Here is a 61,732-nt window from a genome sequence, read left to right on the forward strand (position 1 = left end):
CTTGAATAATTTGATACTTGGCAATTGTTGTGCTCATGTTTAAGCTCTTGCATCATATACTTTGCACCCATTAATGAAGAAACACCTAGAGCTTGCTAAATTTGGTTTGCATATTTGGTCTCTCTAAAGTCTAGATAATTTCTAGTATTGAGTTTTGAACAACAAGGAAGACAGTGTAGAGTCTTATAATGTTTACAATATGTCTTTTATGTGAGTTTTGCTGCACCGGTTCATCCTTGTGTTTGTTTCAAATAACCTTGCTAGCCTAACACTACTAGGAAAAGGCTTACCGCCGGCACATTGAAAAGGCTTACCGCCGGCATTTTCGTATTCGCCGGCGATCACCTCGCCGGTGGTAATCCCTTACCGCCGGCACATTGCAAACCGCCAGGGGTAACCCAGATTACCGCCGGCACCTCAGCCAACTCGCCGGGGGTATTATTTACCGCCGGCGCTTTCCAAACCGCCGGGGGTATTAAGTTACCGCCGGCAAACAGCCCTATGCGCCAGCGGTATGTATTTTAGGATTTAAAAAAAAAACTGACGTGAAATCACAAAACCTTCAGAATAAAAACAAATTCACTCTTCATTTGATCCCTGTGACCATGGAACAACAGTTCATTCAGTAGTGCAAGCACTGCAAGCAAGAGCACAGCAGCACATCTGTTGTGTACTAGTGCAAGGACTAGTACATCATCAGTCTCCAAATACTGAAACAAGATACAGATTCACTGCACAGAACTATACTCTTGATACTCTTGCTCCAAATATTCATAAATATATTGAAACAAGATACATATTACTGCTCCAGATTACTCCAAGTATACTCCAAATATTGATCCAAGTACTCCTACCAATCAGAGCCACATGCATCGCACCACAGATACATGATATTGAAAGCTTCCTTCACAGAAATAGCCTCTTTGCACATCATCTCAAATTATAGCACCTCTTTGCAGCTGCAAATACACACAAAGACATTATTTTATTGTGTAAGAAACCATCACAGGTTATTACTACTGAATAGCACTCCATCACTAGGAAAGGAACGGAGTACTCCATCACAGAAATATTCCTAATGCAATATCAGTTGCATACCAGTTGACAGAAAAATGTGGAGCATTGACATTAAATAGCTTACCGCTTGCAAGATGAAAATTGCATAACACTTGGACCTAGTCTGTGTAATTCAGTTAGTGCTAGTTTGTGGCAGGGCAGGAGACGACGGCGAAGATTATACCTACTTTGAAGTGTTTACTGAAACTTTAAGCTAATTCAAGTGGGAAATGGTTTAAGTGTGCAGAAAAAATTACTGCATTTGAATCCCTACTTATCTTAGGTGTGATACAGTGAAACAAACAGCTATGTGTTGTGATGCAGTAATACTTGCGCCTATATTGCCGAGAAAATAAAAATGACTATAATAGAAAGAATAAACATTTGAATACTGTGAGCGCTGGTAGAAAGTGGGTGTACACATATTGCTATTTAAACCATTGATAGTACCATCGAGCAAACAAAATGACCAGAAATATTTTCTACGACAAGTGGTCAAGGTATTGAGGACCTTCCGGCCGCGGACGAGCCCCTCGGTACTGTCCATAGCGATGGTGCGCACAACGTTCTTCCTACAAGGATTTTCACAAACACCTTGCAATCAAACTCCAAATCACAAGGTACACAATAATTATTGCTAATTTGCTATATTGCACAAACAAATTTCCAATGATGTAACTGTTATAGGATCAGATGATGATGAGACGAAATTGCAGGCTAGCTTGCTATTCTTATAAAGCAGAATACAAAGACAGGGGAGCAAACACCAAAGCTCACACATACCAGCCACAAGTCCATGATACAAATTGCTAAACTACACAAGGATAACCAGTTTACTATTGCACAACAAATAGGAGAGCATAATTCGGATCAACGGATCATGATTCACACGAACTTGATCGAATACAATCTAACTCACCAGATTTCAAAACTATAATATATAGACGAGATGCCACGCGTCGTCTTGAAGACGATTGAGAACATAACGGGAAACGCAAATGGACTCAACTCACAAGCCTAACCAAACAGGAACTCAACCAGAGGTCCAACTAAAGAGAAATGGATTGTTATTGCCACCATGTTATCGCAGAGCTAGAAAGCTGTTGCTGCTGCTGCAAAGAGATATATACCTCGAGTGCTCGACCAAGGAAAAGAGATCCCCAGGTTTGCCGGGTTACAAGTGACGCGTCAGGCTGCAGACACCACCTACTATCCTCCTCGATATCCTTGCACAAGAAGAACAAAAAATGGTGGTCAGTTCAGTAGTAGTTTTAGCAAGAACAGATTTTTAGGTGGATTTCGACTTGATAAGCAAAAAGCATTCAGAGTAACCACAATCTAAGCTTTCTTTCAAGAATATATTGAACAAAAGAGAAACCCGGTTTCTTTGCTGATACTTAAAACATTATTTTAGGACAAGTATAATCAGTTAGCACCACAAACAGAAGACAACACCAGGCCATATACACAGAGAGGAACCAGAAACTTGTAACAGGTTTGCAACAGGGATACTGTGAAACTATTACAAGCAGCAGCTATACATGGCTCTACAGGATGGCCATTTGCAACAGAAAAAGGAGATAAATATTGTATGTACAAGAAAAAGAGATAAATGCAATTTAAGTGCAGTTTGCAGAAAAGTTTTTGACACCTTTGCATTATAGAAAGAATACATAGGAGTTTCATTTGACATAACTAACTAATATATATACCATAGTAGCATTACGCACATCATGCACAGCTGTTCATGAATCTCCAATTCACTTTTTCGGGACTCTACGTGCATATATGCATGCACTTGAGCCAGCAAGAGAAAAATAACACACCAGACCAGCAAGACGCAGAACCTGACTTCAGGTGATGCACTCGATCCTCCTTGTCGTGGCAGGGGGTCAACCAGCAGCAGCCCGTTCCTGGCATCACCGTTGTCGTTCGACGAGAGCAGCAACAGGAGCTCCGGTGGGCATCACCAGCGGAGGGCAACTCAAACACCGGAGCACCACCCGAGGCGGTCTGCCGGTGACCCCGCCTCGCGCCCTTCGGCTCCTCCTCCGACACGATTTGAACCTGAAATTCTACAAGTTTTCAGCACTGTCTATACACATAAGCGAAGAGGGAGAGGGAGGAGGAGGTCCGAGCCGAGGCGGGCAGCGAGGAGAGGGGAGGCGAGGGGGAGGCCGCCGGAGGGGGGCTCGGCCAGAGCGACGCGGAGCCAGTAGGGGAGTCGATCGGAGGGGAAGACGAAGCGGATGAGGGCGATGGCGGTCGGGGGCGTGGCGGCGGCGAGGACGGCGGCGGCTAGGACAGAGGCGGCGGTCATGCTCCCGTGGGAAGCGGGGCGGGGCTAGGTTTTGGATGGCAGGGAGACAGAGGGGATCGAGTGGATGGGGAGGGGGGTGGGGAGAAGGCGACGGCGCGTGCGAGGCAAAAGGGTGATCCGCGGGGTTAGCCCCGGCGAAATCCATCTACAGGCGCCCCCGGTATTTTCCAGCCCATCTAGTTTACGTTCTCCCCGGCGAATTTCATTCGGAGATTCCGGCGGTAAAGGGTATTACCCCCGGCGAATTGCAACTGAAGGTGCCAGCGGTAACTGGAGGCCCATTTTGGGGCTACAGCCAAACTTACCTCCGGCCACTTTGAATCGGATTTGCCGGCGATAATACATGTACCCCCGGCAACTTCGGTTCAACCTCGCCGGCGGTAAGGTGAGGCCACCCTGGAAGGTCTTACCGCCGGCATCTTCAAATCGTACTCGCCGGCGATAAGGAGTGCGGCTATAAGCCTTTTCCTAGTAGTGTAAACCTTGTATCGAGAGGGAATACTTCTCATGCATCCAAAATCCTTGAGCCAACCACTATGCCATTTGTGTCCACCATACCTACCTACTACATGGTATTTCTCCGCCATTATTCCAAAGTAAATTGTTTGAGTGCTACCTTTAAAATTTCCATTCTCTACCTTTGCAATATATAGCTCATGGGACAAATAGCTTAAAAACTATTGTGGTATTGAATATGTACTTATGCACTTTATCTCTTATTAAGTTGCTTGTTGTGCGATAACCATGTTTTCTGGGGACGTCATCAACTACTCTTTGTTGAATATCATGTGAGTTGCTATGCATGTCCGTCTTGTCTGAAGTAAGGGAGATCTACCACTTTAATGGTTAGAGCATGCATATTGTTAGAGAAGAACATTGGGCCGCTAACTAAAGCCATGAATCATGGTGGAAGTTTCAGTTTTGGACATATATCCTCAATCTCATATGAGAACACTAATTGTTGCTACATGCTTATGCATTAAAGAGAAGTCCATTATCTGTTGTCCATGTTGTCCCGGTATGGATGTCTAAGTTCGAGAATAATCAAAAGCGAGAAATCCAAAATGCGAGCTTTCTCCTTAGACCTTTGTACAGGCGGCATGGAGGTACCCCTTTGTGACACTTGGTTAAAACATGTGTATTGCGATGATCTCGGTAGTCCAAGCTAATTAGGACAAGGTGCGGGCACTATTAGTATACTATGCATGAGGCTTGCAACTTGTAAGATATAATTTACATAATACATGTGCTTTATTACTACCGTTGACAAAATTGTTTCTTGTTTTCAAAATAAAATCTCTAGCACAAATATAGCAATCGATGCTTTCCTCTTTGAAGGACCTTTCTTTTACTTTTATGTTGAGTCAGTTCACCTATTTCTCTCCACCTCAAGAAGCAAACACTTGAGTGAACTGTGCATTGATTCCTACATACTTGCATATTGCACTTATTATATTACTCTATGTTGACAATTATCCATGAGATATACATGTTATAAGTTGAAAGCAACCGCTAAAACTTAATCTTCCTTTGTGTTGCTTCAATACCTTTACTTTAATTTATTGCTTTATGAGTTAACTCTTATGCAAGACTTATTGATGCTTGTCTTTAAGTACTATTCATGAAAAGTCTTTGTTTTATGATTCATTTGTTTACTCATGTCATTACCATTGTTTTGATCGCTGCATTCATTACATATGTTTACAATAGTATGATCAAGGTTATGATGGCATGTCACTCCAGAAATTATTTTGTTATCGTTTATCTGCTCGGGACGAGCAGGAACTAAGCTTGGGGATGCTGATACGTCTCCGACGTATCGATAATTTCTTATGTTCCATGCCACATTATTGATGATATCTACATGTTTTATACACATTATATGTCGTATTTATGCATTTTCCGGCACTAACCTATTAACGAGATGCCGAAGAGCCGATTGCTTGTTTTCTCGCTGTTTTTGGTTTCAGAAATCCTACAAAGGAAATATTTTCTCGGAATTGGACGAAATCAACGCCCAGGGTCCTATTTTTGCACGAAGCTTCCAGAAGACCGAGGGGGAAAGGAAGTGGGGCCACGAGGCGCCGACACAACAGGGCGGCGCGGCCTGGCCCTTGGCCGCGCGGCCCTGGTGTGTGGGGCCCTCGTGTGGCCCCCGCGTTGCCCTTCCGCCTACTTAAAGCCTTCGTCGCGAAACCCCCAGTACCGAGAGCCACGATACGGAAAACCCTTGCGAGACGCCGCCGCCGCCAATCCCATCTCGGGGGATTCCGGAGATCACCTCCGGCACCCTGCCGGAGAGGGGATTCATCTCCCGGAGGACTCTTCACCGCCATGGTCGCCTCCGGAGTGATGAGTGAGTAGTTCACCCCTGGACTATGGGTCCATAGCAGTAGCTAGATGGTTGTCTTCTCCTCATGTGCTTCATTGTCGGATCTTGTGAGCTGCCTAACATGATCAAGATCATCTATCTGTAATTCTATATGTTGTGTTTGTCGGGATCCGATGGATAAAGAATACTATGTTATGTTGATTATCAATCTATTACCTATGTGTTGTTTATGATCTTGCATGCTCTCCGTTATTAGTAGAGGCTCTGGCCAAGTTTTTGCTCTTAACTCCAAGAGGGAGTATTTATGCTCGATAGTGGGTTCATGTCTCCAGTGAATGCGGGGCAGTGACGGAAACCTCTAAGGTTGTTGATGTGCTGTTGCCACTAGGGATAAAACATTGATGCTATGTCCGAGGATGTAGTTATTGATTACATTACGCACCATACTTAATGCAATTGTCTGTTGTTTTACAACTTAATACTGGAAGGGGTTCGGATGATAACCTGAAGGTGGAGTTTTTAGGCATAGATGCATGCTGGATAGCGGTCTATGTACTTTGTCGTAATGCCCAATTAAATCTCACAATATTCATCATATCATGTATGTGCATTGTTATGCCATCTCTATTTGTCAATTGCCCGAGTGTAATTTGTTCACCCAACATGCTATCTTATGGGAGAGACACCTCTAGTGAACTGTGGACCCCGGTCCATTCTTTACATCTGAAATACAAATCTGCTGCTATTGTTTTTTATTGTTTTCTGCAAACAATCATCATCCACACTATACATCTAATCCTTTGTTACAGCAAGCCGGTGAGATTGACAACCTCGCTGTTTCGTTGGGGCAAAGTACTTTGGTTGTGTTGTGCAGGTTCCACGTTGGCGCCGGAATCTCTGGTGTTGCGCCGCACTACATCCCGCCGCCATCAACCTTCAACGTGCTTTTTGGCTCCTCCTGGTTCGATAAACCTTGATTTCTTTCTGAGTGAAAACTTGTTGCTGTGCGCATCATACCTTCCTCTTGGGGTTCCCAACGAACGTGTGAGTTACACGCCATCAGCGGGTGCGAGGGTTTGCGCCGCATCCATGGCGGTGGCTGCGGCGGCGAGGACGTCCATCGCTTCTGGACTGCTCGCGCCGGTCTAGTTTGGTATTTCGCGCGAGGAATGGCCAGTGGCGGGAATAATATCGGTCTCCCTGCCACTGACGCGTGGGTCCTACGTCTTTTTCGGCGGACACTCGGCGCGACTGTGGAGCGTCCGCGGAGACGCAAACCTGGCGTATATTTGGGCCAGGTTTGCGTCTACGCGGACGGGCCGGTCACTTTGCGTCGTCCCTGGAGAAAGCCCCGGCCGCATTTCCGGTCACGGCGGACGATGGTCGCCGAGCGACCATTTGCGTCGCACCGCTGGAGATGCTCTAAATAGTAATGGTGTGTCGTGTGAATCAACCCATGTGATGCATATTAAAATAAGAGGTTAATACGCGAGGCCATAGAGACGAGTGAGTAGAAAGAAGCTGATTCTTCAACCAGTACGGGTCTTGAGCCGACGAATAATTTTGTTCCTGCAACAGTCGATCGCCTTGATGGAAACTGATTCCGTATGGTTGGATCTGACCGGCACTTGGTTGCTGTGAGGATATTGGCGAGTCGCGTGATCCGCCGTAATTGACAATGAACCTATCGGCATCAAACTTTCGCGCGGACTTGTGATGAGGTTGAAGGCGCTGGCATGCAAAAATTTGGACGATGACGATGTAGATGGATCCCGCCCGGATAACTAATTTAGTTGTCGCGTTTTCCACAGATGGCACCATGGCCAATTGGCGAGGGATCATCTCGTCAATGGATACAAATTGTAGACTTGAGTTTTTTTAAAAAAATCGACGATGGAGATTCCGGGAGCGAGATTGGGCACACGATATACACAACTTCTGGTCCCCTCGGTGGAGGATCTCTACGTGCCACTAGCAATCTAGTACATGATCACAAGTATGTTTACAAGAGGCCGCCGTAGGCGGAACTATATGTCGCTATCTTGTCTATCTCCCTCCCTCTACATGGGTGTCCTGGATGGCTTTATATATGCAACCAGCCTAGGGTTTTACAAAAATCCTAGTCGACTACTTTTTTAGGTTGCCTTTTGAACCTTCTCCATATTAGACCAAGCCAGGTATGGTAATAATTGGTACCCGAAAGGTATCCCATGACACCGTGCAACCTTACACGGCAAAGGCTTTGCCGTGTACTTAGGGCTACACGGCAAAGCATCGATTTTCTATAGTGTATGTACATGCTAAGATCATGAAGTTTGGGCAGCGCTCAGCGTCGGGCGACCGACGTGGGCTGATAAAATCGGTTGTAGTCCCGGCCGTCAGATCGCGATCTACCGGCCAAAAATAGCAGCAGCAAACGTTTTGCATTTTAGCACCTCAAGTTTCGAGAAATCAACACGCAGTCCCACCAATCCACAACGTGTATATCATGCTGCCCCTAACTATCTTGATATTCACATAAAATGCCACCATGGTGATTTATTATTAGAACAGAGAGTCTTACAACAAAAACCTCTCACTCTGTGTACTATTTTTTTTCGATATTACAACAAAATAGGGACACATCATTTTTTTAAAGTAAATGTTACAGAAAGAGGTTAAACAACAATATTTTTGCTATAGATTGATTTACCACAAAAATCACTGGCTATTTTTACAAAAGATGCAACGTATTACAATAAAAATGATTGTGTGTTTACATACAAATTCAGCACTAATCATTCTATGTACCGTACATACATTTACAACAAACTATCAATATATTTACAATAATAATTAACAACAAAAACAACTTTTTTATTTGGGTGTATACAATAATAGTCAGTTTTCCATGCAAGAAGAATCTTTACAACAAATCTACACTACTTAAAAAGAACGAAGTTCCTCCGTTTTCTGCCACCAATTTCGTCGTCGTTGCCCTCTTGGGCCTGGTCAAGCTTCATCTTCGCCCCTTGGGCCTGGCCCATATTCGTTCTCCACTTCCTTCCGAGAGAGGAGGCTGAGGCCACGCTGGCGTGCGGGCTGCTGCTCTTCATGGGCGTCGAGTACACCATCCCCGATTCCCCATGGTCCCGGCCGCCGCGCCGCCGCTGAACCTCGGGTTCGTCGCCACCACCACGATGCACGCCGGCATCGCCGCCCAGCCGCCGCCCTAGGTCTTCAGCTCTCCTAGCCTCCCACCGCCGACGACCCGCTCGAGTTTCGTCCTCCACGCCGGCTAGACGAGGCCAAGCTGAACGTCCCCTGTGCCGTCCAACACGGGACCCGCTCGAGTCCCGCGACGGCCTGCACGGGACGGTCGCGCCACCCTCCACGCCACCACGGGGTCGCCCTCAACGCCCGGAATCGACGCCGACCTGCACAAGCCGCCCTCCACGCCGGGAATCGAGGACGACCTGAACGTCCATTCTGCACGTCCCTTGCTCCGGCCGGACGGACACAACTTCAATGCGGTTCGACCACGGGGAGTTGTACTTCCTTCTGGTTCGCATTTGAAGTTTTGAACACAAACCTTTCATCAATCGGGGGTTCTGCATTGTACAATATTTGGTTTCTACACTACTTAAAAAGAACGAAGTTCCTCCGTTTTACTGCCACCAATTTCGTCGTCGTTGCCCTCTTGGGCCTGGTCAAGCTTCATCTTCGCCCCTTGGGCCTGGCCCATATTCGTTCTCCACTTCCTTCCGAGCGAGGAGGCTGAGGCCACGCTGGCGTGCGGGCTGCTGCTCTTCATGGGCGTCGAGTACACCATCCCCGATTCCCCATGGTCCCGGCCGCCGCGCCGCCGCTGAACCTCGGGTTCGTCGCCACCACCACGATGCACGCCGGCATCGCCGCCCAGCCCGCCGCCCTAGGTCTTCAGCTCTCCTAGCCTCCCACCGCCGACGACCCGCTCGAGGTTTCGTCCTCCACGCCGGCTAGACGAGGCCAAGCTGAACGTCCCTCGTGCCGTCCAACACGGGACCCGCTCGAGTCCCGCGACGGCCCGCACGGGACGGTCGCGCCACCCTCCACGCCACCACGGGGTCGCCCTCAACGCCCGGAATCGACGCCGACCTGCACAAGCCGCCCTCCACGCCGGGAATCGAGGACGACCCGAACGTCCATTCCGCACGTCCCTTGCTCCGGCCGGACGGACACAACTTCAATGCGGTTCGACCACGGGGAGTTGTACTTCCTTCCGGTTCGCATTTGAAGTTTTGAACACAAACCTTTCATCAATCGGGGTTCTGCATTGTACAATATTTGGTTTCTACACTACTTAAAAAGAACGAAGTTCCTCCGTTTTCTGCCACCAATTTCGTCGTCGTTGCCCTCTTGGGCCTGGTCAAGCTTCATCTTCGCCCCTTGGGCCTGGCCCATATTCGTTCTCCACTTCCTTCCGAGCGAGGAGGCTGAGGCCACGCTCGGCGTGCGGGCTGCTGCTCTTCATGGGCGTCGAGTACACCATCCCCGATTCCCCATGGTCCCGGCCGCCGCGCCGCCGCTGAACCTCGGGTTCGTCGCCACCACCACGATGCACGCCGGCATCGCCGCCCAGCCGCCGCCCTAGGTCTTCAGCTCTCCTAGCCTCCCACCGCCGACGACCCGCTCGAGTTTCGTCCTCCACGCCGGCTAGACGAGGCCAAGCTGAACGTCCCCTGTGCCGTCCAACACGGGACCCGCTCGAGTCCCGCGACGGCCTGCACGGGACGGTCGCGCCACCCTCCACGCCACCACGGGGTCGCCCTCAACGCCCGGAATCGACGCCGACCTGCACAAGCCGCCCTCCACGCCGGGAATCGAGGACGACCCGAACGTCCATTCCGCACGTCCCTTGCTCCGGCCGGGACGGACACAACTTCAATGCGGTTCGACCACGGGGAGTTGTACTTCCTTACGGTTCGCATTTGAAGTTTTGAACACAAACCTTTCATCAATCGGGGTTCTGCATTGTACAATATTTGGTTTCTACACTACTTAAAAAGAACGAAGTTCCTCCGTTTTTCGCCACCAATTTCGTCGTCGTTGCCCTCTTGGGCCTGGTCAAGCTTCATCTTCGCCCCTTGGGCCTGGCCCATATTCGTTCTCCACTTCCTTCCGAGCGAGGAGGCTGAGGCCACGGCGGCGTGCGGGCTGCTGCTCTTCATGGGCGTCGAGTACACCATCCCCGATTCCCCATGGTCCGGCCGCCGCGCGCGCCGCCGAACCTCGGGTTCGTCGCCACCACCACGATGCACGCCGGCATCGCCGCCCAGCCGCCGCCCTAGGTCTTCAGCTCTCCTAGCCTCCCACCGCCGACGACTCGCTCGAGTTTCGTCCTCCACGCCGGCTAGACGAGGCCAAGCTGAACGTCCCCTGTGCCGTCCAACACGGGACCCGCTTGAGTCCCGCGACGGCCTGCACGGGACGGTCGCGCCACCCTCCACGCCACCACGGGGTCGCCCTCAACGCCCGGAATCGACGCCGACCTGCACAAGCCGCCCTCCACGCCGGGAATCGAGGACGACCCGAACGTCCATTCCGCACGTCCCTTGCTCCGGCCGGACGGACACAACTTCAATGCGGTTCGACCACGGGGAGTTGTGCTTCCTTCCGGTTCGCATTTGAAGTTTTGAACACAAACCTTTCATCAATCGGGGGTTACGCATTGTACAATATTTGGTTTCTACACTACTTAAAAAGAACGAAGTTCCTCCGTTTTCCGCCACCAATTTCGTCGTCGTTGCCCTCTTGGGCCTGGTCAAGCTTCATCTTCGCCCCTTGGGCCTGGCCCATATTCGTTCTCCACTTCCTTCCGAGCGAGGAGGCCGAGGCCACGGCGGCGTGCGGGCTGCTGCTCTTCATGGGCGTCGAGTACACCATCCCCGATTCCCCATGGTCCCGGCCGCCGCGCCGCCGCCGAACCTCGGGTTCGTCGCCACCACCACGATGCACGCCGGCATCGCCGCCCAGCCGCCGCCCTAGGTCTTCAGCTCTCCTAGCCTCCCACCGCCGACGACCCGCTCGAGTTTCGTCCTCCACGCCGGCTAGACGAGGCCAAGCTGAACGTCCCCTGTGCCGTCCAACACGGGACCCGCTCGAGTCCCGCGACGGCCTGCACGGGACGGTCGCGCCACCCTCCACGCCACCACGGGGTCGCCCTCCAACGCCCGGAATCGACGCCGACCTGCACAAGCCGCCCTCCACGCCGGGAATCGAGGACGACCCGAACGTCCATTCTGCACGTCCCTTGCTTCGGCCGGACGGACACAACTTCAATGCGGTTCGACCACGGGGAGTTGTACTTCCTTCCGGTTCGCATTTGAAGTTTTGAACACAAACCTTTCATCAATCGGGGGTTCCGCATTGTACAATATTTGGTTTCTACACTACTTAAAAAGAACGAAGTTCCTCCGTTTTCCGCCACCAATTTCGTCGTCGTTGCCCTCTTGGGCCTGGTCAAGCTTCATCTTCGCCCCTTGGGCCTGGCCCATATTCGTTCTCCACTTCCTTCCGAGCGAGGAGGCTGAGGCCACGGCTGGCGTGCGGGCTGCTGCTCTTCATGGGCGTCGAGTACACCATCCCCGATTCCCCATGGTCCCGGCCGCCGCGCGCCGGCGAACCTCGGGTTCGTCGCCACCACCACGATGCACGCCGGCATCGCCGCCCAGCCCGCCGCCCTAGGTCTTCAGCTCTCCTAGCCTCCCACCGCCGACGACCCGCTCGAGTTTCGTCCTCCACGCCGGCTAGACGAGGCCAAGCTGAACGTCCCCGTGCCGTCCAACACGGGACCCACTCGAGTCCCGCGACGGCCCGCACGGGACGGTCGCGCCACCCTCCACGCCACCACGGGGTCGCCCTCAACGCCCGGAATCGACGCCGACCTGCACAAGCCGCCCTCCACGCCGGGAATCGAGGACGACCCGAACGTCCATTCTGCACGTCCCTTGCTCCGGCCGGACGGACACAACTTCAATGCGGTTCGACCACGGGGAGTTGTACTTCCTTCCGGTTCGCATTTGAAGTTTTGAACACAAACCTTTCATCAATCAGGGGTTCTGCATTGTACAATATTTGGTTTCTACACTACTTAAAAAGAACGAAGTTCCTCCGTTTCTCGCCACCAATTTCGTCGTCGTTGCCCTCTTGGGCCTGGTCAAGCTTCATCTTCGCCCCTTGGGCCCTGGCCCATATTCGTTCTCCACTTCCTTCCGAGCGAGGAGGCTGAGGCCACGGCCGGCGTGCGGGCTGCTGCTCTTCATGGGCGTCGAGTACACCATCCCCGATTCCCCATGGTCCCGCCGCCGCGCCGCCGCCGAACCTCGGGTTCGTCGCCACCACCACGATGCACGCCGGCATCGCCGCCCCAGCCGCCGCCCTAGGTCTTCATCTCTCCTAGCCTCCCACCGCCGACGACCCGCTCGAGTTTCGTCCTCCACGCCGGCTAGACGAGGCCAAGCTGAACGTCCCCTGTGCCGTCCAACACGGGACCCGCTCGAGTCCCGCGACGGCCTGCACGGGACGGTCGCGCCACCCTCCACGCCACCACGGGGTCGCCCTCAACGCCCGGAATCGACGCCGACCTGCACAAGCCGCCCTCCACGCCGGGAATCGAGGACGACCCGAACGTCCATTCCGCACGTCCCTTGCTCCGGCCGGACGGACACAACTTCAATGCGGTTCGACCACGGGGAGTTGTACTTCCTTCTGGTTCGCATTTGAAGTTTTGAACACAAACCTTTCATCAATCGGGGTTCCGCATTGTACAATATTTGGTTTCTACACTACTTAAAAAGAACGAAGTTCCTCCGTTTTCTGCCACCAATTTCGTCGTCGTTGCCCTCTTGGGCCTGGTCAAGCTTCATCTTCGCCCCTTGGGCCTGGCCCATATTCGTTCTCCACTTCCTTCCGAGCGAGGAGGCTGAGGCCTGATACGTCTCCAACGTATCGATAATTTCTTGTGTTCCATGCCACATTATTGATGTTATCTACATGTTTTATGCACACTTTATGTCATATTCGTGCATTTTCTGGAACTAACCTATTAACAAGATGCCGAAGTGCCAGTTCTCGTTTTCTCGCTGTTTTTGGTTTCAGAAATCCTAGTAACGAAATATTCTCGGAATCGGACGAAATCAACGCCAAAGTTCCTATTTTCATCGGAAGCATCCGGAACACCCGGGAAGGACCAGAGGGGGCCACGGGGCCACCAAACCCTAGGCCGGCGCGGCCGGAGGGGGGCCGCGCCGCCCTATGGTGTGGCCCCCCTGTCAGCCCTCCTGCGCCGCCTCTTCGCCTATATAAAGCCCCCGGATCAGAAAACCCGATACCAATTGACGAAACCCACGTAAACCTGCCGGAGCCGCCGCCATCGCGAAGCCAAGATCTCGGGGACAGGATCTCTGCTCCGGCACGCTGCCGAGCGGGGAAGTGCCCCCGAAGGCTTCTCCATCGACACCGCTGCCATCTCCACCGCCATCTTCATCACCGCTGCTGCTCCCATGAGGAGGGAGTAGTTCTCCATCGAGGCTCGGGGCTGTACCGGTAGCTATGTGGTTCATCTCTCTTCCATGTACTTCAATACAATGATCTCATTGAGATTCATATGAGTTTGTATCACTACTATCTATGTGCTACTCTAGTGATGTTATTAAAGTAGTTCTATTCCTCCCGCACGTGTGTAATGGTGACAAGTGCGTGCACCGTGTTAGTACTTGGTTTATGCTATGATCATGATCTCTTGTAGATTATGGAGTTAACTATTGCTATGATAATATTGATGTGATCTATTCCTCCTACATATGCATGAAGGTGACGAGTGTGCATGCTATGCTAGTACTTGGTTTAGTCTCGTTGATCTATCTTACACTAAAGGTTACTTAAACATGAGCATTATTGTGGAGCTTGTTAACTCCGGCATTGAGGGTTCGTGTAATCCTACGCAATGTGTTCATCATCCAACAAAAGTGTAGAGTATGCATTTATCTGTTCTGTTATGTGATCAATGTTGAGAGTGTCCACTAGTGAAAGTGTAATCCCTAGGCCTTGTTCCTAAATACTGCTGAGTTACTATTGCTTGTTTACTACTGCTGCGTTACTACTGCTGCAATACCACCACCATCAACTACACGCCAAGCACTTTTCTGGCACCGTTGCTACTGCTCATACTTATTTATACCACCTGTATTTCACTATCTCTTCGCCGAACTAGTGCACCTATTTGGTGTGTTGGGGACACAAGAGACTTCTTGCTTTGTGGTTGCAGTGGTTGCATGAGAGGGATATCTTTGACCTCTTCCTCCCTGAGTTCGATAAACCTTGGGTATCCACTTAAGGGAAACTTGCTGCTGTTCTACAAACCTCTCCTCTTGGAGGCCCAACACTGTCTACAGGAAAGGAGGGGGAAAGTAGACATCAAGCACTTTTTCTGGCGCCGTTGCCGGGGAGGAAAGGTAAAAAGGCTCTCATACTACGGTCCCAGGTAAAGTATTTTTCTTGCGCCGTTGTGTGTGTGCTCAAAGCTATTTCCTTTAGATCCTGCAATTGCATCTTGTTGTTTCTTGTTTACACTAGTTTGGCATAATGTACAAGAGTGAGCTTCTTATTCTATTTCCTGATTTAAAACATGGATTGTTTGATGCGAAAATTAAAAAACCTATGAAATCTTCTTTGCATGCTGGTAGTAATATTAGTATGAACGCTTTGAACACCATTGTTGACAATAATATAGAAAGTTCTAAGCTTGGGGAAGCTGGTTTGCATGATATTTTTAGTCCCCCAAGCATTGAGGAGAAAATTTTCTTTGATGATACTTTGCCTCCTATTTATGATGATTATAATGATAGTGGTCTCTTGGTGCCACCTACTATGGAGAGTAAATTTTGTTGTGATTATACTATGCCTCCTACACTTGATGAGAATAATAATGATAGCTACTTTGTTGAATTTGCTCCCACTACAACTAATAAAATTGATTATGCTTATGTTGGGAGTAGTAATAATTTTATGCATGAGACTCATGATAAGAATGTTTCATTTGATAGTTATATTGTTGAGTTTTCTCATGATGCTACTGAAAGTTATTATGAGAGAGGAAAATATGGTTGTAGAAATTTTCATGTTACTAAAATGCCTCTCTATGTGCTGAAATTTTTGATGCTACACTTGTTTTATCTTCCTATGCTTGTTACTTTGCTCTTCATGAACTTGTTTATTTACAAGATTCCTATGCATAGGAAGCATGTTAGACTTAAATGTGTTTTGAATTTGCCTCTTGATGCTCTCTTTTGCTTCACATACTATTTCTTGCGAGTGCATCATTAAAACTGCTGAGCCCATCTTAATGGCTAAAAAGAAAGAACTTCTTGGGAGATAACCCATGTGTTATTTTGCTACAGTACTTTGTTTTATATTTGTGTCTTGGAAGTTGTTTACTACTGTAGCAACCTCTCCTTATCTTAGTTTTGTGTTTTGTTGTGCCAAGTAAAGTCTTTGATAGAAAAGTAAGTACTAGATTTGGATTACTGCGCAGTTCCAGATTTCTTTGCTGTCACGAATCTGAGCCCACTGCCCTGCAGGAAGCTCAGAAAATTATGCCAATTTACGTGCATGATCCTCAGATATGTACGCAACTTTCATTCAATTTGAGCATTTTCATTTGAGCAAGTCTGGTGGCCTAATAAAATCCATCTTTACGGACTGTTCTGTTTTGACAGATTCTGCCTTTTATTTCGCATTGCCTCTTTTGCTATGTTGGATGAATTTCTTTGATCCATTGATGTCCAGTAGCTTTATGCAATGTCCAGAAGTGTTAAGAATGATTGTGTCACCTCTGAGCATGTGAATTTTTATTGTCCACTAACCCTCTAATGAGTTGTTTCGAGTTTGGTGTGGAGGAAGTTTTCAAGGGTCAAGAGAGGAGGATGATATACTATGATCAAGGAGAGTGAAAGCTCTAAGCTTGGGGATGCACCCGGTGGTTCACCCCTTCATATATCAAGAAGACTCAAGCGTCTAAGCTTGGGGATGCCCAAGGCATCCCCTTCTTCATCGACAACATTATCAGGTTCCTCCCCTGAAACTATATTTTTATTCCATCACATCTTATGTGCTTTTTCTTGGAGCGTCTGTTTGTTTGCTTTTGTTTTTGTTTGTGTTTGAATAAATTGGATTACATCATGCTTGTGTGGGAGAGAGACACGCTCCGCTGGTTCGTATGAACACATGTGTTCTTAGCTCATAATATTCATGGCGAAGGTTGAAACTGCTTCGTTAATTGTTATATGGTTGGAATTGGAAAATGATACATGTAGTAATTGCTATAAATGTCTTGGGTAATGTGATACTTGGCAATTGTTGTGCTCATGTTTAAGCTCTTGCATCATATACTTTGCACCTATTAGTGAAGAATACATAGAGCATGCTAAAATTTGGTTTGCATAATTGGTCTCTCTAAGGTCTAGATAATTTCTAGTTTTGAGTTTGAACAACAAGGAAGACGGTGTAGAGTCTTATAATGCTTGTAATACGTCTTTTATGTGAGTTTTGCTGTACTAGTTCATACTTTTGTTTGCTTCAAACAACCTTGCTAGCCTAAGCCTTGTATCGAGAGGGAATACTTCTCATGCATCCAAAATACTTGAGCCAACCACTATGCCATTTGTGTCCACCATACCTACCTACTACATGGTATTTCTCCGCCATTCCAAAGTAAATTGCTTGAGTGCTACCTTTAAACAATTCAAAATTTATTACCTCTTATTTGTGTCAATGTTTTATAGCTCATGAGGAAGTATGTGGTGTTTATCTTTCAATCTTGTTGGGCAACTTTCACCAATGGACTAGTGGCTTCATCCGCTTATCCAATAATTTTGCGAAAGAGCTGGCAATGGGATTCCCAGTCCCAAATTAACAAACTAAAAATAGACACTCCTCCATGGTATGTGATTGTTGGACGGCACCCGAAGGATTCGGTTAGCCATGGCTTGTGTAAGCAAAGGTTGGGAGGAGTGTCATCATAATAAAACTAAAATAAAAAGGTACTCCTTCATGGTATGAGATTGTTGGCAGTGCACCCGAGGATTCGGTTAGCCATGGTTTGTGAAAGAAAGGTTGGAAGGAGTGCCATCCAAAAATAAAATAAAATGGGAGCCGCTCTTTGAAGGTTTGTCTGGCAAGGGGGTTAGAGTACCCGCTACCATTCTTTGACAACAACATACACCTCTCAAAACTTTATTTTTATGCTCTCTTTATGTTTTCAAAATCAAAGCTCTAGCACAAATATAGCAATCGATGCTTTCCTCTTTGAAGGACCATTCTTTTACTTTTATTGTTGAGTCAGTTCACCTATTTCTCTCCACCTCAAGTAGCAAACACTTGTGTGAACTGTGCATTGATTCTTACATATTTGCATATTGCATTTGTTATATTGCTTTGCATTGACAATTATCCATGAGATATATATGTTACAAGTTGAAAGCAACCGCTGAAACTTAATCTTCTTTTGTGTTGCTTCAATACCTTTTACTAAGAATTTATTGCTTTATGAGTAACTCTTATGCAAGACTTATTGATGCTTGTCTTGAAAGTGCTATTCATGAAAAGTCTTTGCTATATGATTCACTTGTTTACTCATGTCATATACATTGTTTTGATCGCTGCATTCACTACATATGCTTTACAAATAGTATGATCAAGGTTATGATGGCATGTCACTCCGTAAATTATCTTTGTTATCGTTTTACCCGCTCGGGACGAGCAGTAACTAAGCTTGGGGATGCTGATACGTCTCCAACGTATCGATAATTTCTTGTGTTCCATGCCACATTATTGATGTTATCTACATGTTTTATGCACACTTTATGTCATATTCGTGCATTTTCCGGAACTAACCTATTAACAAGATGCCGAAGTGCCGGCTCTGTTTTCTGCTGTTTTTGGTTTCAGTAAATCCTAGTAACGAAATATTCTCTGAATCGGACGAAATCAACGCCAAAGTTCCTATTTTCATCGGAAGCATCCGTAACACCCGGAAGGACCGCAGGGGGCCACAGGGCCACCAAACCCTAGGCTGGCGCGGCCGAGAGGGGGCCGCGCCGCCCTATGGTGTGGCCCCCCTGTCAGCCCTCCCCGCGCCGCCTCTTCGCCTATATAAAGCCCCCGGATCGAAAACCCGATACCAATTGACGAAACCCACGTAAACCTGCCGCAGCCGCCGCCATCGCGAAGCCAAGATCCGGGGACAGGATCTCCGTTCCGGCACGCTGCCGGAGCGGGGAAGTGCCCCCGGAAGGCTTCTCCATCGACACCGCTGCCATCTCCACCGCCATCTTCATCACCGCTCGCTGCTCCCATGAGGAGGGAGTAGTTCTCCATCGAGGCTCGGGGCTGTACCGGTAGCTATGTGGTTCATCTCTCTTCCATGTACTTCAATACAATGATCTCATTGAGATTCATATGAGTTTGTATCACTACTATCTATGTGCTACTCTAGTGATGTTATTAAAGTAGTTCTATTCCTCCTGCACGTGTGTAATGGTGACAGTGCGTGCACCGTGTTAGTACTTGGTTTATGCTATGATCATGATCTCTTGTAGATTATGGAGTTAACTATTGCTATGATAATATTGATGTGATCTATTCCTCCTACATATGCATGAAGGTGACAGTGGTGCATGCTATGCTAGTACTTGGTTTAGTCTCGTTGATCTATCTTACACTAAAGGTTACTTAAACATGAGCATTATTGTGGAGCTTGTTAACTCCGGCATTGAGGGTTCGTGTAATCCTACGCAATGTGTTCATCATCCAACAAAAGTGTAGAGTATGCATTTATCTGTTCCGTTATGTGATCAATGTTGAGAGTGTCCACTAGTGAAAGTGTAATCCCTAGGCCTTGTTCCTAAATACTGCTGAGTTACTATTGCTTGTTTACTACTCGCTGCGTTACTACCGCTGCAATACCACCACCATCAACTACACGCCAAGCACTTTTCTCGGCACCGTTGCTACTGCTCATACTTATTTATACCACCTGTATTTCACTATCTCTTCGCCGAACTAGTGCACCTATTTGGTGTGTTGGGGACACAAGAGACTTCTTGCTTTGTGGTTGCAGGGTTGCATGAGAGGGATATCTTTGACCTCTTCCTCCCTGAGTTCGATAAACCTTGGGTATCCACTTAAGGGAAACTTGCTGCTGTTCTACAAACCTCTCCTCTTGGAGGCCCAACACTGTCTACAGGAAAGGAGGGGGAAAGTAGACATCAAGGCCACGCTGGCGTGCGGGCTGCTGCTCTTCATGGGCGTCGAGTACACCATCCCCGATTCCCCATGGTCCCGGCCGCCGCGCCGCCGCTGAACCTCGGGTTCGTCGCCACCACCACGATGCACGCCGGCATCGCCGCCCAGCCCGCCGCCCTAGGTCTTCAGCTCTCCTAGCCTCCCACCGCCGACGACCCGCTCGAGTTTCGTCCTCCACGCCGGCTAGACGAGGCCAAGCTGAACGTCCCCAGTGCCGTCCAACACGGGACCCGCTCGAGTCCCGCGACGGCCTGCACGGGACGGTCGCGCCACCCTCCACGCCACCACGGGGTCGCCCTCAACGCCCGGAATCGACGCCGACCCGCACAAGCCGCCCTCCACGCCGGGAATCGAGGACGACCCGAACGTCCATTCCGCACGTCCCTTGCTCCGGCCGGACGGACACAACTTCAATGCGGCTCGACCACGGGGAGTTGTACTTCCTTCCGGTTCGCATTTGAAGTTTTGAACAAAAACCTTTCATCAATCGTGGGTTCTGCATTGTACAATATTTGGTTTCTACACTACTTAAAAAGAACGAAGTTCCTCCGTTTTCTGCCACCAATTTCGTCGTCGTTGCCCTCTTGGGCCTGGTCAAGCTTCATCTTCGCCCCTTGGGCCTGGCCCATATTCGTTCTCCACTTCCTTCCGAGCGAGGAGGCTGAGGCCACGCTGGCGTGCGGGCTGCTGCTCTTCATGGGCGTCGAGTACACCATCCCCGATTCCCCATGGTCCCGGCCGCCGCGCCGCCGCCGAACCTCGGGTTCGTCGCCACCACCACGATGCACGCCGGCATCGCCGCCCAGCCCGCCGCCCTAGGTCTTCAGCTCTCCTAGCCTCCCACCGCCGACGACCCGCTCGAGTTTCGTCCTCCACGCCGGCTAGACGAGGCCAAGCTGAACGTCCCCTGTGCCGTCCAACACGGGACCCGCTCGAGTCCCGCGACGGCCCGCACGGGACGGTCGCGCCACCCTCCACGCCACCACGGGGTCGCCCTCAACGCCCGGAATCGACGCCGACCTGCACAAGCCGCCCTCCACGCCGGGAATCGAGGACGACCTGAACGTCCATTCTGCACGTCCCTTGCTCCGGCCGGACGGACACAACTTCAATGCAGTTCGACCACGGGGAGTTGTACTTCCTTCTGGTTCGCATTTGAAGTTTTGAACACAAACCTTTCATCAATCAGGGGTTCTGCATTGTACAATATTTGGTTTCTACACTACTTAAAAAGAACGAAGTTCCTCCGTTTTCTGCCACCAATTTCGTCGTCGTTGCCCTCTTGGGCCTGGTCAAGCTTCATCTTCGCCCCTTGGGCCTGGCCCATATTCGTTCTCCACTTCCTTCCGAGCGAGGAGGCCGAGGCCACGCTGGGCGTGCGGGCTGCTGCTCTTCATGGGCGTCGAGTACACCATCCCCGATTCCCCATGGTCCCGGCCGCCGCGCCGCCGCCGAACCTCGGGTTCGCCGCCACCACCACGATGCACGCCGGCATCGCCGCCCAGCCGCCGCCCTAGGTCTTCAGCTCTCCTAGCCTCCCACCGCCGACGACCCGCTCGAGTTTCGTCCTCCACGCCGGCTAGACGAGGCCAAGCTGAACGTCCCCTGTGCCGTCCAACACGGGACCCGCCGAGTCCCGCGACGGCCTGCACGGGACGGTCGCGCCACCCTCCACGCCACCACGGGGTCGCCCTCAACGCCCGGAATCGACGCCGACTCTGCACAAGCCGCCCTCCACGCCGGGAATCGAGGACGACCCGAACGTCCATTCCCGCACGTCCCTTGCTCCGACCGGACGGACACAACTTCAATGCAGGCTCGACCACGGGGAGTTGTACTTCCTTCTCGGTTCGCATTTGAAGTTTTGAACACAAACCTTTCATCAATCGTGGGTTCTGCATTGTACAATATTTGGTTTCTACACTACTTAAAAAGAACGAAGTTCCTCCGTTTTCTCGCCACCAATTTCGTCGTCGTTGCCCTCTTGGGCCTGGTCAAGCTTCATCTTCGCCCCTTGGGCCTGGCCCATATTCGTTCTCCACTTCCTTCCGAGCGAGGAGGCCGAGGCCACGCCGGCGTGCGGGCTGCTGCTCTTCATGGGCGTCGAGTACACCATCCCCGATTCCCCATGGTCCCGGCCGTCGCGCCGCCGCCGAACCTCGGGTTCGTCGCCACCACCACGATGCACGCCGGCATCGCCGCCCAGCCCGCCGCCCTAGGTCTTCAGCTCTCCTAGCCTCCCACCGCCGACGACCCGCTCGAGTTTCGTCCTCCATGCCGGCTAGACGAGGCCAAGCTGAACGTCCCCGTGCCGTCCAACACGGGACCCGCTCGAGTCCCGCGACGGCCCGCACGGGACGGTCGCGCCACCCTCCACGCCACCACGGGGTCGCCCTCAACGCCCGGAATCGACGCCGACCTGCACAAGCCGCCCTCCACGCCGGGAATCGAGGACGACCCGAACGTCCATTCTCGCACGTCCCTTGCTCCGGCCGGACGGACACAACTTCAATGCAGCTCGACCACGGGGAGTTGTACTTCCTTCTGGTTCGCATTTGAAGTTTTGAACACAAACCTTTCATCAATCAGGGGTTCTGCATTGTACAATATTTGGTTTCTACACTACTTAAAAAGAACGAAGTTCCTCCGTTTTCCGCCACCAATTTCGTCGTCGTTGCCCTCTTGGGCCTGGTCAAGCTTCATCTTCGCCCCTTGGGCCTGGCCCATATTCGTTCTCCACTTCCTTCCGAGCGAGGAGGCCGAGGCCACGCCGGCGTGCGGGCTGCCGCTCTTCATGGGCGTCGAGTACACCATCCCCGATTCCCCATGGTCCCGGCCGCCGCGCCGCCGCTCGAACCTCGGGTTCGTCGCCACCACCACGATGCACGCCGGCATCGCCGCCCAGCCCGCCGCCCTAGGTCTTCAGCTCTCCTAGCCTCCCACCGCCGACGACCCGCTCGAGTTTCGTCCTCCACGCCGGCTAGACGAGGCCAAGCTGAACGTCCCCGTGCCGTCCAACACGGGACCCGCTCGAGTCCCGCGACGGCCCGCACGGGACGGTCGCGCCACCCTCCACGCCACCACGGGGTCGCCCTCAACGCCCGGAATCGACGCCGACCTGCACAAGCCGCCCTCCACGCCGGGAATCGAGGACGACCCGAACGTCCATTCCGCACGTCCCTTGCTCCGGCCGGACGGACACAACTTCAATGCAGTTCGACCACGGGGAGTTGTACTTCCTTCTGGTTCGCATTTGAAGTTTTGAACACAAACCTTTCATCAATCAGGGGTTCCGCATTGTACAATATTTGGTTTCTACACTACTTAAAAAGAACGAAGTTCCTCCGTTTTCTCGCCACCAATTTCGTCGTCGTTGCCCTCTTGGGCCTGGTCAAGCTTCATCTTCGCCCCTTGGGCCTGGCCCATATTCGTTCTCCACTTCCTTCCGAGCGAGGAGGCTGAGGCCACGCTGGCGTGCGGGCTGCTGCTCTTCATGGGCGTCGAGTACACCATCCCCGATTCCCCATGGTCCCGGCCGCCGCGCCGCCGCTGAACCTCGGGTTCGTCGCCACCACCACGATGCACGCCGGCATCGCCGCCCAGCCGCCGCCCTAGGTCTTCAGCTCTCCTAGCCTCCCACCGCCGACGACCCGCTCGAGTTTCGTCCTCCACGCCGGCTAGACGAGGCCAAGCTGAACGTCCCTCGTGCCGTCCAACACGGGACCCGCTCGAGTCCCGCGACGGCCTGCACGGGACGGTCGCGCCACCCTCCACGCCACCACGGGGTCGCCCTCAACGCCCGGAATCGACGCCGACCTGCACAAGCCGCCCTCCACGCCGGGAATCGAGGACGACCTGAACGTCCATTCTGCACGTCCCTTGCTCCGGCCGGACGGACACAACTTCAATGCAGTTCGACCACGGGGAGTTGTACTTCCTTCTGGTTCGCATTTGAAGTTTTGAACACAAACCTTTCATCAATCAGGGGTTGTGCATTGTACAATATTTGGTTTTCTTCAGATAAAGGTGCCGCACTTCAAAATATATAGACTATGTGAACTCTTAGCATATCATCTGTGGTTTGTACTTGCGAGTGGCCAATTCTAAATTGAAACCGAGATTGTTACCAGCTCAAGCTGCAGGTACTTATCACCATATTTATCTCCGTTTGAGAAGTAAAGGACAAATTGTTTTTGGAACTTTGTATTGCTTGAGAAGAAAAGGTTATTTGTTTTATATCTGTCAATTGCGAAAAATAAAATATTGCAGTTTGTCTTTGTTATCAGTTCTCTCACTAGTAGGAAAACCCTTATAGGCGATGCTTAGTTCTGTGGCGCACCGTTTAAAATGCGCCACAGAAAGTTATTTTGTGGCGCACCAGACACGGTGCGCCACAGAAATAGCTTAATTTTGTGGCGCACCGGAGATCCATGCGCCACAGAAATTTGGTGGGGCCAACCCAAATCATTGGTTTCACTATTTCCGTGGCGCACAGATCACGTGCGCCTACGTAAATAAGACATTCCGTGGCGCATCGGCCCGGTGCGCCACCGAATTAAGACTTTCACGTGGCGCATTGTTCCCGGTGCGCCACCGAACTAAGACTTTCCGTGGCGCACGTGGGATGGTCCGCCACGTAAAGCCTTATTTCCGTGGCGCACATGAGTTCCATGCAACTCCACCCCCCCCCCCGTGGATCGCCTTTTTAACCTCTCGTAAAAAATAAAAAAAATAGATAAAAATTTCAAAAAATAAATCCCTTCAAGATGCCTATGTATTATGTCATCTTTTACCACTGAGAATTAACAAACAATAATTTCGACTTTTTTTGCAAAATTGCGTGGGAAAATCATCAAACTGGATTTCTGGTTGCATACCCGGTTGGACAATTTTTAGAATCCCAAAATTCGAAAAGAGTAAAAAGTTACGGCCAGTTAAAGATTTTTTGCTGCAAAATACAAAAAAAAGAAAAAAATTCTGTGGCGCACCAAGTGCCCATGCGCCTACAGTAAATAACGTTCGAAATTTGAAATTTCCGCGCCCACTTCTCCTTCTCTCCTCCATTTCTCCACTTCTCCCCTTCTCCCCTTCTCCTCCTCTCCTCTTCTCTTCCTCTCCTCCACTTCTCCACTTCTCCCCTTCTCCTCCTCTCCTCTTCTCTTCCTCTCCTCCACTTCTCCACTTCTCCTCTCTCCTCTCCTACTCCGGCGACCAACTCCGGCGACCAACAACTCCGGCGAACTACTCCGGCGACCTACTACGGCGACCACCTCCTCCTCTACCACCACCACCACCACCACCTCCTCCTCTACCACCACCACCACCACCACCACCTCCTCCTCCTCCTCCGGCGACCACATCCTCCTCTACCACCACCACCACCACCACCACCACCACCACCACCACCACCACCTCCTCCTCCTCCTCCTCCTCCTCCTCCTCCTCCTCCTCCTCCTCTACCACCACCACCACCACCACCACCTCCTCCTCCTCCTCCACCACCACCACCACCACCACCACCACCACCACCACCACCACCACCACCACCACCACCACCTCCACCTCCACCTCCACCTCCTCCTATTCCACCACCACCACCTCCTCCGGCCGGCCTCATCCTCCACCCACCCACCCACCCCACCCACCTCCGGCGACCTTCCAGAAAAATTTAAAAAAAATTCAGCGGCCCCGGATCTAGATCTAGATCTAGATCTGGCCGCCACTTTTTTGAAATTTTAAAAAAATTCTGTGGCGCACCGGCGGTGGTGCGCCACGTAAATAAGACTTCTTGATTCCGTGGCGCACCACCGTCCGGTGCGCCACGTAAATAAGCTTCGTGGCGCATTGGCTGGTGCGCCACGTGAATCCTTATTTTTGTGGCGAGAATTCTGTGGCGCACCACCCATGCGCCACAGAATGTGTTTTTGGTGCGCCACTGATGAGGCTTTTCCTACTAGTGTCTTGATATAACTTTTGATTATGTTTAATTCGTGGTAACTCCGGAATGGAGGTAGGATGATGACTGGGAGGCAGGTTGCTTGAACCTGGTTGGCACAACTGCTCCGAGTTCTTTGAAATAAGAAGGTCCTGGTAATATTAAGGTGTGCAGTCAAACCTTTTCTACATGCACTTATTGATATGATGCACTGAATAAATAAATTTATTTTGAAGTTTGTAGCCTGTGCGAGTGCAGTTTTTTTTTTTAGTTTGTCAATATTCGTATAGTAGACGAATTGTTATGTGTAAATAATTTCAGTGCTGCAATTTGAATTCAACAGTGTTGTGTTTATTTTTCCTCCATGTTTGAATTCTTGCATCGATTCTGAATTCGTAAGTATTGCCTTTGTGGTTTGTTTTCCTAGCATGTTTTCATTTTATCATGTGGATTATCCATAGTAGTAGCTACTATTACATCATTGCCCTATGAGAGACACATGAAATATAACGTAGACGGATTATTTTGCACAAACATACTGAGTTGTACCATGCTCTACTCTGATAGAATATATCGCAGCGAAGTCTTCAACACTTGACTTCAAGTTTGTCCCCCAACAAGATTTGATATGCACAAAGTATATATAGAGCTGAGTCCAAAGTAGGATTTACGAGCTCGAATTGATTCCTTACAAATGGCCACAAAACCAAATTCAAGATATTTGTTGTCTTGAGAGCCTTGAGTGCTAATTTGTAAAACATGCTAACTACTTCAACTGATTTATCATTGAAAAGCTTCTTTCCTTGTGTTAGAAAATATAAAGTAGAGTGCCATGTGAGATATACATGCATATGATTTCTTTTGTTCAAATATGCATATATGTGGTTTTCTATCTTTTTTATATCTTTGAAATGAAGCTCTTGTATTATATTATCTGAAAGTGGATTTATTTAATATTCAGTTGCTTTGCTGCAACAGAAATGAAGAAGATAAACAAAAGAAAGAGCATCTGAATCAAAGTGAAGGCTGCTGACGCCGGCGAATGGTTGGGGATAGAGAAGAGGAGCAGAGTTGTTGCCGCTTTGCCGGTCTCAATGCTGACCGTGTGGCCAAGAGGGAGCTTGCGACTCTAGCACATGCCGGCTTGAGGTGCCTCGGTTCTTTGTATGCAATTCTGCAAGGCAACCATACACGCCGCTTCATATACGGAAATAAATTTTACCAGTACATGTCTGATTGGAAGTAGTGCAAGCATTGCACCTAGAAGAAGTTAAGATGCTTGAATCTGTAAGTAGTCCATGTTCTATCCATTATTTGTGTATTGCATCACCGTGAGACAGCAGTATGCTCCTCAATCACTATAGCTGGATAATCTACTACTAGATCCATGAAATTTTGTGCATCGTTATCATTCCCCTGATACCTGTTTGACGGCCTCTTCCATAAATCAATGCTCCTGTGGTGTAACAATATATGACTAAATAAAACTAAGCATATTGCATAGTATGTACTATGTAGCCTCCGGTTACACTCATGTATCCGTTCATGTGGTTTTCAAACACAGGGTCATGTTGAGGACTTTATCTTCTTTCTCAGAAATTGCACTATGTGTAGATGCAAATATTTAATGGGCATTTACTTGTGTGGTTATTTCAGATGTTCTTCACTTGGCATCCACATTGTCGGCGCCTAGGCAGCACGAATACGATCTGGATTTGAAAAAGAATTTTCGTTTCCTAGCACAAATCATATGTTTTTTAATATTTTAATTAGTTCAAAACTTATTTAGCATTTGATGCAACGCATGCAAATATAGTGAAGTCAAATAAAAAGTCAAGGACGTATGATGTTAAAGTGTTTGAATTCTATCTGTGAAGGAAATTAAATGGTTAAATGGAAAAGTCTGATCAGTTGAAAATTTGAGAGAAAAAATGCTTAAAAATGCAACCACTGAAAAAGTTGAAGATATCCAAGCTATAAAATATATATTGCGCCAAGTAGTTTGGAAGCTTCCGTGAGACAGATTTTTTCTCTCCCGTTGCAACGCACGGGCATATTTACTAGTCAGTAACATATTTACAACAATAGTTAATAACAAAAGTCATGCCATGTGGAGAGGTAGATAACATACTTACAACAAAATCCACCAACTATTTGTACAAAAGTCAGAAACAATTAAAACAAAAATATATATGTTTGCAAACACTGCAAAGTGGTCAAGCAAAATTTAATTTGGTACATATAAAAACACCAACTATCGTTACAAAAATTCACACAGGAATACAACAACAAAAATCGGGCCGAACGTTGAGTGCTGGGCCAGCAATTGGTCTCTATGCACCAGCAATTGGTCTCTATGTGTGTTGAGTGCTGGGCCGAACGTGTGGGCGCTAATGGGCCAGATACCAGGCAAGCCAAGGGAATCGCGGCCGAGCGCGGACGCGGAACCGAGCGACCGATCCGTTTCCCCGGATCGGTCGCCGGATGAGAAGCGTTTTCCATAAAGTTTTGTGTAAAACCGGGGGCTTACACTCTTTGTAGCGAACGCAAATTTTATAACACCTAATCATCATGATGTCCTACAAAACGATGAACTTTTGCAACAAATATATTAAGGGAGAACACATTTTATTCTAATATTAAAAATGAGGGATCACTTTATAATGTTATCGTGGTGAACACTCAAAATAAGATGTATAAAAACTAAAAGGAATAAACATTAGATGCATAAAAAAAGTGACATGGTATAGCCCTTTTTTTGCGTCTTTAGCCTCTATCTGCAAGTCTGCAACGCACCGGGGTAATCCCCATCATGCCACCAGCGATACGCCCATGCATACCAAAGGACCACCGCACGTCATGGGCCGGTGTGGATCATCAGGAGCTTGTGGCGGATCTGGGAAATCTGAGTGTGGTAGTGTGCGTGGTAAATTAGCAGCACGACGTCGATTGGTGCACTCGAGATCCTCGGTAAAGGAAGCCTCATAGTAAGCTCGGCGCGATGTAGACCTTCTTGTATAAGTGGAGTAAAAGGTGCCGCGCAAACCGGTAGCGAAGAGCGATTCGCCTCTCCTTCCCGCCACTCGGCACGCGGCGAATCCGCCGGCCGCAGCAAGGGTCAGAGCTCCGGTGGCCGCAGCAAGGTCTGGAGTTCAGACCGCTTAGAACATCTCTAGCAGAGCCCGTAAATCACGCCGGAACCGTATTTTTCCGGCCGATTTACGGGTTCGGGTCAAATGTGACGCAGAACAGAAACTGAACTCGCCGTTCGGCCTGAAAAACTTTTTCGGGGACCCGAAATTTTTTAAACTCGACCTTTATTAATAGATCAAAGGGTGGTTTACAGGCCCAAAACTGAACGGACTTCTCCAGCACCGCCATGCGTACAATCGTCTCCAGCTGCCGATTTCTGGCTGCTTTGCTAAAATTGTGCGACGACGATCAAGCTCCTGGCTGCAGACGAGGCGTGCGGCGGAGGGACACAGCAGACTATAGTGCGGCGTGGTGGCGGACAAGCTGCGCAGCGCGGCTACATACGCGCGGCCAAGAGCAGCTAGCTAGCTGATGCATCGCACGCGGCCAAGAGCAGCTAGCTAGCTGATGCATCGCACACCTAGCAGCTGCATACGCACGCGCGGCCGAGTAGCAGCAGCAATCAATTTAGCATCAATTTCAGCTGTGGAGCAAAGCGGAGGGGCAGCAGCAATCACGGCCGTGTCCGGCCGCGTCCGGCCGGGCCGGCCGGACCTATGCCTTATCGAGCCTTGCGAGACCGTCCTCGCTTGATTCGAAGCTTGCGGCTGTAGCTTGGAGCGCAGCCGTCGACCTGCGCGAGGTGATCTAGACAGCGACCCGGATAGTTCTTGTGAAGAAGATGATGATTTTTTGAATATTCCGTTTTTCGGTTTTACTTTACGGGATCTGTTCCGCGCCAGCCGTTTTGCAACCTGTAAACACGTTCTCGGAAGACTGAACTCGAGTTTTTCAGTTTGCACTTTTACAGGCTCTGTTAGAGATGCTCTTAGGGATACTCGGAAATGGGAGGCTTAGAAATTCTTGAAGATGGGTGCAGGTTTGGCTGAATTTTTTGAAGTCCGGTGAAGCGTTATATATATAGGAAAATAGACAATGTAGTGACAGATGGCTAGAAAGCATATCATATAGCAGTCCAACATTACAGATTCGAGGTCATGGCACCAATTTTCTTAATTTTATGTTCATTTCTCTAGCTTTTATTCAGATTTTTTATGCAGGTAATAATACGTAGAAACCCGTGCGTTGCAACACGACTGAACAAAATTTATAGTGGTATTTGATTAAAAGATTTAATATTTTGTGAACGGAAACTACTGTAATTTTTAACCATGTTGTATGCATGCATGTATGTCTTTGTCTAGTCCTTTTCTCATACCCAAGCTTCTCTTTGTCTGACCAATCCATCTTCCACGATCCAGTGCATTGTCTAACATCACTTTAAATGGTGTAATAATAATAATTGTTACACTGGGAATTTTGAACTGGATATTCGAAGAAAATATAAGCAACTCAATTGTTTAAATATTTCCTCTAAGTGCTAAATCATCATTTGCGATATTTTGTACCAATTTACCACAATGATGCTTATAGCTATGGAAAAAGTTAAACAATTTCACAAACATGTGTTAATTCGAGTAAGATGGTATGTGGACAACTGAAGGAGGATATGAGCAAGAAGAATTGCATGAGGCACTCCTATGAGTATCTGTAGCAATGAACAAAACACCAATATTTGTTATATGCGGGTCAATGTTCATGAAGTCGAATGGGGTATGAGTTCTGACGAGGCAATTCATCAAGCTGGACTCTCCAATGGAATTCCTTTGCTATTTCCAGCACAATTGGTGAAGCAGAACGTGGTACGTGAGCTCACCAACAGGACCACTTCTACCCGATGTCCCTCTGCCTTCATTAGTTCATTTGCACCAACCAATCAAATATATCATTGGGTACTGTTAAAAAAATTCCTCCTTGGGCCATTAATTCAGCTCATACCGACCAATCATACGATTCCATGTCACGTTGGTCCTCAGTGGCATTGTTGTGAACATGTCTTCAGCAGAACAATGGCACCACACAGTACATGTGAAGAAGATAGGTGTCGACTTTGGTGTCTTGCTCAAGCCCGTGTGGTCGTGCCTGAACTCTGATCACATTAGCATATGGACGTCCCGCCCTTCGGGCCTTGCAAGAACGCCGAGTCCAAGCATTACCCCAACCAAACTTGGTTAAAAAATGAACCAACAATTTTGAATGACATCATCATTTTAGTTCAACTTTTACACAAAAGAGGGAGCCACTTGCATCTGTACCAGCAAGCGCCGAGGTCCGATTATAGCGACTCCGTCACTCCGTCCGCCATTGAGTTCCACGTCACATGTCCCTGGCCGGCATTCCATCGAACGCCGAGACTGGTCAGCATTTCGTCGAACACCCTCTCAGCGTCCGGAGTCCGGACCATGTCGAGGCTAGCGTAGAACACATGGAGAGAGTTCCTTGTGTACGCATTGGCGCAGGCCATGCTAAGTTGCCAGCCTTATCTCCGCCGATGCGCTGCGTGGCCCTCGTAGATGACGCCTAGGCGGGCGCAGCACTTGAGGAGGACGTGGAAGATGCAGCGGTCGGGGCGCGCGTCGGTGGCCAGCATGGCCCCGTGCTCAGGACGACCGCGTCGGCGAAGCTACGGGTGAAGGCGCCCTGGAGGAACGCGTCCCGGCTCCTGGTGGCCGCCAGGACGACCGCGTCGGCGAAGCTACGGGTGAAGGCGCCGTGGAGGAACGCGTCCTGGCTCCTGGTGGCCGCCAGAGACTTCAGCGCGGGCCCGAATAACGATGTGGTGGAAGCGCTGTGGAGGAACACAACCCGGCTCCCGGCAGCTGCGACTGCCTCTAGCGTGTCGTACATGCGGCTGGCGGCGGCGTGGCCATCTTCCGTGTGCATGTGAAATCGCACGAGCTTCCCTGCCACTCTTTGTCGGATGAATGCTGATGGTAGCCATCGGCGAGCTTCACACTCCTTTTTAGGGATGGCTATGTGCTCAGTAAATCGCATGCCCATGTGATGTCTCTGCTTCGCCCTGGAGTTTCTTTTCTTCAATAACAGACCCACGACTTAATTTCGTCCAATCCGACGGTTGTTTCGTCCGGATTTGGACGTGGGGAGCGCCAACGAGTGGGGATGCTCTTACCCACGCGAACAATCGAGATGACCTTGGATTGGTTTCCTGTCCCACGATAGACACTCTTCCTCCCCGTCTCTCCCCACGATCTCTCCATCAAATCTTCTTGCCTCCCTCTGGAAGCTCCTCCCTGGCCGAGATCCCACGTCCCAGACACTGCCCTAGATTTGTGAGGTGGAGCGGCTCACAGCAGGAAACTACGGCTCCAGGCAGGGCCCGGCACTCGGCGCGATGGCCACTGCCGGCACCGCGACCTCTGCCCACGGGGGACGACGGCCTCAAGTTGTCTAAGCAGTAGGCCGTCGACAACGAAGAGGATCGCCAAGGCTGCCACCGCCTATGAATTCCATCATACAGGAGGAGAGCGGCCGCGACGCCCCCTTTCTCCTTTCTGCCTCCCAATAGAGGTCCTGCACGGAGCAGGAAGAGCTGACCGCCAGTCTCGCCTTCCCGGCAACGTCGCGCCCGGCCACCGGGTTGCAGCGGCAGATTGCTGGCGCACAACAGAGACTACAAAGAGAGCTACTTAGTCGATTGGATAGGGCAACTTGCCCTACACTATCCCCCTCCTATCCTGTAGTACTTTACCATGGACATCTCGCCGATTTCCTGATTAAATCTTCAAAGTACTATTGTGTTAGATATTTCTTGCATTTAGTCTGATTCATCCTGAAGTTTATTTTGTTTTACTTTATGGATCATATCCATCCTAAATTGTTTTTGTTTTCATGTTTCAGCTAGCTCCCGATGGTTGTTTTACTTCTTCAAGATTGTTTGGACGAAGTGCTGCTGAGTATGGGGTGGCAAAAACTCTGAATCAAAGCAAGATGTTTTATCCACTATTTCAGATATCTCTTGATAGACTGTACTTAATCACCTGGTTTGGTGAAGCACTGAGGATAGTATATATCAGTGATGAAACATTGTCAAATGAACCCGGTCTATCAGAAACGGAGAGGGTTGGTATTGGCCTTCTCCTGCCAGATTCTGAGAATATAAGATTTAATCTGAAAGGTGAGTGTTTTGGAAAAATAAACTGTTGGTTTGATCAGTTGTTATAGGTACTTACTCCCACCACTTTCCATTTGCTTTTTAGGACAAAGATTTTCAACTGCTTATATAGAGGAGTTGTCTGAAAATCATTTAGTCTATGTCAGATGACCAAATTCGTGATATTGTTGTGTTTCTTCACCGCGCTCATGGCCTCTCGAAGCATATAGATTTTTTTTTTCTAACGTTACCTCCCTATTCAAAGTCAAAAGACACGCGGTTCCATGTTCCCGACCTTATTCAGGATGGCAACGTTTGGCCAGTTTAAAGGTTTTCAGAATTTTCATACTCAATACACTTTTCATATTTATATGATCCTATATTCATGTACATTCCCTTTTGTCTGAATTTGGAAAAGAAATAGTTGTGCCCGACATCAATGTCGAATGGGTTATGGATACACCACTGAGTTAGATGCTTTCAAATTTGGCTTTATGCTTCCTATCACACCTCCATGTAAATGGTACATAAATACTCTTGAATTAAATAGCACTTGCTATGCAGGTACGGTAATTATTATAGACCTTGATGTTTGGATGATTGGTAATGGCGAATGAATGAAAATAGAATGTCCAGATAAAGTCATGTGCAGATCAAGTTTATAAATAGATGCTCCTATGTCATTGGCAACCAAATCAAGTACATGCACTTACACCCCTCTTGATGCCCAAAAGGAACTTATCTTTTGTAAGGCATCATGATGCAGGCCAAGTTTATAATCTGACAAGGGATTCTCAAACAGCTGTGAAAGATTCATGGAGCATGCATGGAGCCAATAGGAAATTAGAACAGGTTGGGGATAATATAAATTTCTAGCCTTCTTTTAGGTAGCAGAATATGGTATTGAAATATGATTAGTTCAACAAACAAACAAAAAACAGAGGATGTTCACTGCACTCTACCTGAACAGTTGCACAGAGAATAAAATGCATGTGTGTGTTTTATTTTACTCTTGCAATCCTTTTCCACTGAACTGCATGGCTCCATCAAATACTGCAGATTTGTTATAGGAACAAAATTTGTACGTACACGGTAAAAAATATTACTAACAGTTTTTCCATTTATAGTGAATTGGTCGGTTAGTTACTTGGCCCTCTGCGTTGGCACACATCTTAGTTTTAGATTCATATCAGTGAGCAAAGCAACATGATTTCGCACCAGCTATTTAATTTCTTTAATCTTCATTAATATACTCCTACTCATCTTTGCCCTTGCTTTCACATCCCAATTTGTTTAGATAAAAAATTCTATCTTGCTTTGTAAGATTTTAGTAAAAAACTGTCCTAGCATTACTGCTTATTGTTTGGTGTAAGGTAGAGTACTACTGATAGACTTTTCTGAAATAGATTGGTCGATAAACTAGCCTATTATAACGCTTAGCTTCAGCTTTATTTCTGTAACTCATTGCAGGTCGCCTTCATTGCCTTGGCCCTTCACAATGATTGTTGTTCTCTTCAGGTACCACTTGCCTAAATACCAAGTCAGTTACTCCATAAACAGCTATATATAGGTATTCTGATCCTAGCTGCGTTATTACCCATGCTTTGTGCATTCCTTGGTCATATATTCATTACCTCAGCAGTTGTAAGCTCTTGATAAATATTTCAACATCTACGGTTGCCTGATTTTTTTTTCTGTAAGCTTCTCTTACAATGTAATGCAATGAAAAATAAGGTCAACCAGTGGCTAAATTATCTCTCCTTTATAAGGCCATTTAAGTTGCTAAGAAGCATATATGTCATGTGTTATGAAAGTTATTGGGCGTACACCTGTTGCCTCTGGTCATTTGCATTCTAGAAGCTAGAACAATTTGTGTATATAAGCAACCATAGTCAGCTATTGATTATGTTATCTTAAGCCTTTCCTAAAAAATACTATGATCAATATGTGAACTATAGGTCTTTCAATCCGCCATACTGCATACAATCAAATGTACACTCAAAAATAGCTAAAGGTAACTAAAACTAACCATCCATCCGAAAAAAGGTACTACCACGGGCGTGTTTCCTATCCCTTTTTTGCATTCAAAGGCATTGCTCTTTTTTCCAGGCTTTGCTCTTTGTTCAAGGCATCACGTTTTCTGTTCCTTTTTGGATTCCAGTTTTTGCTGCCTAGGGAATTTAGAGGGCTGACCCTGAAGTGCACGTACTGGCAGTACTCTTTTGCTGAAACGATGTGTTGGTTCATGCATAATTTATCCTCCCATGCTGCCCACTACTTAGTGTGGCTATACAGGCTGATGCAATCCTAGATGATGTGTTTTCTAGATGTTTTTGTGGTGAGTCTATAAATTACGCATCAGACTATTTGTTTTTGTCTCATACACAATATATGACCTGGTTATTTGAATTCCATTGCAGGAGCTGGAGTATAATCAGGGAATTAGCTTCAGAGGGCTATAAATGCGAGCTGTACCCTAGACAATTGGTGCAGTCATAGAGACAACTTATTTAGTATAAATCACGTTACCTCTAAATATGTATGCTTTATATTACCAGCTGGTACTATGTTATGGCGCAGTCAGTAGTTTTTGTACTTTGTGCTGCTCTACATAGACGTAATAGCATACTGAAGGATATCTCTTATCTTATCTGGGTTTGTGTTACTTTTGATCATTGTAATCAGTTCACTTACTAAAGAGCCATGGCTAATGAGCATTTTTTTACTTTGCTTCTCCACTTTTAGCTTATTCATATAAGCACAAAGAATAGAACTGACCATATTAAGCAAGTGGGAAAAAAGGGAACATCATAGTTATTCTCTCTAGCTCAGCAAAGAGACTTCAGAGCTAATTGATGCAATCATCTGGTGTACATGTGTAAAGTAAATTCGATTTTATTACCTAAACAAAGAGGAACATACCAATATCAGTTCCGTATAGTTAATTTCTGCCATTCATCTTTGATTTCAATTCATTCATACGCGCACAGAAAACAGAATACAGTGCACCAAATAAACTAAAGATGAAACCGGAAGAGACAATTTTCTCATCCTCTAATTACCATAGAGGAATTTGAAACTGGCTTGGCCAATCCGGTAAGATATACGAAAGAAATTGCTTTCAGTGGCCTAAGAAAGAGAAACATACCAGCTATGTGCCTTCATTTCCTTCCCTTACAAATTGAAATTGATCGGTAAAGTTGATGGGACATAGCATCTCGGTCCGGCGCCCCATTCCAGCTTTGAACCCTCGCGTCACTGCCCTTTAATCATGATAGCATGCAACTTCTTCCAATCGATGCTATGTATGAATGGCATGTTTAACTTCCCAACGGGTTAACATCTTGGAAGATAATTATGAAGAATAAAACAAGAGTCCGAACTGATTCCTTCGTGCTGCCGGCTGCTTGATCATGTCATAGTGATTTTTCTGAGGTCTCAGTGCCTCAATAATCTCTGGAGAAAAAGAGAATGAACAGATCACTCAGAGAAAGGAGAAGTAAACTCAACACAAATGCCAGTAGATGTGCAAAATTAGTGAATGAATATAAGTAAAGGAAAAAACCTCTGGGTTCTGTCAAAAAAAGGAGGAGCAGCACATCAGCAGAAACAATGGCAGCACCACGTGGTTCTGTGTTCTGCTCCTCGCTCTACACAATGGGTGGACCTGCCGCCTGTGGCCATAGCGCCTGGAAAGGCTGCTGCGACTACCTTCGCCGAGCAGCCACAGGTCGGACCCGGTGGCTACCGTCTCCAAGGATGCCGCGGTGGCGCAAGGCGCATCCAGCTCCGATTCTAGCGCTTGGCTGCCGCCGAAGGGTGTGCGTCCCCCTTCGTGTAAGAGGCGGTGGCGGGGCGTACCCTCAGCTTCTGGTGCTTCGAGGCTTGCCGATGCGTGACCGCTTTGCCCCCGACCCCGAGCAAAGGTCTGCAAGGCGGACAAGGGCTGTCAAAAGAAGGCCATGGCGGCAGTGAGCCAGTGACAAAGCGGCGGTACAGGCCAGGGGGTGTATGGTCGTGTGCTCGCCCGTGTGGATTGATGGCTACGCCAGTCGGAATTGGGGAGCGACGGTGGCCGCGGCTTCACGGGAGAGATAGAGAATGGGATCGGAGTGGGGAGAAAGCTGATGAATGAGGATGCATGCGTGTCACTGTTGCGGTGCATACTTGTGTGACAAAAGAAATCAGAAATGAGAGACTAGGATTGTGCTTTCTTTGACAGATTAGGACTGTACGTGCGTCTGTACACTGTTTGTGCTTATCTGACAAAGTACAAGTCACTTAATCAGTATAAATCGATCCATTTTATTATCAATGAATAATCTTCAAAAAAAATATGAATATTCAGCATGGACGTGCTTCCAAAAAAGAAAGAAAGAAATGGTTGTGCTTCCCTGCATGGAACTTAACTCCAAAACATGATATTCGTCATCAAAACTATATAAATGGTTATGTTGTATTTTTCTAGCACAACTAATGTGTTCTATCTTAAAAGAAATAACTACGAGATCAAAGAAATCTTATAATCCGTAGAAAGTTACACCCACATGACCTAGAGGGATTATGATAAATGATATATCAGAATGCATCAACAGATGATCACCTATGAGTATAGTCATGCACTGTATCACACCTTTCTAATATTTGTTTTCGTAGCACTCTTTCGTGCATACCAAAGAAGCCCGCTTAATCAAAATGGTATAGATATCTGATTTATATATTACTGCTGCTAGCCTACTACCTAATCCCCCTCTCATCTATTTGTTTTGTATCACTCTTTCGTGCATACCAAAGAATCCCGCTTAATTAAAATGCATCTTTCAGGTGTTATCACTCAGCAATACCGCCAGAAATCTTTTATAAGCCATAGATACAACCTGACAGGCGCAGCGTGCCGCCGCGCCACGGCATCCTAGTAGACTGTATGTACGTACCAGTTTTTCCCAGGGGTTTTGGAGTATAATCTATTATGCGTCATTCTTTTTTTCAGACAAGTGCATCCCTGAAATTCACGGTTCCGGAGTCAAAAGGTCGCATTTTTGGAGAATGTTTAGCAGGTGGGTGGTGTGAGTGTCATATATGCTTACACGGTAGACTTAACTTTTTGCTTTCTAGATGTCTTTTGGATATAACAAACCTGGAACTTCATGGCTCAGTGTTTCTGCATATTTCTTTTTATCTGTTAGTGTGTCAGGTGTTCGTTTTCTCAAAGGAGCACATCCAGGCATCAGTAGTGGAGATTATCCAGACATTTTTTATAAAGATAAGTTATGTTTTCTGGAATCCGCTTTTGCACGGATACCAGTTTGGTCTATGCCGGCTGTGGTACCTATAGAATACCAGATGTTATCCGTCACGGAATGACCTGTAGATATAGGCCAATTTTCTTTTTCTCAGAACTGATTCAGTGCATCTGTAAGTAGAGAGTCCGATCACTGCTTCTAACCCAGCGCATTTGTTTACCAAAATCTATACATATGCATTTTGCTGATTTTTTTGGATTGATCATTTGTACTCTCTCTGCCTCACAATATAAAGATGTTTTGGGAAAGCAGTATTTTTGCTGTATTTCTTTTTGGTTTGATCCAGAACAAAGCTGAGCATCTACTATGACGCTTTTCTGTTATACCTGAGTTTTTTATCTGAATGCTGGATTTTGTCAAGAGGACTATGGTATATCGAGCTCTACTTGGATGTCCTGTATTATCCTACAGGTTTGCACCCCTTTTTGCTGCCTACCTATGCTGCTCTGATTAAATCTTTGCAGAAACTAGATTGTATGGCATGAATGCTTCAGTATTGGTCTTCAGTTTGGTATAGGATTTCAGTAGTGTGATTGGAGTTCAGTCGTTTGTAGTTTGCTAAGATTTTGCATTTTCCTCTAGTTTTGCCATGCACCCGACTGCAGTGTTTTTTCGTTCTCTGACGATAACCTTTCTTAGATTCAGATTTGTTTTGTCTGCTTAGTTCCACGATTATTCCATCAGTTTGCCGAGTAAATCATTGAGTGCTTGCAGCTTGAGCGATCTGCTGTGATCATAGGCTTATCCTGTTAAATGACTTAAATCTTAATTGTGTTATCCTACAGGTTTGCACCCTTTTTTGCTGCCTACATATGTTGCTCTGTCTAACTCTTTGCAGAAAGTAGATTGTATGTCATACTAGAACAAATGTTTGTGGACCTGTGAGTTTTGGTTGATTTTGTTTTTCAAACATGTTGGCAGATTTTCGTGGATGCTTTTGATGGACTGAACCTGAAGAGATGGTGATGGACTGAGCTGAACTGCTGAAGAGATTTCCCCTTAAGATCTTTGATTCTTCCACTTTGGTCTTCATCTTCATCCTCCATGATCCTCTCTTTTCTTCGCGTGGATCTTAGTCTCTTTTCCCCTTTCTGTCTCTCGAGGAAGAAGAAGCTCTACCTGCTACAGATGTGGGAGTGAGGATAGGGGTGCTGGAAGGGCAACTTGTTCGATGTTTTTCACGTGGACACAGGCGTGCTAGCCCAACAAGTCCACAACTCTTATTGGATCTATTTTTAGGCCCGATGGCTTTTCGGATCGACCCGAAATGAGGCCCAGATCTTCCCGGGGCAGGCCAGGGATTTGTCAACAGTCAGTTTTGTTCTTTATTCGCGCCAACTGAGAAAGAATGAGAGAAACACATGGCAACACACAATTGGTCAAAAAAAGTGATTGTGGACGAATATAAAAACAACTAGCTGTTAATTAGACAGTCCTATATATATACACGTGAGAACCAGGGCTCGGAAGTTATATATGCTAGTAGACCTAAACTACCTGAGTACCTGATCGAATATAGTTTTTACAATTTCAAAAGAAAAAGTCAAGCACGAACAATGCCAACGTCACACCCTTGTTCCCCCACGGCCGGGTCCGACTCCAACTCTGTTACCATCTCGATACGTACCCCAATTCCCAAAAAAGGTTTATATCTTCCCCTCAAAACTTTTGATACTGGTAAACTCTATTTCCTTCATCCTTCCTCAGCCCTGGCCATCTATCTCTCTTTTCTCGACGCAACCCAACCCTAGCTAGCTGCCATGGCCCCTCCTTGGGTCTTGCTGAATCGGGCTATTTTCTTCGAGCACGATGCGGCAGCGTCCGGCAGCGCGAGCGAAGCAGAAGCAGAGCAAACGGTCGGCGGCGGGAGCAGAATAGCAAGGCGAGTACCAAGCTCCGAAGACATTAGAGACGCCAACCTCGCCTACCTGCGAGTCCTAAAGCCAGACGCGCACTTGGGCAGTCCACCGAAACTATCCTCCCTCCGCATCCTGCGGCCGACGGAATCCATCCCGCAGCTATGCGAAGACATCATGTATGGCTTCATCGCGAGCGCCGACAAGAATCTGGTCGCGCTCTACGCCGGTCCTTACCGCGCGGGCACCAAGAACTTGAAAGGAGGCTATCTGATCTACGACGGCGGCAGCAACTCCCTCTCGACGATCCCCCGGCCACCCCATGACTATACCCGTTACGGCGTCGGTAACGGAGCGGCCGCCGTCCTGTGCCTTGATGGTGCCGGGTATGTCCTCGGCGAGCTCACCAAGGTAAGAGGCTCCGACCCCCCTGAGGCCGCGCTCTGCACCTGGCAGTCTTCCACGGCGGAGTGGGTCGTGAAGAACACGATCTTCCCGCCCGAGCTATCCCCGCCGGACCACCTCTTCGAGGCCGACATGTGCTTCTCGTTTGGAGGCTCCGTTCTCTGCTGGGTGGATCTGTTCAAGGGCATGGTGGTCTGTGATCTTGGCTCGGTACTTCTTCCCCATGGCGCCGCCCAACCAGGGCTCCGCTTCGTTCCGCTGCCAGGAGAGTGCCCAACCTATGACCGCATCGAGAGGCCCAAGCTGCCGTTGAAGGCGGAGGCGTTCCGTTCCATGGCTTGTGTCGGTGGCAGCATCAGATTCGTCACCATGGACGGCTACGGCGAGCGGTCAGCTGGCGAGGAGGTTTGGCTGGCCGTGTGGACGCTGTCGCCGGACCTCTGCAGCTGGAAGAAAGGCAAGGTGTACCGTGTGAGGGACATCTGGGAGAGCGAGGCCCACCGCTCGATCGCTGGGCTTATTGCGGACCTTGCCGTCGTTCCCGGTCCTAAGCAGGAGCGAAGAAGACGTCGTGTATCTAATCCTCACTGATCTGAACGTGGCAGCGGATTTTAGAGCCGAGTACAAAAGCCAGTACTTGATTCGTGTGGACATGGAGCGTAACGAGGTCGAGTACCGTCCAACTAATACAGAGCAGATACGGGACCAACTCTTGGCGACTGAGTTCAGTGCATACCTACAAAGCAACTAGGACTGCCGCTAACAATATGTAAGTTGTGAGCTATGGTAAAAGAGCACGTAAGTTGTCTCTTTTTCCTGCCGCTAGGGAGATCCATAAGATTAGAGATGAAAAATCATGAGAATTATTCTCAGCAAGCTGCAACTCAACTCTACAATGTCAGTCAATATTATTCGAACAATCGTGAAGTATATATATACTCTTATATTTTATGTATTTGGTATTACAATTGTTCATATTTATTCTGATATATTAGGTCAAAATTTGCAAAAGTAGTCTTTGATTGAAACTGAAAGGGTAAATCAAAATTAGGGGAGTAGTAATAGCAATTTCTTTGGTGAACAAATGGGCTCGGTGGCACTCGTATGTTTTGATTTTGTATCTTTGTGGAGAAGTAAAACTGACTACACAAACTTGCGTTGCTTGCTCTCTAATGCAAATGCACTCTCCCCTTGTAAAAAGCTGAAACAGGAGTACTTGCATTGCATGCCCGATAAGTTATACTCAGTAAAAAAACCCATAACTCGATAACTATGCCTTGCGTGCTGTCTTTGGATATTTTATGTATAGTTTTTGTTAGGCATTTGTTGAATAATTTAATAAAGAAGGCCGTATGCATCACTTCTATGCAGAGGCTAGGGACTCATTCTCCCTTTCGGAAAAAAAAATCAAGAGTCATGGTCTATGAGTATGAAGCAAAACATGCATAACAAAAAAAAGACACCATTTTCCGGACGTCACACTTATGCGGCTTATTATGTGGGTGTTTACGGTGTGAGTCTATGAATGACTTAACTTATCCAATTTCATAACGAAATTTGGGGTACGGTTGCTAATTTCCTCAAATAAATTGCCTCGTTGATCGGTGTTTGTGTAACATATGTGATTGTTGTGGATAGGGAAATACAAATTGTAAGCCTATAATCAAAGATGAGACGAAGGTGAGTGAATTTGTACATGTTTATGAATTATACTAATTTTTTACCTGTTTACAACTTTATCGCATCTCACTGATTCTCCTATTATTCATACAACTTTCATCAAATAGTCGTATTTATAATACTCAGCAATAGCGACCACATAGTTGTGTTCATAATATTAAATAAATATCACTATGTTAGTTTGCTATGGCTGAAATTATGGAACGGAGGGAGTATATACAATTTAATTTTGTATCATTACAATACAATACTGGTGGAGAAGAAGTCCAATTTTTTTAAAAAAATTATTTGATTTTTTGAATTTCTTGGATTTTAATTTAATCTGAATCTAAGCAAAGCATGATAACATGTTCTAGTTATTAGTATGGTTGTGGGTATTATAAATTTATAATATACGCGCCTAACAAATATCATAGTGTAGGGAGAGTAGAATTGGCCCTCTTAGTTGTAACCAGTACAAAATTCTAGAGTGGTTGCCACATATGTGATTGTTGTGGATAGGGAAATACAAATTGTAGTGTCTATAATCAAAGGTGAGACGGAGCTAAGATAATTTGTATATGTTTACGAATTATACGAAATAGTTTTACCTGTTTGCAACTTTATCACATCTCACTGATTCTCCTTTTATTCATACTTTCATCAGACAGTCTTATTTATAATACTAGCAATAGAGACCACATAGTTGTGTTGATATTATTAAATAAATATCACTATGTTAGTTTGCTATGGCTAACATTATGGAACGGAGGGAGTATCTAGAATTAAATTTTGTATCATTCAAATACAATATTGGTAGAGAAGAAGTCCAATTTAAAATATATTATTTAAAATTTTGAATTTCTTGGAGTTTAATTTAATCTAAATCTAAGCAAAGTACGAGAAGATGTTCTAGTTATTAGCATGATCATGGGTATTATAAATTTATAAAATACGTGCCTAACAAATATCATAGTGTATGGAGAGTATAATTGGCTCTCTTAGTTGTAACTCTCTCTCTCTCTCTCTCTCTCTCTCTCTCTCTCTCTCATTGCGATTACACTTTTTTCAGTTATATATGCTGGTGGTTGAATCTGCTTTCTCCATCCTTGCTGGTTTTTAAATGATCGATTGACATGATGCTCATTCTATGTCACCAGTAGATAAGCCAGCCCTTAAAATCCTGTTGTGACAGTACAAGTCAGTCCGTTAAAACGTGTTTGGCAGAAATTATTTTGTATCACTGACAAATGCAAAACCTGTTGCTATTTAGGAGGCGCATATGAACATGAGGTTGGAGAGAAAAAGGAGACTCCGGGACTTGTCAAGTTTTATACAGACGATCTTCATATTAGTTTTTTTGTTCTCGTAGTTACATGGAGGCTCGGGACTAACATTATGTCCATGTTACAAAGCTATTGTATAATGGTAGAAGTAGATTAATTTCTTTGTAGAGCCCCACAAGCAGTGTAGCCCTAGATACAATGCCTCTCAGCCCTAGTTGACGAGGAATCGTGTTGCAAACAAAATCTATACTTCTTATAAAATAAAACCCCACTAAGTGCAATTAATATTTGTCTATCTCAACATGCAAGCTATCCACATCACCTACTTCCTTAGCCAATCATTTATCCACATCATCCCACTAATAGTAGTTCTTATTTATTATCTATCTCTACATGCAATATATTTAGATTATCTATTTTAACCATTAAACTTGCAATGTCATTCTTTTTATTTGCCGCTCGATTGATAATATCGCACCCTCATGCTATATCATTACATAGTTAAGTCATGTCCAACTTGAACACCAAATAGTTTTGGCAACCAAATAAACTCTTTGTGAATTAAACTCAGTGTTAATTATGAGCTCTTATATATGTAACCATACCAGATGTTTAAAAAAACATAATGCTGCAATGTGCATACATTTTTCATGTAAGCCATCCATATCATTTGGTTCTACAGTCGGTTGATTTCATCTTATCTAAATCAACCACGTACACCTCTGAAATATAACAATCTTGAATTTTTCAAATACTTATCCATTTTATGGCTATTAAATTTAGTGTCTTAGCTACTATGGCCAACTAAATATTGCATATTCTATAAACCAAGTTTTATGAGTTTTATTCGATTTCTTAGAGAGATACCCGCTGCAACGTGCGGGGTATCGTTCTACTATATTAATAAAGCAAGGGATCAATGAAAAGTTATATTTCATCAACAAAATGTGTTTGCAAGTCAACAAATCCGTATAAGTGAACATAAAATAGAATTTACAATAACAAATATTTAAATCTCCTTAGCAAACAAAAGTGGGTAAACGATATCAAAACATCACTACAAGGATTCCGGTGTATTGCAACAAAACTTATTGCGACGGTCATGTTTTGTTGCAATAAGATGCACTATTACCACCAAATCCCCGTTTGTGGTAATAGACTCCACATATTCTCATAGTTTAATTTTGTAGCGCCAAGTACCCTTTTTGTTGGAATAGAGGACACATATTGCAACAAAACGCATTGGCATTGTAATATGGTGGTGATATTGCGACGATAATGCTTTGTTGCGTGAAGTATTCATCATGTTGCAATAGAGACTAGGTAATGCAACAAACGCAAAATTTGTGGAAATATTCAGAAAGATATTACAACATTTTTCTCATGTTGCATTAGTTATTAGTATTGTTGGAAAAAATAGTCTTGTATTGCCACATAATACATATTTTTCGTAATAGCACACGTTTTGCGTCAACCCTATTTTATTGCAATAACTATTGCTTATTGAGACAAATTATGTATCCATGCCCTATACAACGTCCCATGTTTCAGGTTGAACTAATTGGTAGAAAAATAGAATTTTGATGATAGAGTGTATGTCACAGTCACACAACTTAATAACACAATGTCTGACAACATATTGTGTGGCCTTTAAGTTTAGTGATGGACTACAATTTTTTTTGCAAATCCATGGACTGCATGTCAGTATATTAATATGTCACTACCTTGTTTAGCCGGACCGACAAAATTGACGCCTAAATTGTAGCGCATGCCAAAAAAAACGGGCCCACCTATTTTTGCAGAAAACTGAGCGTGAAGCAAAAAACGGCCCGCCAAACTGATCCTTGATATATAGTCTTGTACCGGACCTAAGGGCATCTCCAACGCGGTTACGCAAAACGTCCGCGTGCATCCTTTTGGGTAAAAACATGTCCCAACGCGCGAACCCAAATGCAAAATGGACGGCAATTAAAGTCCGGGGCGACCCAAACCCGACTTAAATTTAGGTGGACTTTGCGTCTGTCCGGATGGCTCAGGACAGCTCGGGACGTCCGTTTTTATCCACCCAGCCCCACACCTTCTCTCTCCCCTGTCTTCTTTTTCCCATGAAGATGACCGGCATAGCCACCGGATTTTGGCTGGCCTGCCCAGCTGCCGCCGTCGCCCACACCGGCCGCACCCCCTCGCCGACTCCTCACTTTTTTTCATCCATGCCGGAAGTTAATCTGGAGTTCACGTATTTAACCAATACAATGTAATAAAACAATCTTGTGTGACCCCTAATATTACTAGGATATGCTATTTGTACATTTCATTATGTATACTGGCTCATCTTTCATGGAGTTAATCTGGAGTTCACGTATTTGCTACTACATTTATATGATATTTCTGTTTTATTTTGCAGTACACTCTTATGAAAGATCTGGCGATACTATTCTCATTGTGGTTCTCAATAGATCAGCAAGACTTCCTATATTCGAACATCAGATTTGTACATGTTAGGCAAAATATTATAAGAAATACATATATGATTAGTAGAATATTATATTTTGATGCTGAATTGTAAATTGTCTATTGTCTAAGCAATTTACATGTATCGGATGGTATTTCAGTAATAAATATTGAATTATTTGTCACTACATTCATATTGTATTCTATCATTTGTCTATCAATTTTTTTTGTATTGTGGTATGGTTCTCTCGCAAGAAAAAGAATAAATTATCTTGCCACAAGGGTAGTGATTGCTGGCAAAATAACTAATGCCACAAAAACAAGGATTGTTGGCATAGTTTAATTTATTGCCACAGAAGAGAATATGCCACGAAATGAGCGTCGTTGACATAGGTTATTGCCAGTAATGTCTATCGCCACGAGCTATCAGTCGCCACGATTGGTTACATGTTGCATTAAACTATCTCAACAAACCATATTGTGGCATTAAGTGAGTGGTGCCACGGGAAAAATGTGGCAATTTTCCACATGATAGTAGCAATAGCACACTTTATTGCCATGATTGCATTTTTGTGGCAGTAACCTATTACCATGTGTTCAATTGCAACGGTTGCCAACGAATGTCATTTCGTGGCAATAGATACATATTGCCACAATTCAGTATGTATTGCGACGAAATTTTTTGTCGCAAAGACCCGAATCCTTGTAGTGCATCTTCCCTCCTTTACCCACGATTCCGGTAGAAATGACACTAGTTCAATTTAAAAAATTAAGTTCATAAGTTGTTATGCATTATAATGAACTAAATGAATGTAGACTTGTTGCAATATTAATTTATAAACATTTTAGATATAAAGGCAAATATGAGGAAAGACGATTGCCTGCTCTCGTAGAGTGTCACCGAAACCGGCCTCTGTTTTTTAATTACAACAATACAATACATATTTGCTATGGTTTAAAATAGACCAAGCATAATAACATCTCACATTTTAAATACACACTCAAGCACATATGTACTACCAATCATCTTTTGTAAGTGGGAAAAATACAATTGATTAATCATTTGTAATATTAGCTACTGCCCAAGATTTAGACTTTGCCAAGTAGAACTCATCGGTGCACTTTTAAATTATGAAGTAAGCATCAAAAAAAACTATGATGTAGATTTGGAATTAATTACATAAAAAGTTTTCATCCACACATATATAAATTATGGTTTGATAATACTATAAAATATTGAAAGCATTCTAGTAAGTATCATAGACAGTTAACAATCCTAGAATACTACACATATAGAAGCATTAGTTCATCGGCTCAATTACTGGTAACGAAATGAGTACTACTTCATCAGTTCGGGATTATAAGTCTGGCTCGTATTCCAAGGTTGCAAATTTAACCAACATAATAAGGTATATATTTTAAAATATATATCATTAAGATTTTTAGATGTTCTACTTTCTAATTGTATAATTTTTGTTTTCAACAATTTATTTTATGTTGATCAAATTGCTGACCTAGATATATGTGCCGGTCTTATAATCCCAAAATGAGGTAGTATATTCAGAGTCGCTGCCCCACAAATGCCATACGGCAGCGTGGATCAACGGGAGATTGTGGCGGACCTGGGAAGTCTGAGTGGGGTAGAGGGCACGGTAAACTAGTAGCACGATGCCGATGTGCCACACCTCGGCACCCCGATTGGTGCGCTTGAGTTTGTCGGCATGGATCATAGTAAGCTCGACGCGACGTACAAGTTCTTGTACAAATGGAGTAAAAGGTGCAGCAAACTGGTACCGGTAGCGCGAGGTGCCTCTCCTTCGCACCACTCGGCGTGCTGCGAATCCGCCGGCCGCAACAAGGCCCGGAGCTCCAGTGGTCGCAGCAAGGCCCGGAGTGTTCCGACGGCTTAGGGATAGTTGGAAATGGGAGGCTCAGAGATTCTTGGAGATGGGTGTAGGTTTGGCTGAATTTTTTTAAGCCCACGGAGCATTATATATAGAGGAAAACAGACAATGTAGTGATTTTTTTTTTATAAAGGACGTTTTATTACTTAAAAGGTTTAACTATTACACCCGACCTTTGTATAACCAAAATGCACACAGCCGCTCAAATCCAACAGAAGCAACATGGAAATAAAGAAAAAAACGCATACAAGTAAACATCTTGTGAACTGCAAAGCCGCCTAAGGTACTGGAAGGCCAATCTGAAGATTACACCGCCATCCATATTGGATAAACATATCCCTCGCCGTATCTTTCGACCGAGTAGACACCTCCATAAATAGATTGTGATTCTCCACATGATGTAGGGATGATCATGAACGAAGTGTAGCTGTGCACCGGTAGATAACCTGCATGAGAGAGGAATTTTTATCATTGAACACCTTGCCATTTCTACATAACCATAGCGATCGAATAACGGCAAGCGCTCCCACCCTTATAAGTCCTTTAAACCTATGATCCACACCGTTCAGCCAATTGCCAAAACTATTAACAACGCTACGTGCTCGGTATAAGGTAGAACCTATTTGGATGACTGACCATATAGATCCAGCAAAATTGCACTTGAAAAATAAGTGTTTTATTGTCTCATCACGATGACAGAAGACACACTTTGCATTTCCCTGCCAATTGCATTTCACAAGATTTTTATTAGTGAGGATTACCTCTCCACGAAGATACCACGCAAAAAACTTAGTCTTTAATAGAATCTTCATTTTCCAAATTTTATTATTATTATTATCAATCGGCACATCTGGCTGAATTAACCAATTCTACATGGAATCCACTAAGAAAATACCGTTCTAAACTCATCCATCCCTAGCACCAACTAGACAAAATCCAGTCGTTGTATCAAAGCATTCCAAGATACAGTCTGGAACCAAAAAAAATCTCTTCTGAACGATACATTTGGTGGTAAACATTCCAACACATTTGCTGTTGTTTTGCTTTTGTGATGCACAATATTGTACAGTGTTGAATATGTTCTCGGAGTGTAGCACTACCAAGCCACTTATCCTCACAAATCCTAATTTCCAAGCCAGAAGTATTTATTCGTCCCCATTAGGCCAGCCCATCGTACAACAGTCAAACATTACAGAGGTAATGATCCTAATTTTCTTAATTTTAAGTCCATTTCTCTAGCTTTTATTCAGATTTTTTATATAGATAACACCTATATATAGAAAAACCACACACCCGTTTCAAGATAATCACTTTTGTGTTGCATCTTATTGCTTGTATGTGTGTCTCTATAACTATTGAGTACTCCAGCCGATCTCTTTTACTCCCTCCAATCCGAAATATGTGGCGTCCAGATTCGTTTTGCAATTAAGACCTTATAAAGTCAGACCAATTCGTACATGGATGCGAGAGAACCATGTGCATGCGTGCAGTGCGGGAGCTACCTAGCTAGCCATCACACAAGCCCATGTGCGGTAAGATGCTTTTCCTGAACACATGCATGCGAGAGCTGGAGTGCGGGTTGAGTTGAAGTAAAAGATGAGGGCTTTTGTACAAAATTAGCGGTCTGATATTTTTTTAGGATCAGAGGGTGTAATTGATTTAAATCTATTATAAATTTATACTAAATACGAGTCAATTAAAAGAAATTGGAGGGAGTACTTTAAAGATTTGGTTATTATGGGCGGGGAAATACAAATTGTACCTTCAAAGCGTAGAGAGCTTAGAGGTTTAAAATATCGTGCTAAATGAAATAGCGTCGGCCTCCTTCAAACGCTATAGACGCTATATCGTGCTAATTTTGTGCTATATTTCAAATAGCATTTAAAAAATATATTAAATATAGTCTAAAAATGAAGAATTTCGCTAAAAAGGTTGGATATTTAGTCCAAAAAATGACTGAATCATACATAGATAACCACATACAATAAATAGATCTCTAATTTTTCAGAAGGCTAACATCAGTATTCCACAAGGCAACAACATAATATAAATTCTTTATTAAGAATCATCACCATTAGCGATATTAGGTTCTAATCTAGAAAAGGAACCAACATATTGTAGTTCATCACCACAAAAAAGTGAAAGCAACTTAGATTGAAAAAATAGCGTGCTAACGCTATGAAGTTTTAGCATGATATATCATGCTATTTCACAAATAGCGCTATAGCGAACAAAATTACTAAAATTTAGCGTAGACCCTCCAAATATGCTATTGCGTGGTATTAGCGGAGAAATAGCGCGCTATTTTAAACCCAGCTTACACGGGATTTCTTCTATAATCCAAAGCAAAACAGACACCGTAGCACTGAAATACTGAATCCTTTTTGACAGATTGAGAGGGAGTGCTCGGCCCCCGCTATCATGCCGAGGGATTAGCAAGATTCCCTGCACATGTGAGATGTAATCTCATCATCGTGTGTTTATAAAAGCAGCAATCTCATGTCAAGAGCTGAAGAGCAATTTCAGCATTTTTACATGCATGGGGAATCATAGCCAGTCCAGTTTATTCTCTTGTTACTCTGCTATTAGGCATCATCGGTACTAGATTACCAGGAATTCAAGTCTTACAATTATTAAGCAGAAAACGAATCGACTGAAAGTAAAGATAAACTCCATCGCCCTCATCATTTGTGACCGCTTAGAACACGATGATGCAACGGGGCAAGTTGTGGAGGATCTCGGACGATGAGCATGGGCAAGGTGACGCCACGGAGCCAGGCTGATGCATCGGAGGCGCCTATCAATCGATGAAGCTGCCGTCTCGCTTGCGCACCTCCACCTTGAGCGCGTGTCGCCGACGCCGAGGCGGTTGTCGACGCAGAACTGGTGCCAGCCGTTCCTGAGCGACGCGCGGGTCTTGCCACCCGCGCGGATGTTGTGCTTCAGGATCACCGTCCACTTCTCCCCGCGCATCCGCAGCACCACCTCGCTCCTCCCGTCGTACCCGTGCGCGTTCTGGAACACCGGCGGCACGTTCTGCACAATGCCGGCCGCCAAGGGAAGGAATTATTAGCACGAACTTGATCGGGACGCGTCCCCGACGAGGAACTGCACAAGATCGAGCTAGATCTCGGCGTCTCACCAGATACTACTTCTGCCTCGCGCCCAGGTGGCTCGGCTTCAGCGTGACGGTGAACTGCGACGTCAGCGCGTCGTCGATGTTCATCTCCGCCGTGCCGCTGCTATTTCTGGCACTATCGCTGATGTTCATCTCCGCCGTGCCCCTGCCCGTGCCCGTGCTGCTGCTCTTTCTGGCACTGTCGCCGATGTCGTTGCTGGAACTGTCCATGCTGTTGTTGCTGCCACTCTCGCTGCTGGTTCCACGCTGCCTGTTTCTGCCCAGATGCGAAAGTCATCCATCTTAATTCTGTTCTTACAAGCTACAACAAGTCGCCATGACACAAAGACATATAAGAGAAAGAAGAAATGCATACTTTCTTCGTCGTGGTGGACTGGTGGTGGTAGTGTCTGCGGCACATGCTTCCGTCGAACACCTTGACGTTGAGCACGGCGTCGCCGTCGTAGGTGAAGACAAGGAAGTTCCCCAGCCCGAGGTCATGAGCGCGGGCGAACCGCTCCCAGCCACGGTCGAGATACATGTGACCTTCGCCGTCAAACAACACCTCAACGTCCCACAGGCTACGCCCGCCGCTTGCCTCCCCGAGTGTCACTTCACGGGGCTCTTGGCCGTCCAGCAACTTAGAGAACTTGTCGGGCAGTCTCTGCAGCAAGGATTGTGCAGTGTTTAAAGTTTAATTAAGCCACGGAAAGAACACCAGACATCAGTGCGTACAAAACCGAAAAAATTGGATAAAACACAGCAAGGGAGAGATTATGCTACTAGTAGACTGTATGTACGTACCAGTTTTTCCCAGGGGTTTTGGAGTATAATCTATTATGCGTCATTCTTTTTTTCAGACAAGTGCATCGCTGAAATTCACCGTTCTGGAGCCAAAAGGTCGCATTTTTGGAGAATGTTTAGCAGGTGGGTGGTGTGAGTGTCATATATGCTTACACGGTAAACTTAACTTTTTGCTTTCTAGATGTCTTTTGGATATAACAAACCTGGAACTTCATGGCTCAGTGTTTCTGCATATTTCTTTTTTTCTGTTAGTGTGTCAGGTGTTCGTTTTCTCAAAGGAGCACATCCAGGCATCAGTAGTGGAGATTATCCAGACATTTTTTTAAAGATAAGTTATGTTTTCTGGAATCCGCTTCTTCAACTTTGTTTAAGATAAGTGATTTTTTTCTGGAATCCGCTTTTGCACGGATACCAGTTTGGTCTATGGCGCCTGTGGTACCTATAGAATACCAGATGTTATCCGTCACGGAATGACCTGTAGATATAGGCCAATTTTCTTTTTCTCAGAAATGATTCAGTGCATCTGTAAGTAGAGAGTCCGATCACTGCTTCTAACCCAGCGCATTTGTTTACCAAAATCTATACATATGCATTTTGCTGATTTTTTTTGGATTGATCATTTGTACTCTCTCTACCTCACAATATAAAGATGTTTTGGGAAAGCAGTATTTTTGCTGTATTTCTTTTTGGTTTGATCCAGAACAAAGCTGAGCATCTACTATGACGCTTTTCTGTTATACCTGAGTTTTTTATCTGAATGCTGGATTTTGTCAAGAGGACTATGGTATATCGAGCTCTACTTGGATGTCCTGTATTATCCTACAGGTTTGCACCCCTTTTTGCTGCCTACCTATGCTGCTCTGATTAAATCTTTGCAGAAACTAGATTGTATGGCATGAGTGCTTCAGTATTGGTCTTCAGTTTGGTATAGGATTTCAGTAGTGTGATTGGAGTTCAGTCGTTTGTAGTTTGCTAAGATTTTGCATTTTCCTCTAGTTTTGCCATGCACCCGACTGCAGTGTTTTTTCGTTCTCTGACGATAACCTTTCTTAGATTCAGAGTTGTTTTGTCTGCTTAGTTCCACGATTATTCCATCAGTTAGCCGAGTAAATCATTGAGTGCTTGCAGCTTGAGCGATCTGCTGTGATCATAGGCTTATCCTGTTAAATGACTTAAATCTTAATTGTGTTATCCTACAGGTTTGCACCCTTTTTTGCTGCCTACATATGTTGCTCTGTCTAACTCTTTGCAGAAAGTAGATTGTATTTCATACTAGAACAAATGTTTGTGGACCTGTGAGTTTTGGTTGATTTTGTTTTTCAAACATGTTGGCAGATTTTCATGGGATGCTTTTGATGGACTGAACCTGAAGAGATGGTGATGGACTGAGCTGAAGAGATTTCCCCTTAAGGTCTTTGATTCTTCCACTTTGGTCTTCATCTTCATCCTCCATGATCCTCTCTTTTCCTCGCGTGGATCTTGGTCTCTTTTCCCCTTTCTGTCTCTCGAGGAAGAAGAAGCTCTACCTGCTACAGATGTGGGAGTGAGGATAGGGGTGCTGGCCCAACAAGTCCACAACTCTTATTGGATCTGTTTTTAGGCCCGGTGGCTTTTCGGATCGACCCGAAACGCCCGGGGCAGGCCGGGGAATTTGTCAACAGTCAGTTTTGGGACGTCCGCCATCAAGGGACTGCCGCCGGCCTTTGCCTCGGGGTTCTCTAGGCTCGCGTCGCCTCCACCTCAAGTGCACAGCGGGCCCCCCTCCCCAGTGCTTGGCTGGACGACATCGGGGACGTCTCGACGACGCCCCCTGCCCCGCCTCTTCTTCACTCGGCCCCGTCCGAGCCACTTTCACCTTCTGTGGTGCCAGACTCTTGGGAGGACACTGCCGAGGATGTCGCCAAGGATGAAGAGATGCAGGCCCTGCTCGAGCCCGAGGCCGAAGAACACGCTTCATCCAACATCAACAACCTGTTCGTGCGCCCTCAGGCTCCTCTCCTGCCGAGCCTTGCGCCGGAGCTGCTGTTGCCTGCACGGCACGAGGTGCACCCCTCTTCTGAGAATCGGCGCAGCGCCCGCCTCCTCAACAAGCCGAAGATGCATGCCGTTGATAAGGCAGTTCACGTTCTGAACACCAAGATGGGCGCTGCTGCCGCTGGAGTCCCTCTGCTCGAATCAAGGAAGGCCTACGTCGACAAGTTCAAGGCTTCGCTCCCGGACAAGGCGATTGAAGCTCTTACCAAGATCTTCAAACTCAACATCCGCAGCTTGGCCGAAGCGGACGAGTCCCTCATTGCTATGGGAGGCCCAGGAGGTTGCGAGCCAGAGACCCAGGACGTGCCTGTTTAGCTCCTTTGCTTTTCCGCCGTGTTTTTTTCATCATCCGTCTTTCGCTTTGTGGACAAGTACTGTGCTCGTCCCTTCATCTGTTTGGTTAAACTTCATTATGATCGGTCCTGATCTCTCCATTGCTGATTGGAACACCCGCGGTCTTAATGACCAAGCTCGCAAAGACACCGTCCACGCCTTCCTCGCCGATACCCGCTGTCACATCGCTTGCATCCAAGAGACCAAGCTCGACCACATCGATCAACAAACGGCTTCTTATATCGGCGGGTTTAAGCTTCGCTCCTTCGCCCATCGTCCGTCCACCGGCACCCGTGGTGGCATCCTCTTACTCTGGAGCGATGAACATGTGGAGATATCCAACGTTCATCTCGGCACTCACTTGATTTCGGCTAACGTCTCCGTTCGGTCATGTGGTACCTCCTTCAAGCTCACCACGGTCTATGGCCCTACAGACCACGCCGAGAAAGAGGCCTTTCTCACGGAAGCTATCGCGGCCAAACCTCCGGACGACTCCAAGTGGCTCATCATCGGAGATTTCAACCTTATCTATCAGGCAGAAGATAAGAACAACAACAACCTTGAATTTTGACTGATGGGTCTTTTCAGAAGAGCCCTCACCAGCTGTCACCTTAAGGAGCTGAAACTGCAGAATCGGAAGTTTACTTGGAGCAACGAAAGGCAGACCCCTACCCTGGTGCGTCTTGACCGAGCTTTCTGCAATACTGCTTGTGACCTCATGTTCGAGAACCATGCGCTTTATTCCTTATCCACGTCCCTCTCGGACCATTGCCCCCTCCTCTTGTCTAACCAGAGTGGCCCGCGGAAGCCGCCTCTTTTTCGCTTCGAGTCCTTCTGGACCAAGATGCCTGGTTTCAAAGAGGTGGTTCAACAGGCTTGGTTTGCGCCCTCGTCGCACTCCCAGCCAGTCCACGTGTGACGTGGGCATTACCCTTCGGGTAACCGGTATTGCCCTATCTGGTATTGACAAGTTGGAGGCCCATGAAGATACCTGAAGGCGAGATGGGCCACTAGGTCGGCGCACTAGAAGATTCCTTGACGGGCAAGACAAGGAAGCGAACAAACAAGGAAAGATTGGATCTAAACTACTGTAAACCTAGTCGTACTCGGTTAGGACCCTTGGGACCTGGCCTCCTATATAAGGGCCAGGAGAGGGGCTGCCGAGGGACACGAACAATCTTAGCAATCTTAGCAATCTTAGCCAGAGAAAACTTAAAGCTAGGTAACCCTAGCAATAGCAATCTCGACTAGATCTCAGCCGACGTATTCGGCACCCCATTGTAATCCATTGTCATCATAATTAAAGAACGAGACGGGCGGGACGTAAGGGTTTTACCTCATCGAGGGCCCCGAACCTGGGTAAATCGCTCTCCTCGCTTGTCCGCGAACCGATGTCTCGTGTCGGCCTACAGAGATTCCGTCAACCCTAAGCCCCTACCGGAGGGCATTGGCGAGGAGTACCTCGACAATTGGCACCGTCTCGTGGGAAACCTCGTCGGCACAAGGCGGGGCATCGGCAGATCCGATCATGACGCCGGCGGCTTCGCCGGCAGCTTCATCAGCAGCTTCGTCAACACCGTCGTCACCAATCTCGGGAAGCCCGATTCGATTCGGCTCCTACGAGTTTACTCCACACAGCGATTCCTCCCGCTCGAACTTCTCGGATCTACAAGGGAACACGAGAGATGACCTTCGGCAGCGTCCACTACAACGTCAACGCAGGGGAATCCTTCGATTGCTGGAATCCCCCACTTCCGGATCAACGGGCTCAAGCGCGTCACTCGATCTGTCGGCTGAACTGATGGGATCAACGTGTTCACCCGTGCCCTCGGCTCCCCGTTCGGTGTCCTCCATGTCGGTAGGTGATACGTCTCCGACGTATCGATAATTTCTTATGTTCCATGCCATATTATTGATGATACCTACATGTTTTATGCACACTTTATGTCATATTCGTGCATTCTCTGGAACTAACCTATTAACAAGATGCCGAAGTGCCAGTTCTCGTTTCTACGCTGTTTTTGGTTTCGTAAATCCTAGTAACGAAATATTCTCGGAATTGGACGAAACGAAGACCCAGGGGCCTATTTTGCCACGAACCTTCCAGAAGACCGAAGAGCATACGAAGTGGGGCCACGAGGTGGCCAAACCACAAGGCGGCGCGGCCAAGGGGGGGCCCGCGCCGCCCTATGGTGTGGGCCCCTCGTCAGCCCCCCGACTCTGCCCTTCCGCCTACTTAAAGCCTCCGTCGCGAAACCCCTGATGCGAAAAACCACGATACGGAAAACCTTCCAGAGCCGCCGCCATCGCGAAGCCAAGATCTGGGGGACAGGAGTCTCCGTTCCGGCACCCGCCGGAGCGGGGAAGTGCCCCGGAAGGCTTCTCCATCGACACCGCTGCCATCTCCACCGCCATCTTCATCACCGCTGCTGCTCCCATGAGGAGGGAGTAGTTCTCCATCGAGGCTCGGGGCTGTACCGGTAGCTATGTGGTTCATCTCTCCTATGTGCTTCAATACAATAATCTCATGAGCTGCCTTACATGATTGAGATTCATATGATGATGCTTGTAATCTAGATGTCATTATGCTAGTCAAGTGAGTTTTACTTATGTGATCTCCGGAGACTCCTTGTCCCACGTGTGTAAAGGTGACAGTGTGTGCACCGTGTGGGTCTCTTAGGCTATATTTCACAGAATACTTACTCACCGTTATGAATGGCGTAGTGAAGTGCTTATTTATATCTCTTTATGATTGCAATGTATTTTGTATCACAATTTATCTATGTGCTACTCTAGCAATGTTATTAAAGTAGTTTTATTCCTCCTGCACGGTGTAATGGTGACAGTGTGTGCATCCGTGTTAGTACTTGGTTTATGCTATGATTATGATCTCTTGTAGATTATGAAGTTAACTATTGCTATGATAGTATTGATGTGTATTATTCCTCCTACATAGCATGAAGGTGACAATGTGCATGCTATGTTAGTACTTGGTTTAGTAGAATTGATCTTTCATGCACTCTAAGGTTATTTAAATATGAACATTGAATTGTGGAGCTTGTTAACTCCGGCATTGAGGGTTCGTGTAATCCTACGCAATGTGTTCATCATCCAACAAGAGTGTAGAGTATGCATTTATCTATTCTGTTATGTGATCAATGTTGAGAGTGTCCACTAGTGAAAGTCTAATCCCTAGGCCTTGTTCCCGAATATCGCTATCGCTGCTTGTTTACTCGTTTTATCTGCGGTACTACCGCTGCGTTACTACTGCTTGTTTACTCGTCCTGGGCAAAGCACTTTTCCGGTGCCGTTGCTACTACTTATTCATACCACCTGTATTTCACTATCTCTTCGCCGAACTAGTGCACCTATTAGGTGTGTTGGGGACACAAGAGACTTCTTGCTTTGTGGTTGCAGTGGTTGCATGAGAGGGATATCTTTGACCTCTTCCTCCCCGAGTTCGATAAACCTTGGGTGATCCACTTAAGGGAAACTTGCTGCTGTTCTACAAACCTCTCGCTCTTGGAGGCCCAACACCGTCTACAAGAATAGAAGCTCCCGTAGACATCAAGCACTTTTCCGGCGCCGTTGCTCGGGGAGGTAAGGTAAAAGGTATTCACATCCTCCGACTACTAAGCTATTTCCTAGCATTGTTGCCGGTGTGTGAGTGCTCGAAGCTATTTCCTTTAGATCCTGCAATTGCATCTTTTTGTTTCTTGTTTTTATTTTCACTAGTTAGGCATAATGGAAAACAACAACAAATTTGGTGAGCTTTTTAATCTTTTTCCTGATTTAGAATTGTTTGGTGCGAACATTAAAAAACCAATGGAACCTTATTCGCATGCTAGTAGCGATGTTATTAGTATGAATGCAATTACTGCTAATGCTATGGAGAAGTCTAAGCTTGGGGAAGCTAGTTTTTGTGATCTTTTTAGCTTCCCATCTTTAAGGGAGAAAATTTGCTCTGATAATACTTTATCTCCCATATGCGATAACTCTAATGATGCTTGTGATATTTTAAATGCACCTACTGGAAAGTATTCCATATAAAATACCTATGAAAATTATTGAACGTGTTATGGATAACCGCTATGAAGGGGATGGAACTGTGCATCCTGGAGATCATTTACTCGTTTTTGCATGAATTATGCGGGTTATTCAAGTGTGCAGGTATCTCTATGGATGAAGTGAAGAAGAAATTATTCTCTATGTCGTTGTCCGGTAAAGCGGCGCATTGGCATAAACTCGCTGAAGGATGAGCATTCTCTTGATTGGAAAGATATTGTGCCTCTATTTTATTCTAAATTCTATCCTCCAAGTGAAATTCACAAAGACCGAAACCGAATATATAATTTCTGGCCTCATGATGGAGAGAGTATTGCCCGACCATGGGAGAGATTGAAGTCTTTAATGCTCAAATGCCCCAATCATGAGCTTCCAGGTAATATCATCATTGATAATTTCTATGCAAGACTTTCTTTTCAAGATAAGACCTTGCTGGATGCTACTTGTTCTGGATCATTCACGCGCAACAAAGAAGAGTTTAAAAGGGACCTTCTTGATCGGATTAAGGAGAACGCTGAAGATTGGGAGAACGACAAAGGTAAAGAGTCAGGTATAAATTATGATTATGAATGCATTGAAACTTTTATGGATACCGATAAATTTCGAAATATGAGTGCTACTTATGGTCTTGACTCTCAAGTTGCCGCAAATCTTTATAAAGCCTTTGCTTCTCATTTTGAATTGCCTAAAAAGAATTTTGATAAGTATCATGAACCTTTTAAAGAGGCTTGCATGAAGAATGAAATTGTTGTTAATTATTGTAATAAGCATGCTCAAACTCCTAAGAATGCTATTTCCTATAAGCATGTTAATTTTTGTGGAATACATAGACCTTGTGTAATTAATCAAATCGAAGATGAATATTGTATCCATCATGCTAATGAAAAAACTAGAAAGTGGTTTAGGGCTCTAGATGATCTTGGTAAAAAAGTTTGTGCCCTCTATCCTTTTATTTGTGAAGTTTGCCATGAAGTGGGTCATTTTAATTTTCAATGCTCCTCCAATGATAATTTGAACCCAATGAGTGCTGCAAATTTGTATTGTGATGATGAAATTACTCCTAATCAGCATGATGAACTTACTTTATTTTTGGGGTGTGAGGAACTGTCAAGAAAAATCTCTTTGTTGCATATGAGTGATCTTGATATTGATGATGTCCTGCATGGGTGTTTTTCTTATTGCATTGATAATAGCCATACAAATACTTACATACAAAATATTTTAGAAGATGACACCTTGCCAAAATATGATAGGACCGCTGTGTGTTTTCAACTAATTAATGAAAAGGAGGGATCCTCCCAAGTTTCTTCTATTGTTTCGAAAGTAAATCAGGTTATGCGGACAAGCCACCCTTCAAGCCTCTTCCTCCTAAAGAAGGGAACAAGAAGAAGGAACGAAGAAGAAAAAGAAGAAGAAGAAGAAGAAGAAGAAGAAGAAGAAGAAGAAGAAGAAGAAGAAGAAGAAGAAGAAGAAGAAGAAGAAGAAGAAGAAGAAGAAGAAGAAGAAGAAGAAGAAGAAGGAGAATAAAAAGAAAAAGGTAACGGCGTATCCCCGCGTGAATGAGATAACGCTAGGTAACCGTAAGTATGTTGCTTCTAATGATTATTATGATAATGAATCTGAATACGATGATCTTCCTATGCCCTTTACATACATTAGCGATCATGATTTGAATGAGCACACTACTTTTGATATTACAAATCTCTGGGAAACTAATTCTGAAAATGATGATAATAATTGCCATAGTGTCATTGCTATCCATGCTTCCTCCCATAATGATATAGAAAGCTCTAAGCTTGGGGAAGAGGTGTTTGAAAATCCTTTAGCTACTGGTCATTATGTTCTTGATACATCTCCTTCTAATAACAATGATGGTGTGGACACAGATAAACCGACCGTGAAAGATAACTATTCTATTTCCTATGATGACACTCGTGCCCCCGATCTCTCGATGATTATTATAAAGAATGCTATGATATAGGTTCTAACTATCCTTATGAAACTTGTCATAGTCATGATTGGATTACCAAAAACAATTCCCTTAATATGCAATTTGTTTACCATGTTCAAATTCTTGATAATAATCTTACTCCAATTACTATTAATGAGAATAACTCTTCTTATGCCAAATTTAATGATACTTCTATGCATATGAATCATGATAAGAATGTTTTAAGTGATGGGTATATTGTGGATTTCATCAATGATGCTACTGAAAGTTATTATAAGAGAGGGAAATATGGTTATATGCATTTCAACAATATTAAGTTTCCCTCTTTATGTCGAGAATCTTGAAGTTACTCGTGTTTTATCCTCTTATGCTTGTCACTTTGTTCTTCATGAATTCATTTGTGTACAAGACTCCTCTTCATAGGAAGCATGTTAGACTTAAATGTGTTTTGGATTTGCTTCTTGATGCTCTCTTTTTGCTCCAAATACTATTTCCTGTGAGCGTAACATTAAAACTGCTGAGCCCATCTTAATGACTATAAAGAAAGAACTTCTTGGGAGATAATCCATGTGTTATTTTGCTACAGTACTTTGTTTTATATTTGTGTCTTGGAAGTTGTTTACTACTGTAGCAACCTCTCCTTATCTTATTTTATTGCATTGTTGTGCCAAGTAAAGTCTTTGATAGAAAGGTTGATACTAGATTTGGATTACTGCGCAGAAACAGATTTCTTTTGTGTCACGAATCTGGGTCTAATTCTCTGTAGGTAACTCAGAAAATTAAGCCAATTTACGTGAGTGATCCTCAGATATGTACGCAACTTTCATTCAATTTGAGCATTTTCATTTGAGAAAGTCTGGTGCCCTTTTAAAATTCGTCTTTACGGACTGTTCTGTTTTGACAGATTCTGCCTTTTATTTCGCATTGCTTCTTACGCTATGTTGGGTGGATTTCTTTGTTCCATTACCTTCCAGTAGCTTTGAGCAATGTCCAGAAGTGTTAATAATGATTGTGTCACCTCTGAACATGTGAATTTTTAATTATGCACAAACTCTCTAATGAGTTTGTTTCGAGTTTGGTGTGGAGGAAGTTTTCAAGGGTCAAGAGAGGAGGATGATATACTATGATCAAGGAGAGTGAAAGCTCTAAGCTTGGGGATGCCCCGGTGGTTCATCCCTGCATATTTCAAGAAGACTCAAGCATCTAAGCTTGGGATGCCCAAGGCATCCCCTTCTTCATCGACAAATTATCGTGTTCCTTCTCTTGAAACTATATTTTTATTCGGTCACATCTTATGTACTTTACTTGGAGCGTCCGTATGTTTCTTGTTTTTGTTTTTGTTTGAATAAATGCTTGTGTGGGAGAGAGACACGCTCCGCTGGTTCGTATGAACA

General features: G+C 46.0%; 1 long non-coding RNA gene and 1 pseudogene across 3 annotated transcripts; one reads left to right on the forward strand and one right to left on the reverse strand.

The window, feature by feature from the left end:
- Positions 1 to 32,996: 32,996 nt before the first annotated feature.
- Positions 32,997 to 35,886, forward strand: LOC124701771. Of its 3 annotated transcripts, none has more exons than XR_007002221.1 (3): positions 32,997 to 34,021; positions 34,640 to 35,507; positions 35,590 to 35,886. It is a non-coding gene; the product is annotated as an uncharacterized LOC124701771 (long non-coding RNA). The 3 variants fall into 3 exon arrangements; XR_007002220.1 differs by having other exon boundaries at positions 32,997 to 33,193; positions 33,734 to 35,507; XR_007002219.1 differs by having other exon boundaries at positions 32,997 to 35,507.
- Positions 35,887 to 50,091: 14,205 nt separating this feature from the next.
- Positions 50,092 to 52,170, reverse strand: LOC124695014 (annotated as a pseudogene).
- Between the last annotated feature and the right edge of the window lie 9,562 nt (positions 52,171 to 61,732).

Source organism: Lolium rigidum, chromosome 3 (assembly GCF_022539505.1).
Source record: "Lolium rigidum isolate FL_2022 chromosome 3, APGP_CSIRO_Lrig_0.1, whole genome shotgun sequence".
In the NCBI taxonomy this organism is placed as follows: Eukaryota; Viridiplantae; Streptophyta; class Magnoliopsida; order Poales; family Poaceae; genus Lolium; species Lolium rigidum.